The sequence below is a fragment of the Rhinolophus sinicus genome, chromosome 13 (genome assembly GCF_057876585.1).
Source record: "Rhinolophus sinicus isolate RSI-liver-muscle chromosome 13, RSI-T2T, whole genome shotgun sequence".
NCBI classification, from domain to species: Eukaryota; Metazoa; Chordata; class Mammalia; order Chiroptera; family Rhinolophidae; genus Rhinolophus; species Rhinolophus sinicus.
The window spans coordinates 1,263,438-1,329,041 of record NC_142513.1 but is presented as its reverse complement, the minus strand read 5'-3'; the positions used below and the strand labels follow the sequence as shown (position 1 = coordinate 1,329,041).

The 65,604-nt window shown below is 56.1% G+C and overlaps 2 protein-coding genes across 6 annotated transcripts; one reads left to right on the top strand and one right to left on the bottom strand.

Moving 5' to 3' along the window:
* Positions 1-2,015: 2,015 nt before the first annotated feature.
* Positions 2,016-6,871, bottom strand: HRH3 (histamine receptor H3). Its single transcript, XM_074318207.2, has 3 exons — positions 6,254-6,871; positions 5,026-5,192; positions 2,016-3,987 (listed from the first exon to the last, which is right to left on the bottom strand). Exons 1-3 carry the CDS (start codon positions 6,516-6,518, stop codon positions 3,073-3,075), a joined length of 1,347 nt encoding a protein of 448 aa, XP_074174308.2. The 5' UTR covers positions 6,519-6,871; the 3' UTR covers positions 2,016-3,072.
* A 14,592-nt stretch (positions 6,872-21,463) lies between these two features.
* OSBPL2 (oxysterol binding protein like 2) lies at positions 21,464-64,960 on the top strand. 5 transcript variants are annotated; one of them, XM_074317669.2, is made up of 14 exons: positions 21,464-21,534; positions 39,081-39,254; positions 42,701-42,845; positions 45,336-45,411; positions 49,405-49,539; positions 50,252-50,349; positions 53,636-53,818; positions 55,336-55,443; positions 56,312-56,401; positions 58,279-58,402; positions 59,982-60,110; positions 60,826-60,949; positions 61,768-61,858; positions 63,294-64,960. In XM_074317669.2, exons 2-14 carry the CDS (start codon positions 39,218-39,220, stop codon positions 63,394-63,396), a joined length of 1,443 nt encoding a protein of 480 aa, XP_074173770.1. In that variant the 5' UTR covers positions 21,464-21,534; positions 39,081-39,217; the 3' UTR covers positions 63,397-64,960. The 5 variants fall into 5 exon arrangements, with proteins under 5 accessions (XP_074173770.1, XP_074173771.1, XP_019608955.2 ...); XM_074317670.2 differs by having other exon boundaries at positions 21,483-21,534; positions 42,737-42,845; XM_019753396.3 differs by lacking the exon at positions 21,464-21,534 and adding an exon at positions 22,618-22,761 and having other exon boundaries at positions 42,737-42,845.
* Positions 64,961-65,604: the final 644 nt, after the last annotated feature.

The window sequence follows — 65,604 nt, the reverse complement described above, 5'->3', positions numbered from 1 at the left end:
CTCACCCAGCATGTGCCCAGAACCGGCCCCTGGGGCTCCCCCAGTGCCAGCCCAAGGGGCCCAGTGGCCAGGAGCCTGTAGGCCCCTGCTGGGCCTGAGCCCCTCCAGCCTGGTTGTCAGCACCAGGAGGGCTGACAGGTGGCCCTGCTGGCAGCCAGGTCACCCACCTGCACGCAGAGCACAGTACTGCGTCCGAGGCATTGCTGAGTTCCCCAGGGCCGCTCACCCCAGCGGGGTGCCCCTGCTGCCGCTGGGAGCCCACCACCAGGCTCAGTGAATGGGGCACGAGCAAATTGTCACTCCTCAGACAGGCTCCCTTGGCTTATGAACTGGGCCATCCCTGCTCTGAGTCCCCTGAGGGGTTAACTTCCCCTGCAGTCTCCTTCCCCCAGGGAATGGCCCCACTTATATGCCAGTTGTTTGTTTATCTGCCTCCTAGTAGCTGGCCAGGCACACAGTAGGTGCTCAATGAGCAGCCGCAGTAGCGGGAGGCGAGCTGAGCCAATGGTGAATGACCCCCAGGCCTGCCCTGGGCCAACGCTTTGTCTCCTCCCAATGTCGGGTTCAAGGGGAAAGGCCCCCTGGTGTGTTTGTTTGCTGCAGGACAGGGACCAATAGGCTGGGTGACTTTCTTCTCTCCAACTCCGTCCCCATGCAGGAGCTCAGGGAGGGAGCAGCAGTTTCCAGAGATTGAAGGCAAAATTGCTTGAAAGCCTGTGCTTTTATCCTCCAATTTGTAGGCATTTAGCAGGACAGGGAGGGCTCTGGCTGTGCGGTGGGCCACAAGGCGCCGCGCGCACGCTCGCGGAGAACCAGTCTTTTGTCCTCGCTCAGACAGCTCTGGGCTTTGGGATGACGCCTGCTGGGGGTCAGGCCAGTGGTGCAGGGCCAGCAGGGAGGCCAGTAGCTAGTCTGCCCACAGCAGCACGGGCCCCCCACCCCCTCAAGTTACCTGTGCAGCCTCCCTCAGCTCTGGGCTCCACAGACAGCGTGTGCACTGTCCCTGCCACCACCTTCTCCAAGGGCAGCCCAGCCTTGCCCATCCCTCTGGTCACTATGGAGGGGGCCCAAGAAGAGGAGCCTGCCCTGACCAGAGGGGTGCCTGTGGTACAGAGAGAGCGAGCGAGGGGGAGGGGTGCCAGCTGAGGACTGTAGAGTTTTCTGGGGCACTTGAGAAATGAAAGTGCAGTACCGCTGCGGGGAGGAGGCTGTCATTCTAAGTGTCACTGTAAACAGCTCCTGCAGCAGTGGTGCAAGTCCGTTGGTGCTGTCCTGCATCTCCCCATGGGACGTGGGGCCATGGCACCCGGCTGTAACAGTCTCTGCCATGGGAAGAAAGGTGTGCTTAGAAGTGCTGCAAGCAGGGCCAGCACAGTGGAGAGAGGAGAGGCTGTCCTTGAAGTCGGCAGGGTGGGCCTTTATGGCTGGAAAGGAGGAAGGCTTCCTGGAGGAGGCAGCACCAGACCCCCATCCCCCCCAGTCTGGCTCTCCTGAGTTGGGCTGCTCTTGCCCCCCATCCTGGGGTGAGGTCCAGTGCCTGCCCCTTCCGCAGAGCTGACTGGGCTCATGTCAGGTCCTTCTCTCTGTCCCTATTTGTCCCCCATGATCCTGCCTCCAGGCCTTTGCACGGCTCCTCTACCAGGTAGGCCTCCCCTCCCTCCACCTTGGAGCTCAGCTCCAGCCCCCACGCCCTGGAAGCTCCCCAGGTGGAAGATCATGGCCAAGAAAGATGAGAACCCCTGTGCTGGGGGCAGGCAGGCTGCAGCAGGCGAGGTGAGCCCCTCCTGAGCTGGAACATGGGTCCGGCAGGTGGGGCGCTGCTGGGCACAGGTCCCTTATTAGGCTTACGCCCTGGTGTCTGCTGCCCACAGCATACCTCCCTGGGAAGAGAACACTGAGCAGGAGGGGGTACAGGCCTGCGCCACACATCCCTCTAGGAGGTCTCAGTCTACCCAGGGCCTGACTGAAGAACTGGAGCTCGGCCCACCCCTACTAGTCCTCAGCAATCAGCACCATTAAAAAAATACACTTTACTGTGGACCTTAAGGTCTGCAGAGCCGGCAGGCAGGCTGTGGGGAGTGGAGCATGCACAGTGCTGACGGGGTGCATGGGACATGGAGAATCAGCCCCTCCGCTAGGCACATCCTCCCACCCCGTCCCCTGTGACTGCCCCTGTGAGCCCAGGACCCTCAGGGCAGGGCAGAGGCCCTCCCACCGTCTACCCCAGGAAAGGCTGGTTGAGCGGATGGGCAGCCTGCTGGACAAGCAGTACTGAGGGACCCTGGCTACTCTCAGAGCTGCCAGTCAGGGCCCAGCAGCCCGAGCCGGGGGCAGGGTGGGCAGAAGCAGCTGGCGCAGCTCAGCCGGAAGCGGCAGCCTGAGGAGGGAGGGCGTGGGAGCCCACACCTGCCAATCCAGCCCTGAGCTCCTCAGCAATCTTGTCTCTTGATTAAACATCCAAGGAACATCGAGTTCACGGATGTGTTTTCTTGTTCTTTGTCTTCCTGAAACACCCAGAATGGGAAAGCAGAGAATGGCTGTGAGGTTCCTGGGGGCCACTTGGCACTTTGGGGGCAGAGAGAGCTGGAGGGAAGAGGAATGGAAGAGCCGGACCCAGGCTTATGCAGGGGATGGATGGCAGCAGAGCTGGGGGCCCAGGCTTGGAGTGGGGGAAGGTGTGCAGGTGTGTACAGACAGGTGTGCACGTGCAGGGGCAGACCGCTGGGTCAGGCAGCCTGGAGCACACAGCAGGCGTTTGCTTTGGCAAGGACACCAGCAGCAATTGTGCAAAGGGTAGACACCACAGTCCCACTGTGGGGGGTGGGCATTGAGGCTGAGACCGCTGGATTGTCCCTCCTGGGGTGGGGCTAGCATCTGAGTGGCAGGGCAAGCCACCCACATTCCAGCTCAGGCAGCGAGGGCCCCTCTGGCCAGCCCGCCAAGCTGCCTCCACTGCAGGCAGATGGCCCAAGAGGCTGCCTTGGCACGTAGGGTGGGCTGGAGACAAGGCCTGGTTCACACCCAGGGGCGCTGCCCAGGAAAGCCCGGGCCCCAAGATGCCAGGAGGGCCGCTCACTTCCAGCAGTGCTCTAGGGAGCTGTGGGGCTGGGCCTTGAGCTTGTGGGGACAGAGCAGCTTGGTGAAGGCGCGGCGGAAGCTGTAGTGGCACAGCGGGTAGAGGACCGGGTTGATTGCCGAGTTGGCCCACAGCAGCCAGAAGGACGTCTCGTACCAGTAGTCGGGGACGCAGTGGCCGTGGCAGGCGGCCCGGATGATCATCAGGAGAGTGTAGGGGGCCCAGCAGAGCCCGAAGACGCTCACGATGACAGCCAGCGATTTGGCCACCTTCTTGTCCCGCGACAGCCGGAAGCGCTGGGTGATAGTCTGGGACGCCATCTTCATGCGCTTCTCCAGCGACGAGGACGCCGATGGCTTGGAGCCCCTCTTGAGCGAGTGGGGCCGCTCTGTGCCTCGAGAGGAGCTGCCTGAGCTGGAGGAGGGCGAGGCCGCGGTGCCCCCTCCGCTGCCCCCCAGGGCCACTTCTCCTGCCTCGGTGCCAGCGGCCGCCTCGCCGCCTCGGCACCTGTGCAGCGGCACGGCCTCCCCACGCCCCTTCTGCCAGCAGCCGCAGCAGCCCCGCACAGCCTGCGGAGAGCCCTGGGCCTCGGGTGGGGGCTCCGGGCCGGCCGCCTCCCGCGCCCCATCCAGCCTGTCACGGGTGCGCTTCTGGATGTTCAGGTAAATGCTGAGGTTGAAGAAGGTGACGCTGAGGAAGGGCGTGAAGAACTCGAGCGTGGAGGCCGTGATGAGGAAGAACCAGTTGTAGAAGAACTCGGCGTAGCAGTGGCCCTCGGGGATGGAGCTGCCGCCCGACAGGTACTCCCAGCTCAGGATGGCCGGCCCGTACAGCAGGAAGGCCAGCACCCACACCAGCACCATCTTCCGCACCGCCTGCCGCGTGTCGCCCTGCTGGGCCCGGTAGGAGACCTGCCGGGTCGGGACGTAAGGAGACCCAGGTCAGCGCTGCCACCAGCTGCAGCAGCAGCAGCACTGGACCCGGAGCTCCGGGTGGCCTCTGGGTGCCAGGCTTCCTTCACAGGAGGCTTTTCCCTTCTCCTCGTCTCCTCCTTCCCTCTCCCCTCCCCCTGGAATCCTGGCTGGCTGATGACCTGTTACGCTGCCAGGCTGCCTGTTTACCACTCCCTCTAGCTGTGAGCTCACGCAAGGTGCTTGTGTTGTCCCTGTCTCTTGAATACCCAGAGTGTGCCAGGTTCCGTGCTGGGCACTTTTCAGATATCATCTCATTTAATCTTTATAACAGCCCCATTGTTCTCCCCACTTTCTTTCTCAATGGCTCAGGGAGGGAGGGAGAGACCAGGTGCATCAGCTAAGGGGGCAGAGCTGGGCTTTGATCCAGGCCTATCAGACTCCGAAACTATGCTCTTTGCACTCTGTCCCATGGCCTCTCTAGACGAGGACGCATGTGGCCCCCGAGCAGAGGGCCGTCGGGTGCCAGATGTAGTCATCAAGGAGAAGCTGAGGGCGCAGGAGAGCCCTCTGCTCCAGTACCGCTGGCCACGTGCCCACATGGCACTGAGTGCCCCTAACTCATGGTGGCCACTCACATCAGGGACACCCATGGAGCCAGGAGCCATGACCATCTTCCTGGGGGCGGGTGGGGGGTGCCACCAAGGGCCTCTGGACCAGATCCTCCCTCAGCCTGAGACTTTGGACCTGCCTCAGAGTGGAGGCTGAAGTGACCCCCCTTCCTTCAGTGACATCTGATGCCAGGTCCAGACTGCGCCTCCTGCCTGTCCCAGGACAAGGCCTACCAGCAGCAAATGGCACCCACTGGACAGCTGGCCATATAGAGTGCCTGGCATGTCAGGTGTGAGGCTGGCGGGGACCAAGCCCACCTGGCACTGCCCACAACTCAGAAGTGGTGCCCCCTGCCCAGTGCCTCCGGTGGCCACTCCTGACCACCTCCCACAGGAGTGAACATGGGCACCCCCATCCCAGACTCACAGCACGGGTGACCGACAGGAAGCGGTCATAGCTGATGAGCACAATGTTGAAGACGGACGAGGTGCAGAGCAGATAGTCCATCACCAGCCACAGCTTGCACAGGCCCCGGCCAAAGGGCCAGCGGCCAGTCAGCACGTAGGGCACATACAGTGGGATGCAGAAGGCCCCTGTGGAAGAGTAGGGCCATGGTGGGCCATGGCTGCATGGGGCCTGGGGTCGGACCCACCACAGTACAGACAGGCAGGATCTGGCAGCCACCACCTTTCTGGAGCCAGCATCTGTCACCTTACCCACCCACTCCATCCGTCTGAGGCACACCCACTGCCCTGCAGCTCACCTTGAAACCCTGCCCAGCCCCCAGCCCCATTAGCGTCCCCTGGACTTGGGGACAGGAGGGAAGATTCTGGATGGGGACCTTTGGGCACAATGAGCCCCTGAGCCTGGATTGGGTACTTCCCAGGCTTCTGTCCAGCCCTCTCAGTCCCCAGTGGGAGAAAGACGGAGAATTTCTTCCCTCCCTCCCTCCCTCCCACTGGACCCCAGCCCCTATCCTGGGTTTGAACAGCCTTTCCTCATCAGCTCAGAAACCAAGAAAGCCGTCCTCCTGACTCAAAGGGCACTTGGCTGCCGCCACACCAGCCACTCCCAACGCCCAGCCCCGCTCTGAGCGTCTGGCAGACGCACCTCGCAGCCCCAACAGGTGTCTGGCGCTCCGACCCCCTCCTCGCCCAGCCTCCCAGCCGGCAGCAGTGCACGGACACGTGAGAGCGCGCTCCTGGAAGCATCTCCCCCCCACCCCACCCCCGCCTTCCCTACGGCCCCCTCCCCCAACACGTCTCTAACAACCCCCTTCCACATGCCTTCCTCCAAACCTCCCCCCAGCGCCCTCCGCGCGTCCTGAGTCCGCCGCAGCCTTTGTTTGGCTACCGCAAGAGCCAGCGCTGCGCCCGCGGTTGCTGAACCTGGCGCCTCGCCTTGCACCGGCCCGCTCCTGCCCCTTCCTCGGGGTCATCCCTCCCCAGCCCGTGCCCCGCGGCCTGGGAGGCAAGGAACTTAGCTCGCGCCCACCGCCCCTCGAGTCCCGGATGCCCCTTCCTCCCCAGGCCGGGGCCCCTAGCGGGGGCTCGTGCCTGAACTAAAGGCAGCCTAGTTCCGCGCTCCAGTCCCTGCTGGCCCGGCGGGCGGGGCGCTCCAGGGCTGGGGCGGGGGCGAGGGTTGGGGGCTTTACCCACGAGGAAGTCGGAGATGGCGAGATTGAGCAGAAAGAAGTTGTTCTGGGTGCGGAGGCTCGAGTCAGCCACGAAGGCGAGCATGACCAGCGCGTTGCCCAGCACCGTGGTCACGATGAGCAGCGCCATGAGCGCGGCCAGCACGGCGGTCCAGGCGGCGGAGAAGCCGCGCGCCGCGCCCGCCGCCGCCGCCGCCGCCGCCGCCGCCTCGCTAGCCAGCGCCCCCGACGCGTTCAGCGGCCCGTCGGGTGGCGCGCGCTCCATGGCCTCGCCGGCTCACGCGGCACCGGGGCGCAGGGCCGGGCGCGGACCGCCGGCTGGGCGGGCGGGAGGGGCCCCAGCCCGGGAGTCTGGTGTTTGCGGACTCTCCGCCCGGCTGGATTCCTCGGGGGGTGCCCGGCACATGGTCCGCGAGCGCCGAGGCCGGGGCGGGCGGCACCGAGGGGGCCCGGGCCGGATTCTGAGCCAAATGGGGCCAGCGGCACGACCGCCGCAGCCGGAACGGAGCTGGAGCAGAGCCTCTGCAGGAGCGTCCCTACGACCCGAGTGCAGCGCGCTACCGAGTGCGCCCCGCGCCCAGCCTGCCGCCCCCCGCGACCCGCGCAGCGCCCCCGCCATTGGCTGCTACCGTCGCCCCGCCCCCGCCCCGCCCGGCGCCGGCAGCACCACGGACAGCGCCGCGTGCCCGCCGGGCCGCGGGAGCCCAGCCCCAGTGCGCACGGCGGCTGGCTGGGAGCCCATACGGGCACGGCGGGCGCGGGGCTAGGGACTCGCCTGCTGTTAGCCGGCCCGTGCGCACAGGAACCCGTCTCTGGGCCGCTCGGCCAGCCCCATGTCCTCTGCCCTGGTGGCCCCGGCCGCCCTGGTGGCCCCGGCCACCCAGGTCGGGAGCCGCGGCGCCTGTGTTGACTTGGAACGGGGGTAGGGGGCACACTTGCACCGCGCTCAGGGGAACTTGCCCCGCGGGACCCCTCCTCTTTTCATGCTTGGAGCAAGCGAGTCTGAGGGAGGAACGTCTTAAAGAGAAAGAACGGGAAAGGTCTCCGAGAGCCCTTGCGCTGGCCAGGGGTCAGCTCTACACCCCCCGTCTGTGTGGGACTCTTGGTCTCAGTCTCCCCGTGTGCAGGGCCCAGCGCAGGGTCCAGGGTGATTTGCAAGGCGCGGACAGATGTGGGGTTACGTAAGGGAAGATGGGGAGCCAGTGGACCCCACCGGGAGGGGAGCGCACCCACCTAGGGCTCAGGCGGGGCCCCAAGTTTGGGGGGGGGGGAGCGGCCAGCGCCTGGGAGCCAGCTACTGGTCCCCCTGGTGATCAGCGCGGTGGGGCGGTCACTGATGCAGGGACAGACGAGGTCACTGCGCTCAGGGCGCTGCTAAGGCGGTGGAGGTGGCTGCGTTAGCGCCTGCGGGTGGGGGTGGGGGAGGAGAGGCTGAGGGAGGGAGCTCCCCTCCCCCTCCATACGTTCAGATAGACAGGGTCAAGGACAGATTCAGCTGGAGACACTCACAGTGAGACAGACAGACATGCCCACGCGCAGGCACACAGACACCCACAGACCGGGGAAACAGCTCCCCAGCATCAGGCTGGGGCCTCCTGAGTGGCACTTAGACACACACACATCAGGCTGACAGCAAGGGAACAGCGCCAGAGGGAAAGGGAAGCAGGGAGTCTCCAGTCTCTTGCCAGTGGTGCACATCTGCCAAAGCCTCCGAGAGGATAGAAATGCATGTGTCTGCGTGTAGGTGTGGGGGGCAGCGAGGCTGCGGGGAGAGGCTGCAGACGGGACCCCAGGCACTAGCACACATAGGCACTCTTGTACTTACAGCAGTTTCTGGATCATGCTGGAATCCACCTCTCCTGCTAGCCCCAAAGGGTGCTTTAGAAACTTCAGGGAGTAGGGACCTGGGCTCCCTCTACCCCCTCCTCAGAGCTGGTTGCAGGGAGGAGACCCCAGACCCTCACCATAGTGGACCCACTCTTCCATGACTTGTTGCAGCCTGCACTGGGGGAGGGGCACGGGGCTGCAGCTCACCTTCCCAGAGCCCTCTCTGAATACTTGACTACACCCCTCCCCTCCACCAGCAGGACCTGCTCCTCCTACAGGTCCCCCAGCTGCCCCCTCACCACACCCCAATGAGCCTGGTGGTCAGTGCTGTGCCAGGACCAGACATCTAGTTGGCGGTGAGACAAGCCAAAGAAGAGAGTTCCTGGAGTGGTCAGTGAGAGCTGCTGGCCCGTCATCCAAGTCTTCCTGCATCTTTGGTGCTGGGTCAGGGCTCACTGCCCCCCAGCTCAGCCAGCAGCTCCCTGTAAAGTGGACCCCACCAACATCCTGAGGTCGGCTCTGGCTAAATAGGGCTGTGTGGGTACCCCCCACCCTGGCCCCAGCCCCAGCCCCAGGAACTGGAGTTGGATGAGGGTTAAGAGGTCTCTGTCACTCGCTGGCTGGGAGTGTCAGCCTCAGTGTCCCATCTTGGAAGGGGGAGTGTGTGTTGTTTGCTGTCCAGGGTGGAGGGCCGAGTAAAGGGGGCGTCTGTGCAGAGACGGCCCCTTTAAAGTCTCAGTCAAGCTGAGCCACGGTTGTCCTTGTGACTGTCAGTGTTCTGGAGCTTTCCCTGATGGTCTCACTCCACAGCAGTTGGAGTGGGAATGGGCTCAGTTCAGATCAGGGCACTGGGCAGCCCAGCTGTGACCCTTGGGGGAGTTACTAAATATCTCTGAGTGTAAAGATCTTCCTCTGTAAATCTAAGCCATCAAGAACGGAAGGGCCAGGCTGGCCCAGAGGTTTGAGGGTGGCCATGGCCCATGGTGGTGAGCGCCCCCTCTTAGCACCTACATGCATGACCTCATTAGCCCCCATTCACCCTATCAGCTGGGTAGGACCAGTGGCCTCTGTACAGAGCCGAATCCACCTCCCAAGGTCTCACAAGGGGCCCCTCTCTTAATGGCCATACTCCTGGCCCAGCCCTGAGGTCAAAGTCCCTGAGGCCAGCAAATGCACCAACCCTTGGGGCCTTGACCTTGGCTGGACAGGAACCTAGTGTCCTCTGGGTCAGACCCAACCCAGCCAAGGCAATTCGGGGTGAATGAGGCGGGTCCCCATGTGGTTGTCCTGTAGGCTCTGTCCCAAAGAATGGGAGTCCAGGCTCCAAGATGGCGGAGAACACTCTAAGGCCCTGGCAAACACTGGCTGAGGGTTGGGTAGAGGACAAGCCCCTATTCTGAGCTCACCCAGTTCCCCAGAGGGAGTGGCCTGGGGCCCTGGTTTCTCCATTGTTGAAACAGCCGGCATTTGGGTTGCAAGCTGTCCAGTGCAACAAGGAGGCCATGGGGCAAGTGCCCCATTCACACCAACCTTAGCCAGTTAGCAAAACCAGACCCTGCATCTCCCCACACGGAAGCGAGCTCGCCCACTGACCGAGTGATCCATCCATTCAACCATCCACAGGTCTGACTGAGCGCTCTGTGCTGTGCTTTCACGGGGCAGGGCCACATCCACAGTGTTGGGTAACCCCCATGCCAGCTCTAAATGCTGGCTGGGGACAGTGAGTGCTAGCACGGGCTGGGGTGGCCATGGGATGTGGCGCTCAGTTCTACCTGCTGTGTGGGGTGCAGTGAGCTGACAGCCCCAGTGGCAGTGCCTTTGGGGTCTGCTGCTGAATTGGTGCTGAGGCGAGGGACACACCTTCCCAACGGGTGGAGCTTCAAGTTCCTGGTCATGCACTTTCTGTGGGCGGGAAAGTGGCCCAGGTGAGAATATCTACAGATTCAGGGGCAGTGGCCAAAGTCCCGGAGGGCAGGGGCCTGGAAGGAAAAGGACTGGAGGTGGAGACAGGGGTACGTATGGACATGTGACTATGGCAACAGCGTGGCCGTCCTTGTGTCTGTCACACGCAGACACCCACCAGAAAGCATCCACTGGAAGGAGACGGCTCAGCAAGGCCCTGTCCCAGGCCACCCCAGAACTGTCATGACCCCACAGATGGAGTGGTCACGCCGGAGGCCATCCTGGACCAGGAGCGTGGACTCCCACCTGCTGAGGTCCATCTGGCGGCTGCCACCTCTGAATGTGTGCCTTGCCAGCAACACAGGCCACGCTAAGGCCTGCAAATAGCACTTATTTTTTTAATTAAAAAAAAATTTTTTTTTTGGAGAACAATGTGTTTCTCCAGGGCCCATCAGCTCCAAGTCATTGCCCTTCAATCTAGTTGTAGAGGGCGCAGCTCACTGGCCCATGTGGGAATTGAACCAGCAACCCTGTTGTTAAGAGCTCACGCTCTAACCAACTGAGCCATCCGGCAGTCCCAAATGGCACATTTTTGGAGGATAGCAAATCACCACCTGGTGGCGAGTTGACCACATTGGGCCCTTGGGTACAGGACGGTCGTCACACACCTGCTGAGTGTGGGCTTGCCTCCCCTGCCCGCTGAGGCTGCACCACCGTCCAGGGGCATGTGGAGGCCTGATCTGTGGGTGGGGAATCCCACACAGCCTGGCACCCAGGCTGGGGCCCACTGCCTAGAGAAGGGCCCGCTGGTTGTGTCACCCGCCGGCCACACCATCCTGCAGCTGCTCACGCCAAGGGCAGCGGGACAGCCTTCCAGAGGCACAGCAGTGGGGCCATGCTGGAGGATGGGCACCATCCTGCAGGTGCTGAGCCTGTGCGTGGCACGACGTCTCCAACAAGAAGAGCAGGCGCCACCCGGACCCAGCGGAAGGCTGGTATGGCCCCACTGGCCCCCTTCCAGTGACCCGCTAAGCAATGTGTGCCTCCGCCCTCAGCTGCAGGGCTAGGGGCCCATCCGCACAGGCCACACTCTCACCAGAGCGCCCAGGAAGGGTGCGTTGACCTGGGTTATGGCTGCCCCCAGGCATTTTGAGCCCCTCAGGCCCAGAGAGCAGTGGAGAGGAGGTGTCACAGTCTGGGGCTTTCTCAGGGCTGATTGGCCTCAGCAGCAGGAGGAAGCGGGGCTGGCACCCAAGCCACCAGGGGACGTGTGGCATTCAGGGCCCTCTTGGCACCAGGGTGCGCCTGCATGCCTGTGAGTATGAGTGGACAGTGCAGCTACCCTGCCAGAGAAGAAACAGTAACCAGGGTTCAGCGCCGAAGGAATGAGGGCATGGGTCACAACCCCAGGTAGGCCCCCAAAACCTGCAGAGGTGACAGCTGAGGTGGGGTGTAGGCTGCAGAGTGGAGGAGGGAGGAGACCAGCTGCAGCGACGGGGCTCACTGGCCTCCCCCTCTCCTGAGTCTCCCTGCAAGAAGAGAGGCTGGGCCACCCCTGCAGGAGCCCCCACGTGCAGGGAGAGAACCTGTGGCATGCAGAGGCGTGCTGCTCAGATGTGCCGTCCAGCGAAGAGGGCAGTGTGATGGCCCCAGATTCCAAATTCAAGGGGAGGGCACCTTCCTCCCAGGCTTCCCCCCTCCAGCTGGCTGAGCTGAGCACAGGGGACATGGTCCCAGCCGTCGTGCTGGACTCCTCTACGGCCAGTCTCTGCTGTGGAGCTGGCTGTCAGTGCCCACCCCCCCCATCCACCCACACTGCAGTGTTACCCAATGGCCTCTTGACCTCATACCCTGTCTTGTCTGCTTCCTGGAGGGCCCAAGTCCACAGAGGCCAGGTTCCACTTTTGAAAGGATGGTCAGGGAGGCTCCACTGGGAAGGAGAGCAAAGACCTACAGGGGCAGCAGGCAGCCAGGTGACGGTCTGGAGGGAGCAGCATCCAGGCAGAGAGGCCGTGCCTGGAGCAGAGGACTTGGGGTGGGAGCGTGTGCGCCTGTGGCTGGAGCAGAGAGCGGTGGGCGAGGGACAGGGCAGATGTGTTCTTCCCGCCATGGGAAGGATGCTGAGTGGGAAACCAGGAGGGTTTGAGACGTTTGACAGGATTCAGTGCACAGAAGTCTCTGGAAGGAGACGGCAGAGGCCGAGAGACCAGAGGGGAGGCTGCTGCGGTGCCCCAGGCGAGGGTCCTGGTGGCGGGCCGAGGGCGGCATGGACGCGGAGGCCTGGCCAGATGCTGGGTGCCTTCTGATGCTGACACATGAGGGTGTCAGACAAAGACAGGGCTCAAGGCTGCCCCAGGATTTCAGCTCAAGTATGTTGAAGGATGGCGTTCATAGGAATGAGCCGTGGAGTCTGCGGGAGGAGCAGACTGGGGGACGGTGGGGCAGCTTGATTGCCAATCGGATGTTCTGGAGAGAAGGTCGTCAGGCCCCCTAGGGCCCAGAGACCCTGCCCTGGAATTGGCGGCCTGGCCCAGCAGCGCGCACCCACCTCCTCCTGGGTCTGGAGACACAAAGTTGGGAGTTGCCAGCAGCAGGACACCGTCGCACGAATCCCATGTGTGCCCCACATCTAGTGCATCACAGGGCAGCAGGCTCTGCCCCCAGCCACTCTCACTGCACCTACAAAACGTTTCTCCTTCAGCCAACTGCAGGCCCAGCACGGTCACGTAGAGTTCTGCCCTTGTGCGTGGGTGCATGGCCCACTAGGAATGAGAAATAATGAGGGCAGCCGGGCAGCCAAGGCCAGCTGCAGGGCAATTGTCCTGCCAGCTCTAGCCACGGCACGTTTCCAGAGTGCTTGTCAGGGCTCTGGGGCAAGCGCCTGACCCCTCTTTAGGGGAACGCTGCTTGCCCTCTTTCTGTAGGAGCTCATGTGAGTACGGAAATGCAGATTTTTCTTTTTTTGTTCCTTGTCTTTTTTTTCCTCTTGGTGACATTCTGAGCCAGCTCCGGGTACGTCCTGATGAGCTCAGGGCCCAGATGTCATCAGAATGGCTTCCAAGGCCACCGACTTGGAATAAATGCGGAGTCCGATTTCCCCGCTATTAGGGACAAGGCTGAATTGGGCCCAGGGTCCGGGTGACAGGAAGGAGAGAGGACAAGTGAACAGGGACATAGTCACTGTGGTTTGGCTACAACTCAAACAGGCCTCAGGAAAAGGAGTGTTTATTGTGGCCACAGCGGAAAAGTCCAGAAGGTGGGCTTCAGACACAGCTGTATCCAGAAGCGGCTTCTGTCCTTCTGTCTTTTGCCTGGGTTTGCCTCATTCTCAGTCAGGAGTGTCTCCCTAAAGTCTCTTCCTACAGCTCCTGGCTCATCTCGTGTCCTCTGGCTCACTCCCCAGGAGGAAGAGGGAGCTGCCAACAGCACCCCAGAATTAGCCCCGTTGGCCTGGCTCAAACAATCATGGGTCCACCCCTGTGGAGAGTATGGAGGGGAAGAGGTGTCAGGCAGGTGGCACGGTGGTCCCCTGTGGCCGCCTCCAGGGGTCCTGGGAGGGGCCTCTGCCTCTTTCCCCAACAGCGTCTTTCTTGGTAGTGCTGAGGAGCCTGGGCATGGTCCTGGGGGGCAGTGGGCCTGGGCACTGAGATCTCCTCAGCCTTGGTGGGGCTGCGCCATTCCTTTATCTGGACTCCTGGCCAGCAGCTGGCCCATTGCTGGCTGCCACCTGCCTGCCTTTGGGGGCCCTGCCCCAGCGCCGCGTGTGCCTGCTCTGAGCCCTCTGCCCAGCAGTGCCACCGTCACACACAACAGCACAGGAATGCGTTGTCCCAGCCTGACCTTCCCAGGCTGCCCTCCTTTCGGGTTCCTGCCCCCATTGGACCACTCCTGCAGTGACCAGGTGGAGTGGCCCTGTGACAATGCTGAGGAGGTGAGCTGGACCTGGTGACCGCGGTCCATTCTGCAGACCCCACCACAAGCCTTATCAGGGTCCCCTAGCCCCTGCCCTCAGGCAAGCTCAGCCCCACCTGACCCCTTTCCCCACAAGCCCCCATGCATGCCGCCCTCCCCTCTCAGAAGCCTCAGGGTTACTCCAGGTCTCTGAAATCTTGCCTGTGCTGTTCTATGCTGAGCCAGAGAGCGTGTGCGCATGTGCCGTGCTTGGCCCCAGCCCCTGGGCAAACAAGCAGCACCCTGACCTGCCATGACACCCTGCACCCTTGGGGGAGTGCAGGGGCTGCACTGAGGGGCCCAGCTGGAGGCTGCTTCCCGCAGGAGGAGACAGAGCCTGGCCCCAACGTGGTGCCTCTGTTTACCTTGGAGTCCCCCGAGGACGCAGGGCAGCTCCTGGGGAGTCCGTACTTGTCAGGAAAATGACGAATGAGCCACTGTCTCAGAGCGCAGGCTCCAGATCCAACTAATGACGACATTCCGAGTCCTTGAGGGAGACAGAGGGGCCTGGGGAACCCCCAGGGGCAGGGCGAGGGGTGTGTGTGTGTGTGTGTACATGTGTATGCCCACGTGTGTGTCTGTGTCTATGTATGTGGCATGTGGGTCTGGCTGTGTGTCTGGGTGTTCTTATGTCTGTTTTTCCAGTTGCATATATGCGTGTGTGTCTCTGCGGGTGTGTTTCTGACCCGAGCCAGGGGCAGGGCTCCTGGAGGAAGCTGGCGCTTGTCTTTCTCCCACCCTGTGGGGACAGGGCAGGTCAGAAACGTCCCCTCACTCCATGGAACCCTGACGGTAGGACCAGGTGGTGAGCCAGGGCAGGGGTCAGCCCCCACCCTGCGTCTGAGCCCCAATCTTAGCCACTCAGTAGCTGCACACACTCACACAGCTAGAAAACACGGGAAAGAAGCTGTCCCTCGTGGACAGTCCTCAGGATGCATGGGGGCCCAATGGGCAGAGGTGGGGCAGGAGCTCAGCAGGAGGAAGGGGCCAGTCAGTGGGGGCCAGGGGTCATGGCGGGGCCGGGGTACCCTGGAAGCAGCCTCTGGGGGCCCAGGAGCTTTGGTTAGCAGGCGGGTTAGGTTTGCTCAGTACCTGCCCAGCTGACAGGGTAGCACTGCACTGCCCCCTACAGCCTGGAAAACGATGACCAAGGTCACCAGCTGAAAGTGCAGCCCTCGGTATTCACTGAGGACAATGGAGTCCCAGCCCCCTGCCCCAGACCACAGCCCTGCTTTCCACAGGGGCACAACGGGCCACCTGGGTTCTCCCACAGCCCTGGGGAAGGGTACTATCTACCCCAGTGGGACCCCCTGCTCACTCCCCCACATCCTGGCCACATTTCACTCTGCCCACCTTCTCCTGGCATTGCATAATCCCCACATTTTCTAAATGTGCTTGGCTGATTCATGCGGACCTGGAAATATCCCTGTGACAAGTAACAATGTTCACTGGGAGGCTCTTCACTTCCCTGCGCTCAATTTTCCCATCTGTACAATGGTGCAATACTGGATAAGCCAGTGTCTGAAAGCCACATCTGGGGCTCCTTGGAGTCTGTCCTTGAGTGACTCACCTGTGCGACATCTGGAGGAAGTTCCCATCCTGGGGGGTCCTGATGAGGAGAGGAGGGCTCCATAGGCGTGTCCTCCCCACGTGTGGAGAAAAGGGCATGGAAACCTCGGCTCAACAGGGCACGTACCTGGCAGCTGGCTGGTGGTCTGTTTCCTGGATCAGGCATGGCTGGATCCAGGAGCCCCCATCTTTCAGCCCTCAGCTCAGCCCTTCTCTGCCCTCAGGCAGCTGTCCCCTCGCTGTGGCACCTCAGGCTGATATCCCAGAGCGCTCTGCCCCAGGAGCAGATGCAGGGCCTCATGCTCAAGCCCCTGGCCTGGCTCTCCCAAGGTGATGCAGCGATGTCCCAGCTGCCAGTCACGGGCTGCCATCTGGGGCTAGAGGTAGGTTCAGCCTGTGTGCGGGGGTCCCCGCAGGAGGGTGCGGGGATGCTCACAGAAGACAGGGTGGGTGCTGGGCAGAGCACTAGCTGCCCCCTCCCGCCCTCCAAGTGTGTGCCATTCGGCATCCTCTACCAGGTGCTTTCACACATTGTCTCCTCAGCCTCACCAAGCCTTGGGGAAACTGAGGCTTGGAGAGACCCTGTCTTACTTTTTTTTTTTTTTTTTAAGATTTTATTGGGGAAGGGGAACAGTGTGTACCTCCAGGACTTTTTTCCAAGTCAAGTTGTTGTCCTTTCAATCTCAGTTGTGGAGGGCGCAGCTCAGCTCCAGGTCCAGTTGCTATTGCTAGTTGCAGGGCAACCTTGTGGTTGAGAGGATGCGCTCCAACCAACTGAGCCATCTGGGAGGCAGCTCAGCTCAAAGTGCCGTGTTCAATCTTAGTTGCAGGGGGCAGAGCCCACCATCCCTTGCAGGACTCTAGGACTTGAACTGGCAACCTTGTGGTTGAGAGCCCACTGGCCCATGTGGGAATCGAACCGGCAGCCTTCGGAGTTAGGAGCATGGAGTTCTAACCGCCTGAGCCACCGGGCCAGCCCCGACCCTGTCTTACTTAGCAAGTGGCAGAGCCTGGACTTGCATGGGGCTGCAGGCTCCACCCCAAGCTCCGGCCACCTGCCCAGACTAGACCACCCCTGCCCACCTCCTGCCAGCATCCAGGGGCATTTACTGAGCACCTACTATGTGCATCTTAACCAGGAGCCCAGAAGACAGCATTGTTCCTGAGGCCAGTGAGTGGGTGGAGGTGCCAGGCTAGCTTTGTCCCCAGGGTGTGCCTTGGAGAGTACCCTGCCCTGAGGGTCCCCAGAGCCCTGAGCCGTGGAACTCCCAGGCAGACTGTTCTCCCTTGGCTGGCACTGTGCCCAGGGTGAGGCCTCTTGTCAGCCCTCTTGCCTCTTCCCCAGAACAAGCCTGGCCTGCTTGCCCAGCGTGCCACCCTGCCTGGAGAGGGCAGGGCCACCCAGCCAGCTGCATGCCCCTCCTGAGGCCTGAAACTGGACAGGCAGCACCCCATCGGCCCTGACTCCTGCCCTGAACCCTCCTCACTCAGGACAGCTACAGAATTGGTGGGGCCCATTGCAAAGCAAAGTGTGAGCCCCCGCCCCCAAATCAAGAATTTCAGGATGGTGAGAGCGGAGCAGTAAATTGAGCACGAGCCCCGTGCAACTAAACATGCTGCACCCCTGTGAGCCACGACACTCCCAGCCCGACACAGTCCAGCCTGCCAGGGCCACTTCTCATGCCCTCCACTGTGAGCCCTGAGGGCAGGCCTGGGCTGTGCCTGGCCCAGCGCTGTGACCCAGGGCCTGGCACACGATTGCTAGCTGTCCCTGTCACAGATGAAACGAGAGGAGTGTGCCTATCCCTAGAAGGACCCAAAAGCCCGCCAACTCTTACCCAACCCAAGCCCCCTAAACCCACCAGCCAGAGCGTGATTGCTGCTGGCCCTGCAGCCAGCCCCCTGTCCGCTGGCCCTGGCTGCTCTTAGGAAGAAAAATGGATCAGCTGCGCGGGGCCGCCCCATCCCCGCTCCCCAGACATGTGTAAGCTTTGTCCTCTCCCACCCCCCTGCCTGGCAGCTCCCCTGGCACCGTGGCTGGCCAGCAGCTCCAGCAAGTTAAATTTAACGCAGCCCAAGCTGTCTTTCCTCCTGCTCCCACTCGCCCCACTGGTCCCCTGCGCACAGATGCGCCCACACCCGTCCCTGACCACGTCAGCCCCTGGGAAGGGTGGCGAGAGCCCCCTGGGCCTGGGCCTACACATGGCAGCACCCCAGTGCCCACCCCATGTTGGGCCACCAGTGCAGGCACTCAGCAGGTACCATGATGAAACCACCTGCCAGCCATCAGGGCACAGCCAGGAAACAGAAACCACAGGCCCGCCATGAGTGCTTCAGCAGCCTCCAGGGACAGCACTGGGGCTCCCTGCCCGGCATGGTGCTGGCGCACGCAGTAGGGGACCAGACTGTATGTGGCGAGGGTGTGGGGCCGAGAGCTGAGACTTCTGCCTTGCGTCTGGCGCTGCGCCTTCTTCCCAGGCACTTGTTGTGATCCACACCTCTCAAGGTGTCCACAGCTCTGTGCCTGGCCTGGTCAAAGCTGGAGGACAGCTGGGGATCCCAGGCAGACCTAACCACAGGGCTCTGGTGGTCTCAAGGGTCTCCGGAGAGGCCAGTAGGCAGGTGCAATGGCAGGCAATGCACTCAGCTAAAATGCTGCTGTCCCATCAAGAGTGCCATGGGACAAAGTGCTGGCCAGTGAGATGTCAGCAGAAGTGCCTGATGTATCTTCTGGCACAGATCCTCAAAGGGAGCTGACTCACCTGGTGGGGCAGCACCTCTGCCTTTGTTCTTTCCCGTCCTCCTTCTTCCTGATCAAATATGCATGTGATGGCTAGAGCACAAGCAGCTGCATTGGGCCATGAGGTGCCAAGCAGGATGGAAGCCAGCACCGGGAGATACAATAATGCAGAAACTGGGTCCTGATGATGCCTCTACCCTGCCTAGACTTGTGTCACTTGAGAGAGAAGTGTGCTTCTACTTCGTTGAAGGCTCTGTTCTGGGTTTTCTCACATATGTAGCTATAACTTATCCTAAAGGCCAGGCAGCCAAACTGGCCCCAAAGCCCTCCCACTCAGACATCCTGCAAGAAATTCCGTAGAAAAAAAGTCTCCCAGTTTTAATCAATCCTGGGTCTTCAGGATTATGAATCTGTACCCTGGAGGCTCCCATGTACACGAGCGGGCCGGGCCCTCCCTGGGAAGCCCTGCACTGGAGTGGGACACTGGTTGGCTTTCCCAGACCTACTTGACCATGGAACCCTTTCCTCTGAAACACCTCATAACAGCCAGAAAGGCCTTGGGATTCCATGGCACTGGTTTGGGAATCGGGGGCATTTAGCTGAGACAAACACTCAAAGGTACGCAGACCAGTGCCAGGCACACAGTAAGTGCTCAATAAATGCTAGGGCTGCTACTGAAGCTAGAAGTGGAGCCCCATCAGCTCTGTGGGCATGAAAGTTGCGCCCCTGCCCCCTCATTCCTGCTCCTGCCCTGCCCTTTCTCTCAACTCTTTCACAGCCAGATTTCCTCCCAGAGGCCAGGCAGGGTGAGGAAGCACAGGGTAAGGAGTCGGTGAGCGGAGCGCATGCTTTCCATTTGGCAGAATCTAACGGCTGCAGATTGCTCAGGTCCCATGGCAGAAAGAAGAAAAAGCCCTTTGCCGCTGCTATTGATAACTCGTCTCTCTCCACGTGGTGGGTTCAACACTAAAAATACTCTCCTCCGACGACAGGGTGCCGAGTGCTGTCACGTTGCACAGGAGATTGGAAAGTCGTGTGGGGAAGGATCAGCTTGGGCCACGTGAGGGCCAGGGCTAGGCCTCAGTGGCCAGCCGTGCTCTGGCCATCCAGGCTGCATCCAGATAGAAGATTCCCCAGCATTCCATAGAAGGGAGTGGGGATGGTCTGCTCCAATGGCCTGGGGGCCATTGGGATAGAAGCAAGCCTCAGGCCGGGCTCCCCAGGTCAGGCTGGATGCCCGGCCCCACTAGAGCTCATGGGGCAGCTCTGGCCACAGCAGCCAGAGATAAGAGACCAGCCCAGGCCCAGAAACCTGCTGGGGAAGTGAGAGTGGAGTAGGGGAAAGGGCAGGAGGTTTGGGCAGGGCTGGCACTGCTGGCCCGCTCTGCTGTGTGGCCCTGGGCAGGCCCTTCCACTCTCTGAGCCTCAGTTTCCCCATCTGAAGGGGGAGCAATTGCCTCTGTTTTGCCTCCTCGAGGTGAGATAGAAGGGAGGAGGATAGTGCACGTGAGTGTGCTTCCTCAGGAGAAAACTAGGGCACGCGTTGCCACGTGGCTGGGACCTCTGACCCCAGCACACCAGGCTTCACGCCCACAGGATCTGCTGGCCGCTGAGGGGAGGAAGGGCTGCTTCCCGGGGGGCTTGTGGGCCATGATATCCACTGGCTCTCGCTGAGAAGGAGTTGGGATAGGATACCTCTGATTATCTCTGCCTGAGGGGTCAGTGGTCACAGACAGACGTGACTGTGGGGTTTACTCTTGGGTTTGGCCTGGTCTGAGAGCAGTTCCAGTGGTAGCAGATACCCCTCAAAAAATCTACTAGACCAGCACTTCTCAAACTCTGAGAGCCACACACAGAAGGACCCCTGGGGTCCTGAGAGGCTCTGGGAACTGAGCCAGGCCTGAGTGCTCAGCATGGAGAGGTCACTCTGACAATCCCCCACCATGGGGTAGGTAATCATTCAGTTGATATCATGAAGCACGAGGCCCCCGAGGTGCCAGCTGCCCAGGAACAGCTGGGCGTCATGTTCAGGTACAGATGCTGGCCTGGGAGGAGCGGGCATGGCTTGGCCTTTCTGACCACCTCCTGGGCCATGCCAGGCCGTTGGGTGGCAAGACCACACTGTGCAGGGGCCACTTCCTCACCAGGGGGCAGGGTCTGCACTTCTGCTGGACTCAGTCTGCTCACCTGGAAAGTGGGAATGGTGATACATAGTATCTCTATTGGCTGCTGCAAATGTGAAACTGGATGAGGCATGGAAATCACATCACTGGATACTGTCAGCTGTCATCGTCCTCCAGTCATTATTGCGCGGCCCAAATTGCTTTGTCTCCTTTTCTGCTCCTGTCTTCCATGCCATTCCTGGGAAATTTTGCCTCTGGAATTGGCCTCTTGACCTAGTGAAGATCATGAAAACGCTCCTGTGTTGGTCCCAAGGCACCGTTCCTCCAGCCTGGGGGCGGGGGGGGGGGGGAGCAGGGAGGAGGAAGCAGAGGCTGGTAGCCCAGCTTATTGTATCTGTTTAAACAGCATGGTCCGCGGTCATTCTCACTTAACCCTAGCCTCTCCTTGGCTCCCAGCTCTCTGATGCCGCCTCATGGCCAAAGGGTGGGCCGTGATGTTGAGCCCCTCAGGGGCCTGTGCTTTGCATGGGGGTCAGAGTCTTAGGGACTTGTCAGGGTGAGAGGCGTGGAGGATGATGGGTTTCGGCAGCCCTGCACAGGACTTAGGCCAGGCATGCAAGGGAAACTGTGAGCATCTCCGTGGCAACCGGCCTTGTCCCTGTCCTGGCTTGGGGGCCTGCACTCCACTCCCTTCCCTCTCCTGCTGGAGTGGGTTTCTTCATGGGTAACCATGGCAACGCCTTTGTTTCTGAGTCCTGGCCCCACCTCCCTCCTTGTTTCTCTCTGTAGCAGAGGCCAGTAGATCTCTTTCTCAGTCCCTGCACGTCGCAGTTGCCCACTGACAGCGGGCCCACCAGTGTGGTGGGCCAGCCCAAGGATGGGGGACCACAGGATTTCTTCCCCCAGAAATGCTGCCTGGGCCCTACCCCTGCCGCAGAGGGTCAATCCACTCACTTATGTCCTGCTGTTTATAGGGGATACCATCGTCTGCAGCCAAGGCCTGCCCCTGCCCTCAAAGCACCCACATTCTGCTAGGGGCAGCCTGTGTGTCAGTCCCCCTCTGCCGGAAATGGGGAAACACGTTCTGAGGAGGGAGTTCTGGGGCTGGCTTTGTGGAAGAGGCAGCAAAGAGTGGGACCTGCAGAATGCGCTCTGCGAGCTGGGGATCTGTGAGTACTCCGTGATTCCCCCTCACTGGCTTAAGCAGAAAGGAAAATGTCCGCAACTGAAAAATCTAGGCTAGAGCTTGCTTAAAGTGCACCTGGTTCCAGATGACTCAGGCACGTTTGTTCTTGCTTTCCTCTGGGTTGGCTTAATTCCCAGGTGCGCCCTCCCCTCAGGTTGACAGGAGGCCATCAGTAGCCCCAAACTTACATCTTTTTTTCCTTTAGCCCGGTTCTGGAGAGGTCTGCGGGCAGATGGGAGGGTCATTTGACCTCAGCCATCCCTCTTGAGCTCTCTGACCCCCAGCAGAAGTCCTAAGGCTGACCCTCACTAGCCAGCACAGGCTCACTTGCTCGCCCCTGAGCCAGCCTGGTTCACGTTACTCCGCCCACCCAAAACCAGATCCATGATTTAAATGGGATGAAGGTGGGAGACACCTGGTTTGCAAAGGAAAATATTGGTGCTTAACGGCTCAGAGAGGTTAGTTAACTTTCTCAAGGCTACACAGCTAGTAAGGATAAAAGCTCAGGGTCTGACTCCAGAGCTTCTGGGTTTAACCACGGAGAAACTGCAAGTCAGTGGGAGCCCCGGAAGGCTTTTAACAGGGGAGTGAACGGTCAGGGATGCAGCTGGAGGGTAAACTGGCACTGGTTTTTGGTGAGCGGCGACAGACATGACAAGGAGGGCAGGCGGTGGGGAGTCCTGCAAAGGTGCTTGAGCGGAGGTAGGCAGCTTTGGGAGGTTGACGCCCGCTTCTGCCCACTCCCAGGGGTTTCGAGCCGCCGGTGCAGCAGAGCCACCAGCCTGCTGAGTGTCCGCGCCCGGGCCACCTGACTCTGTTTGTAAACTCAGCTTTGCCAGCCACGCCCTTCCTCTCGCCCGCCCGCACCTTTCGGGTCACTATATGTATAACCCCGCCTCTCCGTGCTATGATTGGTTGTCCACATCGTCACTCCTCCGCGTGGGCGGGACTCCCGAGGGTGGAGGGAGGTGCCGCTCCGGCGAGGTGATTAGCATAGTCCCGCCTCCCGGCGCGGCTCTCGGGCCGGGCGCTGATTGGGCGGGCGGCGGTCGACGCGACGGCGCGGGGCGCAGCGAGTGGGGGGCGCCGGCTGTCAGTCTCCCGGGCGGCCGGCCGCACTTCCGCCTCGGTGTCAGTGGGTCGCGGGCTTGCGGGGTGGGGGCGGGGCGGGCTGCGCGGCTCGGCGGGCGCCAGAGGAGCCGCGGTCCAGGTGAGTGACCCCGGCCCGAATCCCAGCCCGGACCCTGCGTCGCCGGGAACGGCGCCCGGCCTCGGGCGGCCTGGTCTGGGCCGCGGGCGGGCGGCGGGGAGGTCGGGCCGGGGGAGCCGGAGCCCCAAGCCCACCGCCGGGCGACCAGGCCCCGACCCGACCCGACCCGACCCCCGCCCGGCGGCCTCGGGCCAGGAGTCCTGGCCCCGAATAAACTTGGGAGGAAAGTTGGCGGCGGGCGGCGGGGGCGGCAGGCCTGGGTCCCCCGTGGCCGCCGAGCCCCCGCGTCGCCAGGCAACTGCAGCCCCGGGGCCGGACCTGCGCCGCACCCGGAAGTCGGGTTTGGGGTGAAGTCGGAGGCCGGGCGCCTGCCCGCCGCTGTCACCCGCTGTCCGCGGTCAGGGGTCCCCCAGGTGGGCTCCCCGGCGGGGGCGTCTGGACCCCGGGCTTTGCTCGTGTGTTGAAGGTCTTGGGCGTCGGGGGGCCAGTAAGAAAGGGCACAGCGTGAAAAGTCGGTTCCCCACTGGGACCCGGCCCCTCTCCCCGGGGCGACCACCTGTGGGGTGATCTCCAGCAGGAAGGTTTGGGGGGTACCCACACCCCGCCGTGCTTTGTCTTATTTTTAATTTGTTGACCGTGGCAGACGACACAGACTGTTGGGAGGTGTCCACCGACTCCGTGTTAGATAGATTAGCCACGTAATTAGGTTTCCACAGGTCCCTTCCTTCTCCACAGCTCAATTTCAGTAACGAGGATAAGTTTTGAGACTCAGTCTCTTGACTTGGTACGTCTGTGAGCCCAGGTCAAGACTGTTGGGTAGTCACGAGTCAGACTTCCCTGTTCCTGCGGGACCAGCAGCTACATGGTGCTCCCTGGCGTCAGGAGGGTCTCAGCGTGAGGACCGGCTCCCAGGAGGCTGCGCCCCTGTTTGGGGTTTTCCTTCTCCTGAGTGGGCAGCACAGGACGGACGAGCCGTGGACCGGGGCCAGCAGCTCTCGCTGGAGTCCCTTTTCTGGTACTGCTTGTGCATCTGGACATGGGTCTCATTCAGTTTGGTCCAACAGACGTTTCTGGAATGCCCACCGTGTCCCCGACTGCCCGCTGCCCGATTTCTCCAACCCCCGGGAGATGTGGCGAGGACACAGCTCGAGAGCAGAGGTGTCCTGGGCCCGGCCCAGCACCTACGTCCTCGGTGCTCCTTGTCCGGGCAGCAAAGCGGAGGCCCTTCCTGAGTGTGGGCTGGGCCGTGTCGTCCCCTCTCTCCTGGCCTCGGGTGCTTCCTCTGTGACGGGCTGATCAGAGGTGCCGATGAAATGACTGTTTCCGGCAGTCCCTGGCACAGGGCATGTGCTTCGAATGGTCAGTTCCCTTCCCCTGGCTGAGGACAGGAACTTACTCTCGCAGCACTTCCTCCTTGTCCAGCGCAGGGCCGGGCCTGGGGTTGTTATTTGACATGATGTTGAGTAGATGCCTGAGCGAATCTCCTCAGAATTTACCTTTCCTGTTTGCCTCCCGTGTCCTGTCAATGGCAGCTCTTACCTACGGTGCTGATAACGTGCAGCCGTGTTCCTGGACGGCTGGAAGCACCTTCTGTTCACTTGATGCACGTGGTCTCATGACACCTACGAGAGCAGCACTAATGTGATCCTTGGTTTATTTCTGTGCAAGCCGAGGGCCAGAGAGGTTAAGTAACTTACTGTAAGTCACACAGTAGTAAGTCATGGAGCAGGGAGGCGGCGTGGCTCCAGAGTTCACACTCTTAAATACTTCTCCATGCTTCCATTAAAACCAGAATTTTCACTTACAATGTCCCCTTAACATTTTTCTTCAGAACCTTTAATTGTGCTGCCTTATTGCGCGTCAGAATGTTGTTTCTTACAGCATATATACTAGATTTTCATTTATTTTGTGAGCGTGGATGTTTATAAAACCATTTTATTTCATCTAAAATAAAGTAACTCTCCATCAGGCTATGAGCGGTTTTGCCGAAATACCCCAGCGGCCTCCCAGTGCCTCGGTTAGTAGCGAAGTTGTCGCTGTTCATTGTGTGCTGGGGTGCGTTGGAGGAGGCGGGGTAATGATTGGCAAGTTTGCAGGACGAGGTTGTCGTTTGGGACTCTGCTTTGAGTGAACTTAACGAAGGCAGCATGCAGCCCACCTTCCCTCCTCTCAGATGCGCGTAGAGGGCTCAGACTCTTGTTTGTTTGACACTTTGATGAGCAGCGTTACTTTAAGATTTCAAGTGTGTTCCTTGACTTTCATCCCAGTGTCTCATCCCTGCCCTCCAGGAGATGCTGGCAAATGAGCCTTGGGTGTGTGCTCAACTTTTAACATTTTGTTACATTCGGCTAATTACAAAAGTAACTTCTCTTTGTTTGGTGGGGAGATTTTAGAAACATTTTATGTACTCTTATACTGTCTTGACACCCGGGTTTACACGAGTCCTGCCCAGGAGTGCTTTGGCAACCCTGGGAAAAACCAAGGCTCCGTCTTGTCTTTTCCTGGCAGCGTGGCCGCGGCAGACAGAGGCATGTGAGGCTTCAGTCTTCGCGCAAAAGCAGTGGCGATGGGCCTTGGTGGCTAATGTGTTCCACTTGTGAGGTGACGAATCTTTCTGAAGGCGGCCTGCGGGTCAGAGGGGAGAGAGAATAGACTGCGGCTCCCCGGCTCTGGCCCCCCGCTCTGTACCTTGGCTGGGAGGAAAGTTACTTACCCACTCTTGCCTTCAGGGTCTTTGTCTGTGAAACGGATTATCGTGGAGAATGTCTGTGAAGAAATGTACCGGACAGTGTCTGGTGTTGTGCTGGGTGCTCAGTACCCTTCGGCCACCGATCTGAGAGCCTTGAAGTGGACCCCACCCGACAGTGACACACAGACGCACACAAATGCAATGTAGAATGAAGCGCAGGCACTCCTGGGTGGGCAGGTTTGCATTCCAGGGAAATGTCACAGTAAGACTTCTACATTATGACGACTCAAGTGACATTGTTCTGAAAAGGCCCCTGGGCCTGTGAGGACCTGCTGTCACTCAGCCGAGGGCCCTGGACGGCTCGCACAGCCTGGTCACTGCTCTGCTTTCCCTTCGAAGGCTAACGTTCGATTTAGTGTTTAACACTGTCAAGTGCCAGGCTTAATTCTGAAACATGCTGCATTTCCAGGTTGATTTATAGCTTCCTGAGACAGAAGTAAGTTAGTATTTGAACATGACTGATTATTAAGAAATATTGAAATCCTAAGAATTCATATTTTAGGGGGTCGCCAATTAGCTCCGTTGGTCAGAGCGCGGTGCTCTTAACAACAAGGTTTCTGGTTCGATCCCTGCATGGGCCACTGTGAGCTGTGCCCTCCACAACTAGATTGAAACAGCTACTTGACTTGGAGCTGATGGGTCCTGGAAAACACACTTAAATAAATAAAAGCTTAAAAGAAAAAAAAAAGAATATTTTAAGCTCTAGTTTGACACTGTAAATGCAGTTTCCATGTACAGTGGTTAATTTGTATTTTTGCTATAATTTTTTTTTTTTACTTTTTCAAAGTGTTTTTGCTATTAAATCTCCGGCATTGGCACTGTTGGGGCCAAGCCCCTCTTGGAAACGTGTGGAAGACACGCCATACCTGCAGCTGTCGTTAATAAACGTGCCATTAAATGGTCACTTAGCCATGCCCGTGAACTTTATGGCGCTTCTTTCCAAATTCAGAAAACAATTTAGGGTCAATTGGTAGAATTTTCGAGCATCACCGTTCTTCCCAATGGACCCTCTGGTAACACAAACACTCTGACCTCTGCGAGGAGCTAAACAGTGGGGCCGCCTCCAGGACTGTGTATTTGAGCAACATGGATGTGTGGAGACGTTCCCCTGCTGTTTGTGTGTTCTCTCTCCTTGCTTGCCTTCTGTTTGGGTTATTTTGAGATGTGGCCTCCAGGATGGGTGCTGACTGAGCTGGCACCTGGCCCTCCGTCTGGGCCTGAAGAATGAGGGTGGTGGGAAGCGCCTGCACCTTTGACCGGGGCCCCACCCTCCCATCGCTCCTTGTCTGTTTAGGAAGCCATTGCGTCTTGTCAGTAGTGGGAACGTCTGAGCGGCTCTCGGTTGGGTAGAGCTGTCTGACCTCGAGCTCGTATCTGGACCAGAGGGCAGGACCACCAGCTTTAACAGATGCTGGGAGAAGTGCTCAGTCCAGGCTGGTGTGGGTGTTCTTGGGGAGAGCATGGCCTGAGAACTGTCTGTGGGGAAGTTGTAGTGACTCCAGGTTCTAGAAGACGATGGCAGCCAGCAGGGGAGGGCAGGCTCTGATACACAGAGTGAGTGGCTGTGTGTTCTACTGAACAAACAAAGGCTGATCGTGAGAAAAGTCAGCTGGAATCTGGCATCTGTGCCACCCTGTTGGGCTGGAAAGTGACTTCCACGGGTGCTTTAAACCCAGGGTGCGTGTGCCATGATGTCTGAACGGGCAGCTTTGGCGCGTGAACAGGAGCTGGTGGAGCAGCAAGGGCAGGTGTGAGCCAGGCTGGGGCCGCGTTAGGTGCCACAGAGAGGACCCAGAGCTCCTGAACTTAGCTCGGTGTAAGTGAGGCCCTGAGTGCCTGGATCCCAAAGAAACATGAACTGTGGGGAATGCTCGGCGGCCCGGGGCCGGTCACAATGGGAGGATGGCAGGGGCTTTCCTGTGCGGTGCCAGCTCCCAGCCTTGCTGTGGGCTCGCCGCTAAGGCAGCCGAGTTTCGGGTTGAACACGGATGCTCGTCAGGGTAGCAGACTCCTGGTGAACATAGGTTTTCACACCTGGCTTCTCATCAGAAGAACCTGGGGAGCTTTGTAAAAAGTGCAGGTTCAATGCCCCACCCAGATCTCTGGCCTTCAGGGCCCAGGGGTGTGTGGAGCGCATGCCTGCTTGTGGCTGTCCTGGGCTTGGGACCCCCCTGTTTTGGATCAAGGACCCCTTTAGAACCCAATGAGTCTGACTCTCCTTCCTGGGGATCAACGTGAACACAAACAGAAGCTTGTGATTTTGTCCTTAATCGTCTCTGTGGGGGAGGGGGGTTGGGCTAGAAATTCATGCATTCCCCCCCACACCTTGGCTTAAATCCCCACCCCCATTAGCGCTCAGGAAGTATAGTTGGGAGTGAGCTGGCAGGGCTGGTGTTAGGAGGACAGATTTCTCAGTGCCGTGGAACCGGTTAGGAGGCTGAGCAGTGGGACTTGGGCAAGAGCTGACGAGGAAGGACCTGGAACGGGAGAGGGAAGCAGGTGACAGGGCGAGGCTGGCAGACTGGACTGGGTCATGATGGGATGGCATCCAAAGCATCCTGCCCGACTGCATAGGTGCCACAGGCCATAGGTGAGGGGCCCTGAGGACAGCAGGCTCCCTCCCCCCTCCCGGCTGCTCCCCACCGCCCCCAGGCCCTGGTTTAGAGGTGGGCAAGCAGAGGGGAGGGTGGCCCTCCTGGTTGTCTGGTTTCCCTGCTCTCAGGGCTCCACAGTGGGTAGATACCCCCACCCCACCCAGTCCTCAGCTTCCCCTCCCTCTCTTCTCTCTCCCTCTCTCTCTCTCTCTCTCTCTCTCTCTCTCTCTCTCTCTCTCTCCCCCTTCCTCTCTCTCCCTCTCTCCCCCTTGGAACCATCTTTTCTGTTACAGAATGACAACAAGGTGGGTTAAAACAAACGTGTTTGCACTGGAGTTTGGAGGCACTTGGTTCTGGATTACACGATCGTTCGTGCTCCTCGAAGTGTGTGATGTATCTTTGGCTCTCACTATTGAATAATCAGTGTTGTCAAGGGGAGACCAGGGACTTGAGGGGACTTGACGGGGTGAGTGGCTGGCCGAGTCCCAGCAGCAAGTGCGGCTCCCACAGCTCCTCTCCTCGGGGCAGGCTCGTTTCCCCTCTGCCTGCTTTCAAGGCCGCCCTTTTGGGTGGAGAAGGGTAAACAGTGTGTGATTCATTCGGCTGTTGACATAGCAGGTAGGTTCAGGTTCGTTTACCTTCCTCGAGTCTAGAAACTGTCCTTGTATCTTGCATGAGCTCCTAACAAAATCAACAGTGGGGTGGGGAGGTGACGCCACACCCTAAGTCAGGGCCCATGTGCCAGCTGGCTGAGCCAGGAGCTGGGCTCTGCCCTGTAGTCCCGCTGGTGTCTGCCCGCTGACTCGGGGTTACGCCCACACTGAGCGGGCCCACCAGAGCCCAGAGTCACTGTTAAGGCCGCAGGAGGAAAGCACGCAGCTTCCTGGGTTTGGCCTGAGAATGATGCACTGTCGGAAATTTGAGGACGACCCATGTCACCGATTCCTCTGAGTACAAGGAAGCAGCATCCAGCCAGTCCCTCTCCATTCCTCCCCGAGTCCGCGTGACGTGAGCATGTGAGGGGGTGGGCCAGAGCCTGAGCACACACAGCAGCCTTTCAGACAGGTGCTATTGTGACTAGAGTACAGATTGTTTATTTGATTCTACTGCTAAGCTTTACAGTCGGCAATGTTAAGGCTTGATCTCGCCTCAGCAATGCGCACAACGCATGCTTCAGTGAGTTCAAGTTGAGAAATCCAGGCTGGTTTTGGAACTAAGGATAAAGAGTGGGTTTGGCCTGGCGTCCTTTACTGTGTTCCATGGACAGGGTGGTTTTGGGGGCCAGCTGTGCCGCTGTCCCCGCCCCCAACGTGCGCCTGAATCTGTGCTCGGGGTCAAGGAACGCCTGCCTGCCCCGCTGCTGCCGCTTTTTCATGGTCCTCTCGGGCTGCCAGATGGGCGGTCAGCGTGGAAGCCCATCGTGGTGTCTCCTCCCAGTGCGGCCCTGGCCAGCTGGCCCCCGCCCCCACCTGTGGAACCAACTCATGTATTAGCCTTACATGAAAGGAAACAGTCACTTCTTCTCCTGTGCGGGCCACATTGTCAGTGCTCAGAGACATCTGCGCGGGACAAAGCAAGTGAGGGCATTTCCACCACGGCCAGAGGGTCTCTGTAGTGGTGCAGGTTGAGGCTTTGTTTCCATTAACTTTTGTTTTTTCACAAAAGAAAGGAACTGGGGACTGTGGCATCACGGGTGCCAGTAGGGCCAGGGTCTTTAGGCATCCAGGTGACAGGTGAGCTTCATTTGCAAAGCGGTCATCTAAAGACTAAAATGCTAGGGTGACGGGTGGCTCAGTTGGTTGAAACACGGGCCCTAAACCACAAGGTTGCTGGTTTGACTCCCGCAAGAGATGGTGGGCTCTGCCCCCTGCAACCAGGTTTGAACACGGCACCTTGAGCTGAGCGCCACTGAGCTCCCGATGGCTCAGTTGGTTGGAGTGTGTCCTCTCTACCACAAGGTTGCCGGTTTGACTCCCGCAAGGGATGGTGGGCTGTGTCCCCTGCAACTAGAAAATGGCAACTGGACCTGGAGCTGAGCTGTGCCCTCCATAACTAAGACTGAAAGGACAACAACTTGACTTGGAAAAGTCCCGGAAGTACACACTGTTCCCCGAAAAAGTTCTGTTCCCCTTCCCCAATAAAATCTTTAAGAAAAACAAAAAACAAGAAAAACTCATTAAAAATAAATCAGGACTAAAATGCTGAAAAATCCATGACCACAGAGGCAGAATGGCCAAGAAGCACTGTCCACCCACGGTGGCGGTGGCATTGCCACGGTGGAGAGGGGTGGGGTCACCCAGAGGCCCAGGCCTGCGTGGCTCGGGCCGCGTGCTTCCTCAGGAGTTGCGGGGCGCTGGCTTGCCTTTCCTCAGCGGTGTTAAAATCACCCCGCAGCCTCAGTTTCATGCTTCCCGGTTTAAGTTTCCTGCCCCATCCTTGTGTCTTTAATGCCTTCCGATAGTTCATTGTGTTCCTATGTGTTAAACTTTGTGGCTTTCATGCTCAGAAGTGACACTGATTTTGCGGTCCTGGTGGGTGCCCTGGATAATAGTCCTCGCGTTATGGTAACATTTAAGCATCTTCCCGGGGGTCTGACAGGTCAGCCTGGGGGGATGCGGCCAGGTTGGTCCCTGCCAGGCTGCTTCCGGAGAGGAGAGGCCACGTGGGGATGTGAGGGTGGCTGTGGTTTGCTGTCACTGGCCTTCGGCCCACCACCGGTGTTCTCCGGACTCTGGATGTGTTTGGCCTTGACCTTAAGAGACTCAGGGAGCTGAGAGCCTTACAGGTGAGCTGTGCTCCTGAAGCGACGGTGACGGTGGGTCTGGAATACCACAAACACAACACACGGACTTTGCCACGTGGCTGCTCTCGCTTGGTTCTGTCTGATTTGTGCTTGATGAGCCCAGTGTCCTGCATCCGGCAGCCAGGCAAGTGTGCCATTAAGGAGGCCGGCCCCTCGGCTGAGGCCCTCACCGGCTGGGTTCCTGTGGCGACCCTGCTGTGTGATCAACTACATGTGACCTCTGCGGGCCAGGACCAGCCCCCTGAAGGCCTTTCTCCAGGGACCTTCCTCAGCCCCTGCGTCAGGTTCCACATCTCCGCTGTCCCCAAACCGCTGCCCTTTACAGCTCTGCACCCCCCGGTGGGAACGAGCCTGGAAGTCCAGGCCGCACCTCTGAACCGTCAGACCGAGGAGGGTTCTTGGAAGGGGACTGTGAGGTGGCTCTGGGTCCTTTCTGAGAAAGAAGCCTCTCACTGGTGGGTGGGAGCATAAGCCTCACCCCGGCATCTCGCTCTGTGCGTTGTTCGTTTCCTTTTGCACTACTTGCTAGCGCACTTTCCCGACGTTTAAAACTGCGATAAAATAACACAGAACAAAATGTACCATCTTAGTCATTTCTAAGTGTGCAGTTCAGGGACATTAAGTACACTCACTGTTGTACAACCATCACCAGCGTCCATCTCCAGGACTCTTCATATTATAAAAGTAAACTCTGTGCCCATTAAACACTCACTCCCCAGCCCCTGGCACCCACCATCTACTTTCTGTCTCTATGAATTTAGCAACTCTGGGTTCCCCATTTAAGTGGAATCACACAGTGTTTGTCCTTTTGTGACTGGCTTATTCCCCTGAACGTAGTGTCCTCGAGGTCCTTCCATGTGGTAGCGGGGTGTCAGGATTTCCTTTTTAAGGCTGAATAATATTTTGCTTGTCCATCATCTGTCAATGGGCACGTGGGTTACTTCCACCTTTAGCTGTTGCGAATCCTGCTGCCATGAACACGGACATGCAAATGTCTCTTCGAGACCCCCTTTCAATTCTTTTAGGTATATATGTAGAAGTGGAACTGCTGAGTCATGTGGTAATTCCGTTTTTAATTTTTTGAGGAACCACCATACTGTTTTCCACAGCAGCTGCACCATTTCACGTTCCCACCCACAGTGTATAAAGGCGTTGATTTCTCCCCATCCTCATCGGTGTTGTTTGTTTCTCTGGATAGTGGCCGTCCTGGTGGGTGTGAGGTGGTATCTTTGTAGTTTTGAGCTACATTTCGCTGGTGATCAGTGATGGTGAGCGTCTTTTCATGGGCTTATTGGCCATTCGTGTGTCTTCTTTGGTGAAGTGTCTGTTTGAGTCCTTTGTTGCCTGTTTTTGAAGTGAGCTTTTTGTTTTGTTGTTGAGTTTCAGTTCTCTATATTCTGGATATTAATCCATTATCAAGTATGTGATTTTCAAATATTTTCTCCCATTCTGTGGGTTGCCTTTTTATTCTGGTGTGTTATTGACGCACAAATTTTAAAAATTTTTATAAAGTCCAGGTTGTTTGTCTAATTTTTTCTTTTAGTGCCTGTGCCTTTGGTAACATATCTAAGAAGTCATTGCCAAATCCAATGTCATGAAGCTTTTGTCCTATGTTTTCTTCTAAGTTTATAGGATTAGATCTTACATTTAGGTGCTTGATCATTGAGTTAATTTTTGCATATTTTGTATAATTTTTGTATGCCAGAAGGGTCCAATTTCATTTGCATGTGGATGTCCAGTTGTCCTTGCACCATTTGTTGAAAAGACTGTCCTTTCCCCATTGAATGGTCTTGGCACCTGGTCAATACCATCTGACTCTGTATGAGAGGGTGGATTTCTGGGTCTTCTATTCTGTTCCATTGATCTGTGTGTCTGTCTTCCTGCCAGCACCATGCTGTTTTGATTAGCTTTGTAGTAAGTTTTGAAATCAGGAAGTTGAGTCCTCCAGCTTTGTTCTTCTTTCTCAAGATTGTTTTGGCTATTCCAGGTCTCTTGAGATTCCATACGAATTTTACGATTGGCTTTTCTATATCTGCAAAAAACACCATTGGGGTTTTGATAGGGGTTGCATTGAATCTGTGCATTGCTTTGTGTGGTATGGACATCTTGACCGTAATAACCTTCTAGCCCACGCACATGGGACGTGTTTCCATTGACTCGTGTCTGCTTTGATTTCTTTCAGCCATCTTCTGTAGTTTTCGTCGTACAGGTCTTTCACCTCCTTGGTTAATTCCTCAGTATTTTAGTATTTTTGATGCTATTATAAATGGAATTGTTTTTGTAATTTCATTTTCCGATTGTTCATTGTCAGTGTATAGAAATGCAACTGACTTTTGTGTTTTGTCTTTGTATCCTGCTATCTTGCTGAATCTGTCATTTCTAACGGAGGTTTTTGTGTGCTCCTTAGGGTTTTCTACATGTAAGATTATATCATCTGCAAACATAGTTTTACTTCTTTCTTTCCAGTTTGGATGCCTTTTATTTCTTTTTCTTGCCTAATCACTGTGGCTAGAGCTTCTCGCGCTGTGATGAGTAGAAGTGGCAGAAACAGGTCTCCTTGCCTTGTCCCGATCTTGGAGGAAAAGCTTTCAGTCTTTCACCATTAGGTACGGTGTTCCCTGTGGGTTTTCATATGTGGCTTCTATTGTGTTCTGGTTCTGTCTTTTTATTTCTATTTTGTCGAGTGTTTTTATCATGAAAAAGTGTTGCAGTTTGTCAAATGATTTTTCTGCATCAATTGAGATGATCATGTGGTGTGTTTTTTCTATTTTGTTATTGTAATATATTGATCGATTTTCAAATGTCAAACCATCCTTGCATTCCAGGAATAAATCCCATTTGGTGAAGGCATATCCACCTTTTAATGTGTTGCTGAATGTGTTTTAATGTGTTTGGTTTGCTAGTGCTTTGTTGAGGATATTTGCAGCGATGTTTGTAAGGGATGGTGGTCTGTAGTTTTCTTTTCCTGTCTGTTTCTGGCCTTGACGTGAAGGTCATGGGACCTCATAAAATAAGTTAGGAAGTATTCCTTCCTCTTCAATTTTTCTGGGAAAAGTTCAAGAAGAATTGGTGGTATTTCTAATTTAAATGTTTGGTAAAATTCACCAGTGAAGCTACCAAGTCCAGGACTTTTCTTTGTTGAGAGGTTTTTAATTACTGATTCAACCTCCTTACTAGAGGTCTGTTCAGATTTATTTCTTTGTAATTTAGCTTTTGTAGGTTTCTGTGTTTCTAGAAATTTGTCCATTTTATCTAGGTTATCCCATTTTTTGATGTGCAGTTGTTCATAGTACTCTCTTATAATCCTTTTTATATTTGTAGAATTGGTTGTAATGTCCCCACTTTCATTTCTGAATTTAGTAATTTGAGTATTCTTTTTTTTCTTAGTCCATCTAGCTGAAGGTTATTCAATTTTGTTAATTTTTTCAAAAAAACAACTTTTGGTTTTATTGATTTTTCTGTTTTTCTATTCTCTGTTTCTTTATCTCTGCCTGACTCTTTATTTCCCTCCTTCTGCAAGTTTCGGTATTTGTTTCTTCTTCCTTTTCTACTTCCTTAAGTTGTAAAGTTAGGCTGCTGGAGAGCTTTCTTATTTTTTAATATAAATATTGGTAGTTCACTGCATCCTATAAGTTTCGGTGTGTTGTGTTTTCATTTTCATTCATTTCTAAGTGTTTTCTAATTTCCCTTGTGGTTTCTTATTTGATCCATTGGTTGGTTAATAGCATGTTGTTTCAGTTCTACAACTTTGTGAATTTTGCAGTTTTACTTTTGTTCATTTCTAACTCATCTGTGCAGAGACGATGCTTTGTATGATATCTGTCTTTTTAAATCTATCAAGCTGCATCTGTGGCCCACCACTTGGTCTGTCCTGGAGAATGCCCCGCGTGCCCTGGAGAAGGGTGTGTGTTTTGCTGTTGGGTGGTGTGTGCCGCACATGTCAGTCACATCCAGTTGCTCTCATGTGCTGCTCAATTCCTCTTTTCTTCACTTATCTTCTGTCGGGTTGTTCCTTGCTGATGTATTTTAAAGTTATTAAATAGAATTTATATTATTTTAAATGATTTGCATTCAGAATTGGATTTAGAGTTTTCATATTATTAGTGAACTTTTCGCACCTTGTGGAGGTGGCATCTAGGTTGCCATTTTTACAGAGAAGAGAAATAACATACAATTCCACCCTTCAGGGACTTGACCATGGAAATTAACCCCCAGGTCCCCAAGCTCTTAGCCAGTTGACTTTTTCTGAAGTGACTAGATCTGTTTTTCTAAGAAAAACATAAAGATGATTTGTAAGGCTTGGGTTCAGGTGTTCATAGATGTGGTGGTGGGACGTTTGCGTTCTGAGCCAGAGTCCTGGAAGTACAGGCTGGCACAGGCAAGAGTGGGCACCTCAAAAACAGTGGATGGGCTCTTTTCACGGGAATGGGCATTTTGTGGGAAAGCGGCAGGAATGATGGGGCGTCCTGAGCTGGTGTCTCCCTGAAGAGCCAGTACTCACTGCGGCCGGCATGCGGGCAGGGTTCTGCAGCAATGGTGGGGAGAGGAAGCCCCCCGTCTCACGCCTTCCCTTGACGTGGCTGGGTCAGCCCCTGGGAGTTGCCCGCGGGACCAAGAGTGGTGGGGAAGGAGGGCGGGGGACGGGAGGCGAATGAAGAAGTGCCGCCCGAGCTTGTTCTTCTGGGTTTTCTCCAGTGAGAAAAGGGAACAGTTGACCAGAAAGAGCTGATTGAAAAAAACCAAGTCATTTCCTGAAACACTGTCTTCATGGATTGTTTTCTGAGTGCACAATACAATCTGAGAAGAAGGACGTACTCAGGAAACAGAAGTTGTGCCTTTTGGTTGATGCTCTTTCTTTAGCGATTGGCTCCCTGCACATTCCTCCACTTTGGTGGAGTCCTGAGCCGCAGAGCCTAACTCTCCCGTACTTCCTCCAAGCTTCTTGTTCACAGCCCTCACTCCCCTCTGCAAGGTGTGTTGGCTGGATTGGGGGTGGGGGACCCACGTCCAGGATCAGAGATGACGTGGCCTTCAGGCTAGCTGGGACATGCCACAGGGCTTCTGGGGGTCCCGAGCGCTGGACCAGGCTTCCGAGAAGAGGTCAGGCGGGGGGCAGGCGTGAGGAAAGACCAAGGACCAGGCCAGGCTGGGCACTGCTCAGCCACATGGGCATCTGCTGTGCCATGAGCCTGAGGGGCTGGGGTGGCGTGCAGCCCTGCCCTCCCTCCCCCTGCCTCACTCACTCTGGCTCAGGTCCAGGGTCGCCCCCTTGTGGGGGGAGCCTGCTGAGGAGAGGACCCTCCTTGGGGCTCCGCCCCCTGCGGCCTGGCACACAGTGGCTCCTGGCGGATGCTTCTTGAATGAATGAATGAGATCACTGTTGCTTTGTGTTGACAGTCTGTATCTATAGGTAGTTTTTACTCCGTAAAACGAAGAAGATGAAATGTGCGGTGGCTGTTACCGCAACCCTTTTGGGAATTACCTTGAAACTGTGTTGGAATTAGTTACTGAACTTATAAAATGTGAGCCTGTCCTGTGGCTGCTGTGAAAGTTTCGGCCTTGATCTTGTGGAGGGGGCTTGGGTTCTTTGTGGCAGGCGGTCCACGTGGTGCCCGAGGCAGGGACGCAGTGCTACAGGTTGAGTCACTGCCCCTGTTGTCGGCCAAGCCGTGTCTTCAGTGTTCGTCCAGCCTAACATCTTACAGCCTCATTCTGAAGACTTGCCGTACAGTTTGATCAGTTTCCTTCAACATTAGGACACCTGAGGGGGGTGAGGGAGCACAATGCAAGGGCGCGTGTGTGACTTGCACGTGCTGTTATGCGAGGTGTGAAGCACATGGAAAGCAGGCAGGACAGCCCTCTGTGCCCATTTCCAGCTCTGTGAGTCTGCCAGCTGGGCACAGCCTGTTCTGTGAGCCACCCACCCACTCCTCCCAAGTTGTGTGGAAGAAAATCCCAGACATGGTATCATTTCATCCACGCATGCATCAGTGTGGCTCTGAAAGATAAGGTGTCTTTTAAGAAATGCTATGACCGCACCTATGCCTCGTTTGAGGTGTAATTGACATGCAATAAATTGTACATGTTTAAAGTGTACAGTAAGGTTTGATATAAGTGTACGCACATGAAACGCTCACCTCCGTCAGGACAGTGAAATAGCCCTCCCCTCTCTGTTGCTCTTTTCTTTCTAATTATCTGTTGGAGAAGCTGGGTTTGTTCTGCCTGGGTTTTGCTCGTTGTTCCCAGGATGTAGTTTGACACGTAGTTAACGTGACGTGCACCCCTGTGAAACTGCCAGTGTGGGGACATCCCCCCACCTCTCCAGCACACTCTCTTTTTCCTTTGTGCTTTATTGATTGAAGAAGCCGGGTTTTGTCCTGTTGACTTTCCTAGTCTGGATTTTGCTGACCGTGTCCCCACGGTAGCATTTAGCAGGTTCCTCGATTCTCTGTGTTCCTTGAGTCGGTACTTAGTTAAAGCTGGAGGCTGGGCCAGATTTTGGCTCGATTTTCTTGGCAAGACCTGTTGGCTTCAGAGGTGGTTGCATGCTTCTCTGCCACAAGGCACATAACACATCTGGTCCTGTGAGGGCAGCAGCCATTAGTGGCCTGTGCGTCAATTCCTCAGTGTCACGTGGCAGCGATGCTCACGCCCTCTCGTTCCTTTGTCATTGTCACTTCTGCAGAGTGACACGCTGGTCTCTATCATTTGCCTACACAGCAGCGAACACAGCCTGCACAGGACAGGCAGGGCAGACGCTCGATGCTTTCCTGTTGTGGACTAGCTTTCAGAAGATCGTGTTGACAGCCCCAGTGGTGACCAGTTCGTGGCTTTTCCAGCATCTTTGCGCACCTGGGACGGAAATGTACCGGTCATGTTTCCGTCTAGTACATGGTAGTGGTGCTCAGATTGTTCTGTTGTTACGGGGAGCCTCTGGGGTTCACCCTGGGTCTTGTGATAGCACCCCGGTAGCTTCTTGCTGCCTGCGGGGGGACCCCAGTCCTGGGTTCAGCCATTTCTCTTCCAGGGAACCCTGGTTCCCTTGAGCGGCCCTTGGAGGGCTAAGCAAATTGCTGGCAGTTGTAGCTGGGTCCTGGCGTATCAGAGAATTCAAAGTGAGTGATAATAGCTTCTCCAATTTGCAAAGGAGAAATCCTGCACCAGTGAGTGAGGCTCTGCATGGGTGTTTCCAGAAGCTGCACGGGTGCCCGATTCCCTGGGCCGGGTGGGAAGCTCGGAAAGAAAAAGGAAACTCAGAGCCTTTCCAGGAAGGAGGGTTGGAGAAATTAGTGCCAGTTTGCGGTACAATGTGGAAGCTCATGAGTGTGCTGCAGGGCGGAGCCCAGACCTGAGCCACTTTGCAGGTGTCACGAGGCCATGCAGCCACTCCAAGGACAGAGGGTGTGTCCCTGCCCCTTCACTGCTCTCAGAACTGAGGGAGAGCCCTGGGGCCCCCTCTTTATGTTGCTAACACAATTAAAGATAGGGCTCAGCTTACTGTCACAAAAAGCCAAACTTTGGGGACAAGGTTGACCTTTTCCTCAGGCTCTTGCCATTTAGAAAACGCTGCTCTTCCTGAGAAGTTAACATGCATGAGTTCTGCTAAAATATTGAGCTAAAACAATTTTGAGAAAATTTAAGTTGATTTCAGTTTGTGCTGATAGCAGCTAGCCTATTCAGCAGTCTTAATTCTCAGAATTGAAATTGGGTTAATGTTGATGTGAAACAAGTATTTTAACATCATTTTCCATTTATTTGTAACCCTTTGCCTACTTCTGGCAAAGATTTGCACCGACCTTCAGAACAATTCCTGAGACATGTTTGAGCCCCTGATGTGTAAAAGCCTCACTGAAACTTACCTGTTCATGTGACTTTCCCCAAATTAATCATTTTATCATTTTTTATACGATAGTAGATAATGATTTTCAAATAAAAATAACTTCCAATGATGATTACTTATTAGCTACTATTCATTGATGGATATTTGTATAATAAATGTTTCCTCTGATTTATACTTTTCGAAATCATGCATTTGTTATGAGATCATTCATTTTATTTTTTTGCTTAGATGTAATTGAGATTGATTTCAAGAATGATGAATGGGTTTTGAAAAATGTCTCTAACCCGTAAAACTTCGGAAAGCTAAGTACACCCTAATGTTCCCCCTCCTCAGATCTTCACTGCCTATTGGATTTTTACAAAAAAGGCTGCTGGTGTCAGATTGCTGGCAGTGTTGGTGTAGATCTGGTGGTGATGATTCAGTAGACGACCGCAGACCCGCTGGCCGGCGAGGGAGCCTGGGGCTGAAGGATGAACGGGGACGAGGAATTCTTCGATGCTGTCACAGGTGAGCGGACAGAGAACTGGTGCATCCTGCTCTCAGACGGAGCCTTGGTTTGGGACGTGAGGACGGCTCAGGAAGCCCACGCAGGAGGGAGCCATGACATGTGCCCAGTCCTGGCTCCCAGTTTGGTGACAGAGCTCAGCTTTGGACCATAGGAGATAAAAAGAAAGGGCAACTGGGTTTTAGTCTTTCAAAGAGTTGCTGTAGGGTATAAATACTCAGAATTCAGTTATTTTTTGCTTTTCCCATGGCCATTGTAAACAGCAGCTCGCGCCTTGTGGTGTACGCCTGGCTGGGTGTGTTTGCATGTGGGGGGGGGCAGGTGGGGCTGATGGGGAAGGTGGGACAGTGGGCCTGCAGGTCACATGTGCTTAGAGCAGCCCCTCCCCCATGGCTGGGAGGACGCCCTGGACCCCCACGCAGCAAGTACAGTGGTACCTCAGTTTTCTAACGTGATCCGTTCCGGAAGGCCGTTCGAGCTCTGTAACGTTCAAAAACAGCCGACAGGTAGGCCTCAGGATCTTGCACTCAGCGGAAGCTGCGTGACGTGTTTGACTTCCGAGGCGTGTTCGAACACTGAAGCATTTACTTCCGAGTTTACGGCGTTCGTAAACCGAAGTGTTCGTCAACGGAGACGTTTGAAAACCGAGGTGCTACTGTGTAGCCACAGTAAGCTCGGAGGCCCGAGAACACGCTCCATCCCCACGGTCAATGGGTGGAGGGTCATCTTGTGGTTCCTGCTGAGGACTCTTCTTGGTGGACAGAGACTCCAGGAGACTACTGTCGTCGTTCCCTCCTGAAGCAGCGCAGCGGCTTTGAGGTACCACTGCGGGCCTGGACTTCAGTGATGGTCTTTCCAAGTGCAGTCAGAGGGGCCACGTCTGTAGTTACTGCCAAAACGACCTGGTCCCCAGCACAGCACAGGCTGCTTGCTGATGGCGGGCACTGTCCCCCTGGACACACCTTAGCAGCATGCTCTCAGGGGCGGTTGTCACGCACTAGCCGAGAGCTTCTCCCCGGGGGGATAGGCAGCCCCGATTATTGATTTATTCCTGTCGGAAACCCCAGGAGAAGGGGGCACTGAGTACAGAGCCATCAATCATGCCTGTCGCCTGGTCGCCGTGCCCCAGGAGGTGGGTCTGTGCAGCCACCTGCTCACGCCTCAGTCCTCGTTTGCAGCTAACCTGACACTCAATGGGATGGTCAGGGTCTGGCCCTTGGGCCACCTGGCTCTTGCAGGGTGGCTGTGTCGTAGCCCAGACAGCCCAGCCTCGGCGTGACCCCTCCTCCTGGGAGCCCCATGCGAAGTTCCCTGGGAACCAGTGTGACTGAGACCCCTGGACCACTCTGAGCTTCTCCCAGGGATGTTTTCCGGAGAGGCCTGGAACCCCACGTAGCACAGTGTTTGGGGGGACGCTGTCTCCACCTGTCCGCACGGTGGCACTTCTCCGTGTGGACCCAACAGAGAAGGGAAGAGGCAGCTGTCCAGGTGCAATAATGTGTCACCTCAGTCCTTTGGTTCCAAAACGAATCATGGGAAGAGCAATACTGAGTGTCCCAAGGTAGTGAAATGCCGTAGAAGATGCAGTGTCCCCACCACATCCGTGCCCAGAGCGGTGGGCTCACCTTGGAACTCGAACATAAAAAGTATTTAAACCCAGCAGTTATTAAATGTGTGACTTCAACAGGCAGTTCCTTCCTCCAAGAATCTGTACTATTAAAGTGAAAGGTTTTAAAGTACATGAAAAACATGTACAGACTGAGGGCTACAAAAATTCACACACTGTCCTGTTAAAGTGGGTATCTCTGGGGGTGACCGGTTATTAGTTCAGTTGGTCAGAGCTGGTGCTAATAACACCCAGGTTGCTGGTGCGATTCCGCATGGGCCACTGTGAGCTGCGCCCTCCTTAAAAACAACCAATGTGGGTGTCTCTGAGTGATCCGATTGCAGATGTTTTCAGGTTTCCCCTTTGCGCCTGTGGATTTCCTTTTTTCTACAATAAGTACCTATTTGCATCGGCTTCATTTGAGGCAGGGCTTCAGCATGAGTGTCGGTGACGTGTGGCCTTGTATCCGGGCGCGGTCCAGCTGTAATTTAAATGACCTCTGTCTACATAAATGTCTTAGCACTGAGGGAGGTCCATGCAGACCAGACACCCGGGCCAAAGCAGGGGGCACAGTCCACAGGACGGGCGTCCTTAAGTTGAGAACCTGCTCAAGCTCAGTTTAGGGTGGGGGTGAAGTAGCTGTTGCTTTCGGGAACAGTAGCAAAAAGTAGAGGTAACAGGCTATGTCAGGAAAGGGATCATTTAGGAGGTTCATTTTTAATATATCCTTTCAAAATTATTGTGCAATAAATCTCCATGCTACGTTTTGTGAATCTGACCATATAGAAGGTTATGAAAGGAGATGTTTTTGCTTATTCTCGGGGAAGCTTAGCCGCAGATTGGTTTACGTTTTGGGGTCTGACAGCAATTAACCCCCGGCTTTGCGCCCTGGGCCTTGCCGTCCTCTCTGTGAAATGAGGGCTGTTGTGGAACCCTGAAGTCCTGTGGGCGCCATGTCCCCCAATAGTCGAGGTCATCACCGAGCAAGTGCCAGCAGTCCAGGCGCGCCCTCCCGCAGCTGGAACGGAGGCGCCCCGGCGGCCGCAGCTCCCCTTGTAGCTCTGGAGCAGAAGCTGAGTATTCGTTCCACTGGTGTACTGTCTGTGGCGGGAGGAAACGTGTTCTCCTTTCCCCCCAGAGTCGCCTGCTCTTTTGAGAGAAAGCCCCCTTGGTGGGAAGGGTCATGGAGCATGGCCTAGTAGGTGGCTCTTACTGGGGTAACTGGATGGTCCAGGAGAACATACTCGGCTGTGTTTCACTAAGTCCCAAGTAGTTCATTTCCCCCAGGTTTCTTGTGCCACCGACTGCTCCGTAAGTTGCACCGATTACTCACTATTTCAGTGACTGTCCTGCATCTGATGGGTTCTGGCAATTGCATGGCGCAGGGTCCTCGTGCCGTACGAGTGAGTTCAGCGGGTTGGGGCTTAGAACCAATGCAGAGCGTGACCGCGACCTTGTGCAGAGACACCTGCCGCCCCCTGAAGAGGGAGCTGAGTGCTGGGGGCGGCCCGGAACGGGGAGGCGCTGACGACAGGCCTGAGCCACTGTCCTGGGCCCAGGGCTGTACCTCGGGCCAGTGGACAGTCCCCTCCAGGCCTGTATGGAAGCTGCAGTATTTGGAGTTCAGATTTGAGTGGGTATTCTCGCTCAAGAAGCTCCCTGCAGTATCCCTGCCTCTCTGCTCTTTCTGCAGTCCCTGGGAAACTGATGTAATTATGCCAAAGGTGTTCATAAAAACCATTTAGAGCTCCGGGTATTCTGCGCAGTCAGGATTCTTGGAGGCAGACTTTTTTTTTACCATCTAAGACCTGTGAAAATTACCATTCTGCTTGTCTTGTGCAGGCTTTGATTCTGATAACTCTTCTGGGGACTTTTCAGAGACAAATCAGCGAGTCACTGGACCGATTCACGTGGACACCAGCCAAAGTAACGGGATTGGAAAAGCTGGGGAGAGGCCCCCTCAAGAGAATGGGATTCAAAAGCACAGGTATGTCGTCCCACGCGTGTGTGTTAGAGTCTTCCAGTGTATCTGTAACGACCCCCTAACACGCCGCAGGCGCCCCTGCAGCGCTCAGAGTCATGAGCGTCACCCAGGCGGGCCCCTCCTGACAGCACCCAGCGCCTGGTCAGCCAGAGATTTGCAGACGCGCTGCCTCTCCTTGGCTGGAGACCAGTGATGGCGCGTCTGTGACTAGTGGTCCCGTCACCCATAAAATGATGGAGACGGCCATCCCTGCCCGGCCTGGCCGGGCGGCCTGAGCACAGGGGGTGACCTGGCGCCATACACGCGGCCGGCGCTGCCGACGGGCGCTCGGCTGAGGCTGATTTCCGGCTCATCTGTCTGCGCTGACCTCTCACCACTTTGAGTTTGGACTAAGAGTTGTTCAGTGCTGCGAAGCTGCGTTCCATTTTCCTCCCCCAGCGTGTCACTGTCACACAAGCAGAGTCCGGTGCCAGTGACCTGAGTGTTCCTCAGCAGAAGTGGGATCACAGGCCGGCCAGCTTGTCAGCTGGCGGTGGCCCCCCGAGATGACGCTGGTGGGGAGATGGCACCGGTGGGAAGGCGGCTTCCGTCCTCCCCACACTGATTTGCATTTTGGCGCCAGCCAGCCCTCCAGCTTCACCCCGACCTGCCGTGAGCTCTAGACCCAAATGCTCACCTACATCCCCACTCACGCCTGTTCGTTGGCACACGTCCTCCTGCTCAGGCGGCCTGGCCACCAGCAGACCGGGCTCTCCCGGGCTGGACCTCTGTCATCAACCCTCCCCAGCGTCCTGTGACTTTGGTCTATAGCCAGGTGACTGCAAGTCAGCCAGGATGCCTCCCTCCTCCGTCCCTGCCTGGTCCTGTCAGCCAGCTCTGATGCGCTGGCCTCTTCAAACATGCCTTGGGGCGCTGCCGCTCTCCTGCCTCCCCTGTCACATCCCGGTCCAGTCCACACCATTCTGTGCCTCCGGCAGTCACCCTGGAACTGCGTCTGGACCCCCCCCTCCTCCTCCATGCTGCGGGCAGTCATTTTTCCAGAGTACAGTTCTGACCCGTCACTTAAAAGTCTCGGGCGGATGTCCACGTAGTCCCAAGCCGTTGCTGACAGCACCACCTTTTCTTTCACAAGTGCCTCAGTTTGGACAGTGAGCTCGAAGGTCCCTGCTAGGACGAGAGCCAGCAGCCTCTCCTCCCGCCCTGGCCCCTCCCCAGTCAGAGCTCTGCCCCTGCCCCCCTCTGTCCATCCCCCTCTTCAGTGCCTACTGTTCCCTCCGGTCGCCATGCTCCCTTCCCTCCTCGGGGCACCCCTGCTCCCGACTGTGAGTGTTCCTTCCCATGTCATTTCCAGCTGCCTTGGTCTCTCCCTCTTATCCCACCCCAAATAAACAGCGTGCCCTGACTCAGCTCCCCTAATGTGACATCCCTGATGGAGAGCTCAGGTCCCGAGCAGGCGAGGACATGTCCTGAAGACCAGAGTGCTGGGGGAGAGGTGGCCCCACCACGTCATGGGCCTCCCATTGCAAATGCAGACACCACTTGACAACTGCTTACACAAAATCGGAATTCCACAGGGAAACCCAAAGTGGGTTCTGGAACGCAGGGCGGCCGCGGGGAACCAAGGCCCCACATAGCGCTGTCTGGGCCACACTGCTCTCCTGCCAACCGGCTCTGTCTGCAGTGCACGGGCCGGCGTGCCTGCCCCAAACCCCGACCTACGTCCCACTCCGGTGCCCTCCCCCGATGGAGCCAGTGTCTCATCCAGCCAAGTGCCCAGGAGGGAGATCAGAGCCCCCCTTGGGTCAGGGGTCCCTTCATCTGTGAGCAAGTGTCATGGTGCAGACATGGCTGTGGGCTTCCCCTTGTAGTGGCGGGGAAACAGCCTGAGACGGATTCGCTCAGGAAACACAAACACATGTTTAAAGGGGGTTGAACAGCTGGTTTCCGAAAAGGTTTTCTTAATTGGGTCCCTTTTGGTGTCCTCCTGGCCTGGCCTCTGTCCGTGGTCCTGCTGTGTTCCACTGCCCCTCGGGGAGGGACCGATGACCTTTCTTCCTGCTCCTCTGGTGCCCTGCCCCCAGTTCTGTGGGAGGAAAGTCGGCTGTGTGGTCACGGGCATTATAGCCCAGGAGGCCGTCCAGAGTCCATGCAGAAACCGTCCTTTGGGACTTCAGCAGGTAGTCTTGTTTCTCCCCAGGCACTGCAGAACGGAGTTGCTAATGTTGAGACAGAAAAAGGAAAGGGAAAAGTGGCCTTGAGGGTGGCCGGTTGGCTCCATTGGTTAGAGCACGGTGCTCTTAACAACAAGGTTGCCGGCTGGTACCCGCGTGGGCCACTGTGAGCTGCGCCTTCTGCTTGAGTAGGAGCTGATGGGTCCTGGACAAACACACTTAAATAAATAGAAGTTTAAAAACAAAAGTGGCCTTGAGCAGAGTCATCCGTCGTAAGCAGCTCTGCTTGGGCTGACGCCTGCTGTCCTCTCTCACCGCTCAGGACGTGCTTGCCGGCCCCCATGTTCACCAGGACCGACTTCAGTGTGTGGAGTATACTGAAGAGATGCATCGGCTTGGTGAGTCCCCTGGGCCCGGCGGCGCCCGCAGCTGCACCGTTCCTGGGCGTTCATGGCCTCTGCGTGTTTATAAACGGCACGAAACAGAGACAGTGAAGTAGCAAAGGCGCAGATGCGAAAGGGGAAGGGTGAAGAAGCTAAGTTGTTACGGCCTGTAGGAGGCAGTTCCGTAGGCTCCACTCTGGGCGTTCCCCTCGGGTCTGTGATGTGCTCCGAGTCAGCCGGCTTCTGGTGACCCGCGTGAAATGGGGGCTTTCTGGGGTTCCCGGACACGCTGAGCGTCCCCAGCCCATCCCCACGGGGCTGCCGGCCGAGCTCAGATGCTCAGAATCTGTAACAGAAGGAAGAGTTGGGCAGCTGGTGTCCAGAGGCCATAGGTTCTCGTTTGCTGGTCTTTCCTGACTGAGAATCCTGCTGTGACTCTGGGGAGGGGCACCCCAGGAGCACGCAACCCCTGCTGACTCTCCCATGGCCTTGACTCCATCCTGCTGCTGCGGTTACTTTTTGCTCTTCTCCACTCCAGTCCTTTGTTCCCAGAGGAAACTTCATCTTTCTTTAACCTTTTTGTTTGGAAATAATTTTAGACGTATAGAAAGTTGTGAAATAGCACTGTGAGTCCTGTAAACTTCACCCAGCTTCCCATAATGTCACCATCTCACCTATGACTGTGGTGCAGTGACCAAATGAAGGGCGTCTGTGGGAATGTGACTGCTCCCTGTGCCACACACGTGACCTGGCTTTCCCCGCGTTTCCTGACGTCCTTTTATTGGAGGACAGTGTTTAGAGACCAAGATGTGGCCGCTGGTCGTGCTCACCAGGCCTGGGTGGCAGTGCCCCAGGGCTCCCGCAGACTGGAGACCTCGTCCGCACCCTGCGCCCTGCTTGCACACACACACACGTCTGCACACCTCTCTCAGCGCTCTCTTCAAAACCATGTTGGGGAATTTTTCTGAGCGGTATCACCTCCTATATTTTGACTGACCAGTTCAGGTCCAGACAAAAGTGTCTGACGGGATCTGTGACGAACTCGACCAGCTCCTTGATCCTGACCCTTCAGAAGTCTGGTACCAAAAGCATCTTTTCCACAGTGACGTCATGGCAGTGCAGTCCCCACGGGACTGACGGATTTACATTAAAGCTGAATGGAAATACGGGTTGGCCTGTTCTCAGAGCCACCGGGCAAGGTGACCTTGCTGGGTCACCCTGCACCACTGGACACATTCGTCACTTCCCCCTTGAGGTGCTTATCTCACTGCACACCTCTAAGGGGACCGGTGGCACCCTCTTCTTACTACTTAGCTCACTAAACAAGAGCAACAACGAGTGAACAGAGTTTCCAGCTGTCGCTCAGGGCTGCTTAGGCCTCAGCCAATCCCCACCACTTCCCTCCCTGGTGTTCCAGCGGGTTCCAGACGTCCTTCTCTTTGTAGATATTTCTTATGTGTTGGACAGGATTGGATTCTTTTTCAAGACAGCCACAGCACTGTTCTCCTTTAAAAAGAACAGTGCTTTAGTATCACCAGGTAGCCAGCTGCCCCAAACCCGTTCTCATGGGGTTTACGTCTGTGGGTGGACCTTGTTTGGATCCTGCTGTCCTGAACCTTTTGTTGCTCTTCGGAGTTTATGAGCTGATGCCCAGCGCCTAGACCCACTCATTCACTGTCACTGTTCATTCATTCCCCGGGCTGCGTCTGCAGTGAGGAAGCCCCCTTCCTCTGCTGTGAAGGTGGTTTGCATAAGACAGTAGGGCTGTGAGTGCTTCTTCCTGTTTGTCAGTCTTCACATGAAGTGTCGGGCTCGCTAGCATCACCCAGCGTGGACAACATCGCCAGCTGGTTTGTCTCGTTACTTACTTTTGAAATCAGGGCATTGAGCCTATTTGCTGTTGCAGGCCGTGGCTGGTGATGGCCATGGCTGGTGATGGCCGTGGCTGGTGAAGGCCGTGGCTGGTGATGGCCGTGGCTGGTGATGGCCGTGGCTGATGAAGGCCGTGGCTGTTGCAGGCCGTGGCTGGTGAAGGCCGTGGCTGGTGAAGGCCGTGGCTGGTGAAGGCCGTGGCTGTTGCAGGCCGTGGCTGGTGATGGCCGTGGCTGGTGAAGGCCGTGGCTGGTGATGGCCCCTCCAGTGGCCCACTGTCCTTTACAAATGATGCTCCTGGCTCGTGCTGTACTTTATTGTCTGGCACCTGCAGTCAGCCACCTGTCCAGGGAGAGGACTCCAGACCACATCTGGGCGGGCCCCAGGCAGCCGCTGGATTGGTCTTGTTTCTGGATCTCCTGAGGGGAGACACTTAGGAACCGTGTTTTGATTTGTTTCAACGATGCTTCAGATCTGGGGCAACAGGCTTTATGGAACCACCATTGTGTGTGTGTTTCTCCCACACCGACCGTGCTGCAGGTACTGGATGGGGACTGGCGCAGAGCTAAGGGCTCACTCACTGTGTCCCCACGCGCTGCTCTGGGGAGCACCAGCTCCGCCGACAGCCGCGTGTTTACCAAAACGGTGGTCTGTTGGCTTCTGTGGCTCTTTTGTGACTAGCGCATCTCCAGCCACTGTGCTCGGAGGGCGTCTGCACTGGCTCCTTCACTGGGGGGGCTGTGCCCGTGGGATTTCACGGGCTCATTTGTTTCTTTTTATGCTTGATGCATGGAGGTTGCTTTTCTAAACTTAGTTTTGTTTTCAAATTGTAAGTCCAAAGTTAAATCTCCCAAACAAGATATAGTCCTAGATCTATCTGTCTGTCTGTCTGTTTATCATTTATCTATCCATCCATCCATCCATCCAGCTCCCTGTCCCTGTCCGCTCCCTCCTGTACTGTCCCTTCCCCAGAGGCAACCATTACAAAATCTATAGTCTGTCTTACCACGCCACCTGAAGTTGACCGTGTATATCTCCTCCCCGTTTCTTTGGGTGCACGATAGGCCCCCACACCTTTCTCCATCCACGGCACGACGTAGCTGCTTCTCATTCTTTTGGTCCCTGCGTTGTGCTGCCTCTGGGGCGTCCTGTATTTACTGACCTGGCCTGTTGTGGGGCATTTGGGTCATTTCGGGCCGTTGCCGTGTGTTTGCTGGAGAGTCTCTGGGATAATCTGGCACCTGGACCCCAGGATAAGTGAATGTGCAGTTCTGATGTGGTGAATTCCCTGGGGTGGGGGTGGAGGGTGTCGCACTTGCAGTGCCACCAGCAGGCGTGGGGCAGGTGAGCAGCTGAGCAGTGGAATGTCACGTCGCTTTATCTCTTCCCCCCTGACGTGAGCAAGGCCAGCGCGGCTCCTGCGCTCAGGGCTGCCTGTGTTTCTTTCCCTCCCTCTCCTCCGGTGCCCTCTGCCCTCTGGCCCCTCACCCTCCGGTCCTTTCTGACACCCTGCCATGCTCAGCAGGCTTTTTCCTGGGAGGTCCTTTGCCGTATTCCACTCTGTCAGCATCTGCTCCATACACACCAGCTCTCAGTGCCCTGTCACACTGTCCCTTAGTGTCCCCCTCAGCCTCTTCCTGGCTCCTGCCCTGCACTACTCGCTCTGCCCACCTGAACCTGAGTGCAGGTCTCAGAGGGAAACACTGTGGCCAGCTTTGAAAGCCTCTGGGCGCAGCACACCGGGCCACATTATGGAATGTCTCACCTGCCTGGTTAATGAGCCATCACCCCTGACATGCTGGGAAGCTAATGACTCTTTTGAATGATGCTTTGGGACCATCAATCTGGAGGTGGCCTGAAGGACACGCTGGAGTTGGGGGCAGGCCACTGGAGGTGGCCAGTCAGGGCGCTCCTGCACTCTCGGTGGTCTGGAAGGGGGCGGTGGGCGTAGACAGAGGAGTGGGGCGGAGCCATGGCACAGGCAGTGGGGGGGGGGGGCAGCGGCTTTACCTTCCAGGGGTGCTCCCCCATCGCTGGGGGGTTCAGACCTGTCCAGGAAGGGGCCCTCCATGCGGGGCGGGAGTGGGCTGTGCTTCCTGGGGACGGGCCCCTCATGGTCCTCGCTGGCCCTTGCAGGAGCTGTCCAAGATCACCATGCCCATCGCTTTCAACGAGCCCCTGAGCTTCCTGCAGCGGATTACGGAATACATGGAGCACGTGTACCTCGTCCACAAGGCCTCCCGCCAGCCCCAGCCCCTGGACAGGATGCAGGTGGGTGCCAGAGCGTGGTTGTGAGTGGGTGTGACTGGCCACGTCACGGTTGGGACCCGGCCCCTGCCTAGTGGACGTCTGGGAGGGGAGCCAGCAGAGCTGACCCTGAGTGTGGGTGCTGTCTGTCCTGCCCGGCGGCCGTGGTCTCACAGGCCTGCATGTCAGCCCCTCCTGGGTTCTCTCAGCAGCACTGTCCATGTGGGCACATGTGTGTTCCCTGTGTGTGCGTGTGTGTGCGTGTGTGCCACATGTGCACCTATATGCATGTCATGTGTGTCCGTATGCACGCACATGTGTGCCCACATGTACATGTGCACCCACCTGCCCAGGTGCACATGTATGTTGTGTGTGCATGCGTGTGTGTACCCGTGTGCATGTGTGTTGCATGTACCTGACTGCGCACATGCGTGTGTGTGTGCCTGTGTGCGTGCACAGCTGGGACAGACAGGCTGCCCTTGCAAAGGGCCTGCAAGAAGTCCAGGCGGGGGCAGTATAAGCAGCGGGGAGTTCCTGCTCCTCTGGCTTAGAGGAAGTGGTGAGTGACAAAGGCATCTCCTGGAATCTCTGTAATCTCAGACATTTACACGTAGAGGACTGAACAGTCACCAGAGAGTAAACAATGACCCAGAGAATCTCGGTGCCTGAACCGCCCTGCAGCCCTTGGCTCCCGCCTCCTGCTGGAGACCCGCTCACGCCTGTGTGTTGTTTGCAGTGTGTAGCCGCCTTTGCGGTGTCAGCGGTGGCTTCCCAGTGGGAGAGGACTGGCAAGCCGTTCAACCCGCTCCTGGGAGAGACGTACGAGCTCATCAGGTAAGGCAGGCCCCTCACAGCCTGTGCGCTGGGCGCTCTGGTTGACGGTGGGCCGGTTCTTCCAGCAGCGTGGCTCTCTCCACTCTGAGGAGTTTACTGAAGGGCCTGGAAGACCGTGGGCGAGATGTTTCACGTATGAAGAATGTCATGTCAGGAGCATAACAAAACCCTAGTGAGGAAAAACAGTTGAAAATAGGACAATGTTTTCAATTCAGGAATGGAGAGAGAACGTATGTGAATGTGCTGGACAGAAGCGTAGGGCCGTCAGCTTTGAGCTAACGTGGATGTCGGCCCCAGTACACACACTTGTCCATTTCCCAGAGCATCAATCGGTGTTGTGCAGGGAGCGGGTGATTTAAACAGAACCTACGGGAGGCCCTGCTCCCAGCCTCCTGACCACGTGCAGCCTCGCGTGGGCTCTTAGGCGTGACCGGTGCTGTGGCACAGTGACCCGACCACACCTTATCTTAGGTGCCACTGAAGTTCCTTCTGATGGCGTTTCTCGCGGGAAGCTTCAGCAGCCCCTCCTGCCCCACCCCCACCCCCAGCGTCCCCCCAGTCCTGGAGCCCAGCACACACACCAGGGACTGGACCCAGGGCAGACTGGCCATCTGTGGTGCTTGCCACTGACCTCACTGCCCCACAATTATCCGTGCGCTAGCTCGCTCAGCGAGAGTGCCACCCAAAGCACAAGGAAAGAGTTCACACACAGCTGTGTTGTGGGCTCACCGTCGTCAGGTCACAGAGTGAGCACAGCCTGGGCCCGGGCTCCGAGAGCGTTTGGTGACATGTGCAGTAGCTTTTGTTCCATCCACTCTTGGTCCTGGTAGGAGCCTGTGGGGACATTTTATTGGACAAAAGTTTGTTTTTAAGTACAAGGGCATGCTCTCTCTCGAGAATGTGTAAAATTGAGAAAAGTGAAAAAGACTAGTCAGACATAATCCCATGAAAGACAGTGTTAACATTTTAGTAGATCTCTTGGGTGTGTGTGTTTACATGATGTGACATGGTTAACTTGTATCCTTTTTCGTTTAACACTATGCCACATTCATTTCCCCCACGATATTAAAACCTTTTCCTAAGTTACAGTATTTTACTGATACCATGTGTGTTAGCATTTCTGCCTGTCATAATTTATTTTGTGGCATGTTTTCTTTCTTTGGTAAAATAAAACAAGGGTGTTGGTGTGATCAGTGGCCTCTTGGGTTCAAAGAAGTGTAGTTTCTTTGAAATTTCTGACTGTGGTTGCCGGGTCCCTTGTCCCATGTGTTAGGATGACCTCGGTGAGGAAACGGTGGTGGGATCTGGGATGTCAGTCTGCTTACAACAGGCAGTTTTCAGGTGTGTAAAGAGGCTGAAGGTGTGTGCCAGCTCTGGTTTCAGACCACGGGGGGGGGGGGGGGGGTCAGAACGTCATCTGTAGGGCTGCAGGCCGGCCTGCACGTGTGCAGTAAATCACTCCCGGTTGGGCAGCGACATTAGGGCCGGAGCTGTGAATTCTAATCTGGCTTGGCCTGGACACTGCCGCTACTGCCCGATATCTGGCCCTCACTGCTGGCCTGGGAATGTGACTTCACTGGCCCTGAGCGGTGGAGCAGCTGGGCTTAAAATCTCATTACCTTGGAGAGAGCTGGACGTGTTAGGATGCCACCACTGGGCTTCTCCATAAATGACACGGGTTCAGCAGGTGATGTCACAGCAAGAGGGATGGTAGGGGCAGCCCTGTATCTTCAGTTTAGAAATGGGGGAGGTGAAGCCCAAATGAGGGAAAGACTTGCCCCGAGAGTCAGTCCTAAGGGAATCTCTGTAGTGAATTGACTAGAGGGTTCTTTGTAGGTGTTTCTCCTGAGCAGGTTTCTTGCTCCGGCCCACATGTTTTCGTGCCAGGTTCAAGATGCTGACCTTATCTAGCTTTTAGCAAGTTATTACAATTTTAGTTTATTAAAGAGCATCAGTAAAATATCTTGAGGGGCAGCTGGTTGGCTCAGTTGGTGAGAGTGCAGTGCACGTAACACCCAGGTCGCCGGTTCGATTCCCATATGGGCCAGGGAGCTACGCCCTCCATAAATCAACTAGATTGAAAACAGTGACTTGACTTGGAGCTGATGGGCCCTGGAAAAACACACTGTTGCCCAATATTTCCCAATAAAAAATTAAAATATATATATATCTTGAAAAGAGAAATCAAAGCATAATATGAATAAAGTTCTAAACAGCGGGAAATAAGCAATACAGATTAAAACAATCTGAACAGTCCAAGTGCCGATGGTCGTGTGACAGTCCTAATTTTTCACCTCATCCAGGAGCTTCATTCTGGATTGGACTGAAGTGTCACAGACTGATAGAAAAAACTAACGTTCTTTCTAAACCAGTATACTTGGTTTGTCATGTCTTAGTCCCCAGGTCACATGCGTGCCTAGTGTCCCTGCACATTAGGCACACAGGACCTGCTCAGTCTTTCTGTTTGGGGACAAACATGACCAAACCAAGTCACTCACTGATGTCTCTGTGTCCTCCCAAATTGCTCCGTAAACTAAAAATAGCACTTTCTTTTCTTAGACAAGTATTCATTTTGTAAATTACATACCTTGGTAGGCAACCTTTTAAAAATCTAATTTTCAACTTTCCTTCCTCTGTAATGATTGGAAATTCAGATTTCAGTTAAGTTAGTAATTATGTGGTTTAGCTTTTATAATTGCTAATGACTACAACTGTAGGTGTATTCACAGTTCCGGAACAATAAAAAAAATGACATTTTTATTGAAAAAGAGTGCACCAAAATCCTATTTCCTGGCCAGAAATACCTCAGGGCATAAGACATTTTATCGCAAAACTTCCAGGAGCCTCAGACGAAGGCTAGAAAGGAAACCCGTTTCGGAAAGGCTGGAAATTCATCCCTCTTGGTTTTGGGCAGTGGGCATCTCTTGAGACTCAGTGACAGTCAGGTCTCAGGCCTCTCAGTCCCTGGTTCTGAGAGGTGCTTGGAGACCTGCGTGAGCTCAGGTAGCCCCGTGGAGGCAGTTTGTGCGTGTGCGTGTGCTGTCGCATCAGGCCAAGTGTGACATCAGAGCAGGTGTTGGATATTTCTGCCACCGGTGGCAGCAGGTGTGGTTCCCAGTTGCCAACGGCTCTCCCCGACACGAGGGCCCTCCACTCGCACGAGCGTGTGCCACTGCGGCTGCACCGACAGGGCCACTGGGCAGACCTTGTTGGGGCTGCTGTCACTAACGTGGCTCCTGCTCTGTCTCTCCTGCTCCCCTCCTTTCTCTCTCGTTTTTGTACCTAGGGAAGACTTGGGGTTCAGATTCATATCCGAGCAGGTCAGCCACCACCCCCCGATCAGCGCATTCTATTCCGAAGGCCTCCATCACGACTTCCTGTTCCATGGCTCCATCTACCCGAAGCTCAAGTTCTGGGGGAAGAGCGTGGAGGCGGAGCCCCGGGGCACCATCACGCTGGAGCTCCTGCGGTGAGTGGGGCCGCCTCCCGCAGACCCAAGGGGCAGGAGCCCATCCTCACTGGGAGGGAGGCTTCCTGTGCTGGCGGCCCAGGCCCTTCTGCGGAGGCGGCAGAAACCTTGCAGTCAGACCATTCCCCCAGGTACGCAGTGGGGCTGGCGCTCCTGGGAGGAAGTCCTCCGTCGTCTTTCCCACGGGGTCTGGACGTGCTCTGGTCACTGGTCAGAGCTGCGTGCCGACCCCGCTCTCGCAGCACCAAACAAGCAGTGTTTGTGTCTCCCGTGGTGTCCGGGCAGCGGGACCTGCACAGGGTCCCGTGAGGTGGGCCAGGCCGGGTCCTGGGGAAAGCATCTGCTTCCACAGCAGTTGGCACTGGTGTCCCTCAGAGCCCGAGACCCAAGGGGAGAAGTCTCCAAGAGGGAAGCCACAGCGTGACCCAAACACCTCCCCTCCGCCCACCTGTGTGCTGTTGGTCACTCAGACCAACCTTGGCCTGGGCGGGAGGGTTTGAATTCCAGGACGTGGGGAACATGGAGGGGCCGTCCTCAGGCTGCCCCCACACCCATGCGACCTGAATCTAAATGCTGATCCGATGTTGATCAGACACTACGAAACAGAAACGGAGTCTCTAGCAGTCGCCTGCAAAGCCACTGCAGACGCAGTCCAGGCTGCGGCCAGCAGCCGCTTCCCAGGTGTGAGGCTGGCTGGGGAGCAGTACCCCGGGGCAGGCACACACGGAGTCTTGTTCCCCGTTGGGCTGGCTTGGATGGTTGTCAGAGGTCCACGAGGACCTGGGGGAGCAGGCTCTCCCCAGTCCCGCCCCTGCATCCCACGGCTGGTGAGGTCCCCAGGCCCAGGAGGGCAGCCCCTCTGGGAAACGGGCCTGTCCCAGTGGCCTTTGCTTTTGGGAGAGGCACATAGAGATGAAAAGACGCACACCTCACTGAGTAATGTGTTTGGATTACACCTGGGAAATTCAAGGAGTTGCAACTATTTGTCATGAAATGTTTCTACACCGAGCTGCCTGCTTTCCGCAGCCTCCCTCGGGACATAGGTCCTGCAATCTCACTTCCTATCTGTGGGGGCTTCTCTTCTCCTTGGGTCAGGCCACTGGGGAGCATGAGGAAAGGTGTTCGCAGTGTGGGCCAAGCCACAGGCCACCCCCCCGTCCTGCTGTGCCCTGGCCCCCAGCTCCCCAGGCTGCGGCTGGACCGCGTCCCATGGGTGTGTCTGCTGAGGCCGTTCTGCGGGCAACTTGACAGGAGAGCTACTCTCTTTGTCTCTGTGTTCTTTATTGCTTATGAACTTGTCTTGACATTCAAGTAGAAAGCTTTGTTGAGGCTACAAAGGGAAGAAGACATAAATTTCAAACGAATGCTAAATAAATAGCCACTGTCAGGGGAGTTCAAAGCAGTGTTCTCTCGCACAGGTTTTAAGGCAATTATGGTTCAATTCCGTCTGCTGCCTCGCTTCTGCGTCGCGGTGTCTGCTTTGCTCTCTGACTCGTTTGTTTTCTGGCCTCTGACAGACACAATGAGGCCTACACCTGGACCAACCCTACGTGCTGTGTGCACAACGTGATCATCGGGAAGCTGTGGATTGAGCAGTACGGAACAGTGGAGATCCTGAACCACAGGTAACGGCCGACGGCATGTGGCCAGCGCGGCAGGGGCCTGACAGGCCACACCGCTGCCACCTGCACGTGTCTGCCCCGCCCCACGGCTTCCGGACAGGGAGCCCCGGCCCAGCCCTGGTGGCGGGACCTGATTCCGGTGGTGCTGAGGCAGGCATGTTGTGTTGGCACTTGTCTTGTTTTTAGTCACAAGAGTTATTTTGAAATTTTAAACAACAGTAAACAATGGTGATTCCTGGGCGAAAATATAGTGGCCATTCTCAGTTATTGTCCACTGTCCAGTCTGTCATTCTTTATTCCTGGACATTCACAACTGATTGGCTTTGTTTTTTAATAGCTTTCCTGAGATATAACTTACATGTCATAAAAGCCCTCCACTTAAAGTGGACACTTCAATGATTTGTAGTAAATGTACTGAATTATGCAGCCGTCACCACAGGCAGTGATGGGACATCTTCCTCAACTGGGAAAGTGCCCAGTGCCGGCCAGCGCGGCCCCGGCAGCCTCGCGTCTGCATGGCTCCCTCCCCTCCCGCGCCCTCCCTCCTCCCTCCCTCCCTCCCCTCCCCTCCCCCCCTCCCCCTCCCTCTCCTTCCCCCTCCCTCCTTCCCCCTCTCCCCCTCCCTCTGCCCCTACCTCTCCCCCTCCCTGCCCATCCCTCTCACTCCTTCATTCACCCCTTCCCTCCTCTCTCCCTCCCTCTCCCTCCCTCCTCTCTCCCTCCCTCTCCCTCCCTCCTCTCTCCCTCCCTCCCCCTCCCTCCCCCTCTTCCCTCTCTTACCCTCTCCCTTCCTTTCCCTCCCTCCCCCTCCCCTTGCTTTTTCTGGATGCTCCTATCCCACAACAGAAGCCTGTGTTTGTTTTTTCCATAGAACTGGAGATAAGTGTGTGCTTCACTTCAAACCATGTGGGTTGTTTGGAAAAGAGCTTCACAAAGTGGAAGGACACATTCAAGACAAAAAGTAGGTCCGCATCCGGCTTGGTTCCCACTGTGCTCCTGCAGCACGTGTGCGCCTTGCAAAGGACGTCGTTCAGCTGTACGTCCGCTCATGGTGCAAAGTTATGGCTCTTGTTTGGGAGAAAACATGTCATTATTGAGCATACGAGGGGACAGAGGAGCAGTTTGCAGTGTCATTTCTAGGCTGGTGAATGATTGGAGCCCGTCCCACCCTCTCTTGAGGGTAAAAGATCTGGGTCTGTTTTCCTTTGGTAAAATGGGCAGGAGGAAAGGAGACCCTCCGAGGAGATGGTGCTGCAGATGTAAACTTTTCCCCTGTTTCCTTCTCTCCACCAGCATCCATCGCATGTTGTCAGACAAAACCCGAGCGTCAGCTCGCGTGAGCGTCACTTTCATTTGACGCCTTTGTTCCGATCCATAATTTAGGGATGTTTACAGTGTTTTTGAGCAGAGAAGTGGTCAGTATCATTTTAACAAATTTTCTGGGTTCCCCCCACCGTTTGGGTTAGTTATTTATGTTTTGGGTCTCAAGGTTCTCATTTTTTCCCCCCATAAGTAATTTGGGCCATATAATGTCACAAGGTTCGGCTCCTAAAATATATACATTTTCAACTAGAAACAAGTTTCCAACGTAAAGTAGCATGTGCTTTTGCTCAGACCCATTCTGTTGGGTTCCAGAAACCCACCTGTTTAAACAGCCTGGAAAATACCTTCACATTTAAGCCGCCACCCACTTTGCCCATTAAAATCAGTTGGGACTGTGTGGACTTCACAGGACAGCAGTCCTGTTCTTGAGTGGCGGTGACCAGTGCCGTGAGCAGCCTCTCTGGTGGACTCACCCAGAGAGAGACTGCAGCTAGCTGGTCGGTTAGCTGTTCGGTTAGCGGGCCGGTTAGCTGGCCCGTGAGCTGGTCCGCCAAACCGGCTGTACATGAAGAGGTGGCCATGCCCTCAAGGCCTCGCTCAGTAGCCCTCAGTGAGCACGTGCAAACCCTGGTCCAATTTTCGGTTTTTCCACCCCAAATTCGAGTGAGCTCTGCCCTGACACTAGGCCTCTTGGAGACAGAGAGTGTCAGCCAAGCTGTCTCTCCAGAGTAAGGACTTCCCCGCCAGTCCCCACTGGCTGTCCTTCCAGGCTGAGCCGCTGAGACATGCGTGCCCTCCCAGGGTGTCACACGGCTGGCAGGGCAGTGGTCAACTGTGTGCTCTCCCCCTAGGAAGATACACAAAGAAAAGGTCCAACACTTGGCATGGCTCCTTTTGGAACCGGCAGGGAGCTCTGGTGGCTGGTCTGGAAAGGTCTTCAGAGGTTATTGTTATTAAATGAGAAAAGATGGCGGGCAATCAGAGAGGTACCCAACATGTGGTGACAAAGACAAGCAATGTCAGCTGAGCACGAGAAGGCCTGTTTGTGGAATTTCTAGAGAAAGGGCTGAGGAACATGAAAATTCAGTGTATTTTAAAAATCAGATCGGTTCATACAAATTAAGGAAAGGAGCATTATTAGAACGGATCCTAACAGCACATGTAAAAAACACTGAGAAGCCAGCGCAGCAGGGGCTGTGTATTACCTAGAAAATATGTACGTCCACACTGTCACTGCTTCTTGTCTCCCCAGCCCTGTCCCCCACCCTTTTAGGTTTCCGAACCTTCGTTTTCTCTTCTGCTTTGGTCTATTAGGAGTATGAATGGCCTCACGTGGCATGATTAGAGATCACACAGTGCAGTTTTCCCTTTGCCTTTTTGTCCAGAGAGAGACTAAGATTTACAAGAAGACAAGCCAGGACGGCCATTTATTCCTCAGGCAGAGTTAGGGTGCGGCATGTTTGAAGAACGGTGGCCCATTGCTGCTAACTTGCTTTGTGACCCCCTTTGATGCAGCAAAAGGAAGCTCTTCATCATCTATGGCAAATGGACAGAGGGCCTGTGGGGCATAGACCCGGCGGCTTATGAGTCCTTCAGGAAGCAGGAGCGGAGAGGCGACCCCCTGAGGAAGGCGAAGCTGGTAAGGCGCTGCTCGGGCACGTGTCCCGGCGGGGCAGCAGGCGGGCGGGCTCAGGGCTTCTGGGAAACCAGTCTGCCTCCCCTACTCCTTCATGGCCCTGCTGGGAAAGGCTGATGCGTAGACTCGTCTATCCATGAAACTGGTCGTCCTGTGGACTCTGGATTGGCAGTGGAGTTTATCTGCCTTCCGATGCTGCAGGCGCTGCTGTTAGAAACCGTGGGTGCAGGGGATCCTGTGTCACAGCGTCTGTCCCCCCAGGCCGGGCAGAATCAGGAGGCACCTCCATTTCTTCCTGGAAACTCCACATTCTGCATACTTCTTAATAAACCTGTCTTCCTGACCTATTAGCCTTCCTGTTAGCTTAGACCTATTAAAACAGCAAGTGACTGTCATTGCTGCATTTTAGTTCTGAGAACAGATAATAGATTCAGCAGTCGGGAAGTAGTGACAGTGGTGCCGCTTTCTCCCCTGGAGCTTTGCAATACCGCTCATCTGAAGACTGTTCCAGAGCTGCAACCAGCAGTGATAGTTCAAAGAGCTGTCATGTTTTCTAGATAACATAGAGCCTCCTCTCGCTTCTCCATGTTTTTCATATGTGCTGTTAGGATCCTTTCTCATAATGTTCCTTTACTTAGAAACAAGTAAAGTTCCATTTAAAGATTCCTTTTTTTTTAAATTTTTTTTTATTGGGGAACAGTGTGTTTTTCCAGGACCCATCAGCTCCAGGTCAAGTCGTTGTTTTCAATCTAGTTGTGCTGAGCACAGCTCACTGGCCCATGTGGGAATTGAACCCACGACCTTGGTGTTATGTGCACTGCACTCTAACCACTGAACCAACTAGCCTCCTTATTTAAAGATTCTAAGACCTAGAATGTTAAATCCATTCAGCAACGCCTTTTCACGTGTTGGCTTAGCTTCCTTGTTCCTTTTGGGAGCCTGGAAATAAAGAGTCTTGTCCGCATTTAGCTCTGGCACCAACCCACCGACCCGTGGAGCCTGCAGTCAGGTGGGAGGCCTCCAGGCTGCGTCTGTGACATTTAAGTGTTCTCCCCCTGACGGCTGGCTGCATGAATAACCACTTTATTCTTTCTCTGGTCCCCTTCCTGGATTCTGAAAGCTGAATGCGGCCATTGTCTCTTTGTACTGAGATGCGGCCTCCAGATGGAATTGTCTGGAGGTGCTGGGATGCCCTGAAGTCTGCCCGCCGGACCGCTTGCTTGAGGCGGCCTGTGGGAGGGGCTCCATCTCAGAAACACGTCGTCAGAGCCACCCTTAGCTTGGACGGCACAGGCTGTTGTAGACGGTGTCGCCGTCATCGGCTCGTGGTCAGACTCCAGAGCATGGTCTTTATGCTGCCCGCGTGCTCCCACAGGAAAGTGCTGCCCCCCCAGGTGGGGCGAGCTCTGCAGAAGCAGCGCCCGACCCTCTCCTTAAGCTGAGGGACAGACAGGTCACAGACAGGGGGTGTGGTGGCTTCTCTTTCATTAGAGGGCGTCTGGCTGTGCTTAGGGGCTTGGAACTGGTCTGAAAGGCGCTGGCGCCACCCCCCGCCGGCGACCACAGGTGTGCCCTGTTCCAGGACGACGCTGCAGAGAAAGCCGACAGTGACGTGGCGGACGCTGTGCCTGTGGCTCAGGAGACTGTGCAGGTCATTCCAGGCAGCAAGCTCCTCTGGAGGATCAACTCCCGGCCCCCCAACTCTGCGCAGGTCAGTGCCCCCGGCCCCCGCCCACGCCAGCCGCCTCCGTGCATTGTCCCTGCGTCACCTGATCGCACTGAGCTTCTGAGCATGTGCCTCCGAGCTTCCTGTGCCCAGAGCCACTCCCCAGCCCCAGCCGTGGCGTGCTGTCTGCACGAGTCACGGTGACATGTTGACAGGTGACTGACACGCAGCTCTGTGCACACATGGCAGTGTTGTAGCTGCCCCAGGAGGCACCCCAGGCAGACTGGCAGTGGGGCAAGGCCCAGGGGCTGGGGACATGGTGGGGGATGGGGCTGCAGTGACTCCACCCCCACTCTGTGTGATGTGGCCGCTTGTTGAGATAGACTGCAAGGGTGGGGACACAAGCAGAAGGGCAGGCCAGGTGGAAGGCACGGCCCCAAGTCCAGCCATGTGGGGTGCACTCCATCTGAGATTGCTGTCATACCCCAGGGATGTTGGGGAGACAGTCGTGTAAGTCAGGAGTCAAGGGGAGGGTGTGGGGGCCCCCATGGGATGGAGAGGAGGAGCCCCCAGGGGAGACCCAGGCAACTGCGTCTCAGGCCGGGGTGGGGGGAGCGCCTGCCCTGAGTGACCTCGACGGGAGCGTCTCCAGGGAGCAGGCGTCACTGGCTGGGTTCAGAGTGTGTCTGCGGCTTCCAGATGTGCACAGTGCACAGGCGCGAGAGCCGTCACAGACCCGGTTTCGTGCCCGTCCTTGCAGATGTATAACTTCACCAGCTTCACCGTGAGTCTCAACGAGCTGCAGACCGGCATGGAGAAGATCCTGGCACCCACAGACTGCCGCTTGCGCCCTGACATCCGAGGCATGGAGGATGGCAACATGGGTGCGCCTGAGCGTGGGGCCTCTGTGGGCGCCGAGCGGGAGGAGGGATGCCCACGCCTTCAGCTGCACCAGCGAGCAGGCCTTAGCCCTCCTAGCACAGAGCCCCCAAATAGTCTGTGCCGAGCGGGTTAGAACTCTCCGGCCTGCTGCAGACCAATCCTCCTGGGAATATAATCTGATTACTAGAAAAATGAAATGAAAAAGAATACGTGCAGAACACTAGTCCCTGATATTGTTATTACTAGGTGCATTTCAACAACTGGACATGTTCATGAGAAGTCCCATGGGCTGTCCGTGTGGGGGGCCACTGCTGCGGGCGTCACTTGTCTGCAGCTGTGATGAGACAGTCCTGTGTCCCGCACCTGGCAGCACACGTTGGGGGACCGCTGTGCGGGGTGGCTTGGGGGGGTCAGGGTGAGGAGCCAGCTCGCCCCTTGCTCATTCACGCACGACTCTAGGTCAGGTCAGCGACACAACTCCGGGTATTGTCCCCATGGCGTGTCAGTAAAGAAACCACTCGGGAGGCGGGGGGCCTCATGTTTGGGATCACTGTGGTCCTGGGAACAGGGCTGCCACAGACCCTGAAGGTCAAGGTCAGATGTAACCAGCTTTGCGAGGGAAATAGCACCGGGTGTGACACACTGTGGGGATGGTGCTGTCAGCGCCCCACCGTTCCCCACGCGGTCGGCAGTGAGGCCTGAGCCCTGTGGTGGGTTTGGTTCCCTGGTGGCAGGATTTACTCTCTGTGCTTCCCTAACAGTGACTAGGAGCCTCACTGGCCGCCCTGACTCCTTACCCACACCTGTGCTTGCACCCTAGACCTGGCGAGCCAGGAGAAGGAGCGGCTGGAGGAGAAACAGAGGGAAGCCCGGAGGGAGCGCGCCAAGGAGGAGGCCGAGTGGCAGACCAGGTGAGGCCCCGCGGGGCGTGGGGACAGTGAGGACGCCCCACACCTGTGGCCGAGCAGAAGCCATTCCTGGTTCTGTTACAAGGGTAGCCGGCAGCCCAGGCCTGGCTCTGGACCCACTATGCAAACGGGCTGCATCTCCCAGAAGTGAGTGGACCCCACCAGGGAGAGGCGGCCCACGTGAGACGGGGCCTCACTGCCGCCCTGCCCCTGGCATCGTCCACCCTGAGCGTCTTCTGAAATAGGGCAAGTTTAACAAGGAAACACAGCGTGACTGAAGGAAAGAGATGCTGTGCGTCCAGACACCACGGCCACACCATGGCCTCCCTGCCCACGAGCGCTCCCCCATGACCGTGGCGATGACCGTTGCCGGGCTCCCGGAGGGAGCAGTTAGGTGACGCTGGCTGCTGAGCCTGCTGTCCCGTCGCCTACTGAAATGCCTCACATTACTTATCCTTTGTTGTTTAATAGTCATGATAGGAAAATAAGTCATTTAATAAGGATTCGATCAATTAAGTCCTGCAACACTTAGGCAGCATTTAAATCTGTACATAGAAAGGTTCCGATTCCAGACTTACAAAGCTGGGGTGGCTCAGAGCCGTCCCTGTCAAGCTGGATTCGTTGGAGTCATTCTTTTCAGGGCCCAGTGACATCACCTCGTGACTTTTATGTGACCGACAATTTTAAAACCAATTCTCGATTCTTGGGCTTCCAGTTTCATTTACTATTATGCTTCTAATAGTTTGATAAATGGAATTTGCTTTTATTCCAGAAAAAAAAAAAAGGAAATAGTGAAACTTCATTGTTTTTTAAGTAGTCAATTTAAAAAACATATTGTGAAAAAAATATTTGTCCTGAGAAGACAATTACTTGGACCTTGGGAGTCCTCCCAGCACGCTCCCTGCTAGGCTGCAGGCCTCTTAGTTGTCTCCATGTCCTGAAACAGATGCCTGTCCCGTGCGCCACACAGGTGGCATTGCTCTGGTGCCTGTGGGAACTGGTGGCAGAGACTGAACTGGCTGATCGGATGACCTGGGGTCCCTGTGACCCCTCTGCCCATGATGTGTCCCCTTTCCCCAGTTAATGACACACAAACCTGGCCCACTTAAAGGAGGGAAACTGAGGGCCATGACGGTCGTCACCCCGACAGGCACGGGGTGACATAGGGTCAGCACCCCTGCCCTGCTCACCACCCGGCCTGAGTGTTTTCTGTGAAATCCTCCATGTTTTGTCCGGAGTGAGGCGCCATCATGGATGTTTGTGGGGAGAGCGTTTGCGTGAAAGTGGATTAATACTCCTCAGTCAACGAGGCTGCCCTGGGCCGCGCGTTGCAGATGCACGTTGATGTGACAATGCCCAGTTAGAGGTGTTGGCCGCGGCGAGGCCCCCGGCGCCGTGAGTTGGCGCCTCTGGCTCCCTTACCCTCTTCTGTTTGCAGGTGGTTTCGCCAGGGCAGGAACCCGTACACTGGGACCCCCGACTGGCTGTACGCAGGCGGTTACTTTGAGCGGGATTTCTCAGGCTGCCCAGACATCTACTGAGGGCCTGACTGGCCCGGGACCCGGACACCTGCAGGGCTGGACTTGTCGAGTGCTCCTCGGAGCTTTGGTCATGGCAGGACCAGCCTTTCCAAGGACCGTGTCCACGGAGACAGCGCCATCCCTGGAGGAGGACTTGGTCCTAATTAACTTCTGATTGCCAAACCTTTATGGCTGTTGCCGTCTCTTCATAAAGCTCCCCTTGGGATCATCATGTGTTCATTAAGGTTTGAGAAGGAAATTCTTTAATTCCCTCTTATGTGACAGCAGTTAGCTGGGGCCTGCTTAGCTGACAGCGCTCTCTTAATTATGAAACTTATAACTAAAGGACGTCACAGGAAGGGGACCACTTTCCTCCTTAGAAGGAAGCATCACAGGGTTTCTGAATGTATTTTAAATTTGAACCCGGAATAGGAAAAGGTGGCTCTCGACAGTAGCCCTGTGACGAGCTTCCTGCGGGCGAGGAATCGCTTTCCGAATTATGGTAACACGAACGCAAGGGTTTTCAAAGCGTCAGATTGATAGTTGTCAGATGCTGTATTTTTTACCAGTCTTCAATAATGTAAAGATTACTTTTAAAATATTTAAGCTCAAACTACTTGAATAGTATTTGCCGAAGAGCAAGCCATGCATTACTCGCCAATTGTGCGCTATCCAACAGGAAGCGTTACTGTGGCAACCTAGGGTGACCAGAGGCACTGAGAGTTGTTGACCAAAGGCCCCCAGACTGCTCCCAGCATTGAAGGGAGCCCTGGCTCTGGCCATGCCTGTTCCTCTTGTCACAGGCCTCACTGTCACTGCAGGCCAAACCCCTGTCACAAAGTGAGAGTCACTTCCTAAAACATTAGGCCTGTACCCACAGCACTGTGTCCTTGTTTTCCCGCATGCATGTTTAAAATACAGGAGTCCAAGTGAGTCAGCCCTGGTGTGCACTGTGGAGGGTCAGAGCAGAGCCTGCTTCCAGGTGAATTAAAGTTATTGCCTAAAACACAGGTGTACGTCCTTATCAGGTGACTGTTTTCTTTCAGTAGAAATGTCAACACTGTAGATCATGGTACTGCTCTCTGAATCGAAGACAGCCTGCTGTGTGCACACGCACAGGCACACATACACACACGGCACACACATAGGCACACACATGCATGCACACTCATGCAAGGCACACACAAACACGCATACACATAAGGCACATGCACGCACACATGCACGCATACACATGCACATGCACACACGCAAGGCACACATGCACACATATCCTGCACACATGGCACACATGTAGGTACAGGCACACGTGCACACACATCATGCACACACAAGGCACACATGCACACAGCACACACATAAGCACACGTGCACACACGGCACACACACATCATGCACACACAAGGTACACACATGCACATGGCACACATGTAGGCACACGTGCACACACGTAAGCACAGGCACCCATGCACACACACACGTGCACACAGTGGTGCGGAGCAGGGGGTTCCCAGTGAGAGGGTGTCATCGTTGTGTGGCCAGGCTTCAAAATCACATTTGTAATTAAAACACTTTGAAAAGCGAAGACTTGTCCTGAAAGCTTGATTTTGTAGCTTCGGAAACTGGAAGCCACCGTGTTGTGACAGAGCCCTGAACGCAGCACAGGCACACACAGGCGTCTGAGCATCTCTGACGGACGGATTCGGAGAGGAGGTGTTGGAGTGCGTGGTGCTCAGACAGCCCGCGTGCTGTCAGCCTCTGCGACCCGGCCGTGTCAGAGGCACAGCTGCAGGGCACGGGGAGGACAGCTGCATTCAGGGTCGTCCATGTGTCACTCCTGGCCTTCAGTAACCAGCCGACAAGGTCTGCATCCCAAGTCCTCTCCTGAGGTTGGGGGTCCCAGGGGATGGCGGGACGCTGCTGCCACGGTGCGGAGCTGGCTCCTTGCTCAGTTTCCCGCCCGCTGTGCCTGCAAAGCTAACACAGAAAAGCCAGAGCCTCCGTTTCCCCGCCCCCCAAATACCGGGTGTCAGATGTTTGTCTCTATCAGACTTTTGCAGTGGAAGCCGCTTCCTAGAAGACGACCACCTGCAACTGACGTGTGGGGCCCGTGTGGAAAGGACAACCTTCTTGCCCACACCTTTGCATGACTGTGGCTTTGACAGCGTCCTCATGGGAGGGAGCAGAGTGCACTTTGCCCAGAGACTGTCCCATTAGGGGTTGGCCCTT

Bases quoted from the DNA above. Each gene is read 5' to 3' on its own strand.
- OSBPL2 (XM_074317669.2), top strand. From the start codon at position 39,218: ATGAACGGGGACGAGGAATTCTTCGATGCTGTCACAG. The intron at 42,846-45,335 runs GTATGTCGTCCC...CTCACCGCTCAG, and splicing joins AATGGGATTCAAAAGCACAG to GACGTGCTTGCCGGCCCCCA. The intron at 60,950-61,767 runs GTGCGCCTGAGC...CTTGCACCCTAG, and splicing joins CATGGAGGATGGCAACATGG to ACCTGGCGAGCCAGGAGAAG.
- HRH3 (XM_074318207.2), bottom strand. From the start codon at position 6,518: ATGGAGCGCGCGCCACCCGACGGGCCGCTGAACGCGTCGGGGGCGCTG. The intron at 5,193-6,253 runs GTAAAGCCCCCA...ACTCTTCCACAG, and splicing joins CATCTCCGACTTCCTCGTGG to GGGCCTTCTGCATCCCACTG. The intron at 3,988-5,025 runs GTGAGTCTGGGA...CCGACCCGGCAG, and splicing joins TCCTGTCGGTCACCCGTGCT to GTCTCCTACCGGGCCCAGCA.